The sequence below is a fragment of the Cervus elaphus genome, chromosome 19, assembly GCF_910594005.1.
Source record: "Cervus elaphus chromosome 19, mCerEla1.1, whole genome shotgun sequence".
NCBI classification, from domain to species: Eukaryota; Metazoa; Chordata; class Mammalia; order Artiodactyla; family Cervidae; genus Cervus; species Cervus elaphus.
Genome location: NC_057833.1, coordinates 5,735,350 through 5,807,438, shown reverse-complemented (window position 1 = coordinate 5,807,438; position 72,089 = coordinate 5,735,350). Strand labels below are relative to the sequence as shown.

General features: G+C 37.7%; 1 protein-coding gene and 1 pseudogene across 3 annotated transcripts in view; both read right to left on the bottom strand.

The window, feature by feature from the left end:
• Positions 1–24,024: 24,024 nt before the first annotated feature.
• Positions 24,025–51,465, bottom strand: LOC122676015 (annotated as a pseudogene).
• Positions 51,466–70,948: 19,483 nt separating this feature from the next.
• LOC122676014 (arylacetamide deacetylase-like 2) overlaps positions 70,949–72,089 on the bottom strand; it is a 14,141-nt gene continuing 13,000 nt past the window's right edge. For all 3 annotated transcript variants that reach the window (XM_043875278.1, XM_043875279.1, XM_043875280.1), the window contains one exon: positions 70,949–72,055. In XM_043875278.1, coding sequence (XP_043731213.1) covers positions 71,453–72,055 — 603 coding nt within the window. In that variant the 3' untranslated portion in view covers positions 70,949–71,452. The remainder of the gene's footprint in view (positions 72,056–72,089) is intronic.

Below are 72,089 nucleotides of genomic sequence, written 5' to 3'. Positions count from 1 at the left end.
TAAGTCATCACATTATCTTCATAAAAAGATAAATTCCAAACAGATACAAAATTAAGAACTTTTTTCTTTGCTTCATTAGAGAACTGAGATCACAAGGCAGAGAATCAGCCCCAATCTGGAGAGATAGGCAAAGACAAAGAATCACAGCCAAGGTCAGATTACCTGAAGCAGAAGACACTGAAATTAGAAATTGATAGAATGACTTCAATGATAATTTCAGTAAATGGCTGGATGCCTGATGTGGATAAGTTTGAGTCAAAATCTCTTGAGGACTCAGAGATAAGAGGTTCCCAACACTTTTTTGGGTGTTACATCCAGAAACTCCACTAGGGAGTTGTCATAGTGAACAGTGGAGAAAATTCTTTCCTGTCTTTAGTAGGGAGAGAAAAAAAAAATTTTTAAGTTGTTCCCAGTAATCTTCATAATGAAGGTTTCCTTTTCACCAAAAAAGCCTTCTCCCACCTGGAGAAAGAAAAAATAGCCAACTCCAGCCCCTTCTGATCTTCCTGTCTCATGTGAAGTACAAAGGGAGAAAGCAGAAAAGGCTAAGAAATTTCTTTAAAAGGCACAGCTCAGAGACTCAAATCCACTAAAAGAAAAACTTCAGTCTGAAGAGATAAAACAAGCATCAGAACATGATTCAGATATGATACTGATTTTGAAAATATCAATTAGGGAATTTGAAACAACCATGAGCAAGAGTAGAAGGAGATGACGGAGGATAACATGGTTGGACGGCATCACGGACTCTATGGACATGAGTTTGAGCAAGCTCCAGGAGTTGGTGATGGACGGGGAGTCCTGGCATGCTGCAGTCCAAGGGGTCGCAAAGAGACGGACATGACTGAGGGACTGAATGGAGCTGATGAGCAATATATTAGCCTCAAGTGGAAGTGTAGGCAATATGTAATAACAGATGGGTGATATAAGCAGAGAAATGGAAACACCAAGAGAGAATCCAAAGGAAATTCAAGAAATCAACAACAGTGTAAGAGAAATGAAGACTGCATGATTGACTCATTAGCAGAGTGAATGTGGCCGAGAAAAGAGTCAGTGAGTTTGGAAATACTGTGATAGAAAGTTCTCAAACTAAAATTTAAAGACAAAAATAAATAAATAAATAAATAAATTAGAATATCTAAGATTTGTGGAACAATTCCCATAGTTAGAACATATGCCTAATGGGAATACAAAAACAATAAAATAGAAAAACACCCTAAAGAAATATTTGAATACCTGATAATTTTCCAAAATTAATAGCCAAAAACACACATCCAGAAAACTCAGTGAACATTAAGCAGGAAAAAAAATTTATTTAAAAAATAAATATTGAAAGAGCTAGAGGGGAAAAGCACCTTGCTAAGGAGAAGAAAGATTAAAATTATATGCAATTTCTCTTAAGAAGTGAATTGGGAGCCAAATAGCCCAATTGCCTTTTGTTGGTGTGGACAGAGGTAAGAGGTAGCACGCTCTTGGCAGAAAGGCTGAGAGGTATGTGAAAGCTTGGATTTGGTTGCCTAATGATAGTCAGCAGCCAAAAAGAGAGAGAGATAAGCCTAGAGACAAACACAGGCTCTGTAAGCCTCATATAGGAATCTAGGTTTTACTCAGGGATATGGGGACATGCTGGAAGCTACACAGAGCAACATATGTTCCTCTTGCCTGAGGCGGTCACAGATTATTCCTCCTCTTATTCACAGTGATCCTAGTTTGTAAAGTACATTATTTGGTCATCCATCTATAAAAGTTTTTCAGGGTCACCATGTCTGACCTCTAGTTCTTAGGTTAGCAAGGAAGACGCTTGGCCTATAGTTTTCTTTTTTTTTGTGGGATCTTTGTCTTGTTTTGGTATTAAGGTGATGGTGGCCTCATAGAGTCCAGTTTTGGAGTTTATCTTCCTCTGCAATTTTCTGGAAGAGTTTGAGTAGGATAGGTGTTAGCTCTTCTCTAAATCTTTGATAGAATTCACCTCTGAAGCCATCCAGACCTGGGCTTTAGATTGTTGGATGATTTTTTATTATAGTTTCAATTTCTGTGCTTGTGATGGGCCTGTTAAGATTTTCTATTTCCTCCTGGTTCGCTTTTGGTAGGTTATACTTTTCTAATAATTTGTCCATTTCTTCCAAGTTGTCCAGTTCATTGGTATATAGTTGTTCATAGTAGTCTCATGATCTTTTGTATTTCTGTGTTGTCTCTTGTGATTTCTCCATTTTCATTTCTAATTTTATTGATTTGATTATTCTCCCTTTTTTTCTTGATGAGTCTGGCTAATGGTTTGTCTATTTTGTTTATCTTAATGAACCAGCTTTTAGTTTTGCTGATCTTTGATATAGTCTCCTTAGTTTCTTTTTTCATTTATTTCTGCTCTGATTTTTATGATTTTTTTCCTTCTACTAACTTTGGGGTTCTTCTTCTTTTTCTAGTTGCTTTGGGTGTAAAGTTAGGTTGTTTATTTGATGTTTCTCTTGTTTCTTTAGGTAGGCTTGTATTGCCATGAACCTCCCTGTTAGCACTGCTTTTACTGAATCCCATAGGTTTTGGGTTGTCATGTTTTCATTTTCATTTGTTTCTATGAATATTTTGATTTCCTTTTTGATTTCTTCCATTACCTGTTGGTTATTCAGAAGTGTGTTGCTTAGTCTCCATATGTTTGGGTTTTTTATAATTATTTTTTCCTGTAGTTGACATCTAATCTTACCACATTGTGATCAGAAAAGGTTTGAAACTATTTCAATGTTTAAAAATTTACCAAACTTATATTTGTGGCGTGGGATGTAATCTATCCTGGAGAATGTTCTGTGTGCACTTGAGAAAAAGGTGAAATCCATTGTTTTGGGGTGAAATGCCCTGTAGATATCAATTAGGTCTAACCGGTCCCATTGTATCATTTAAAGCTTGTATTTCCTTGCTATTTTTTGTTTGTTTGATCTATCCATAGGCGTGAGTAGAGTAGTAAAGTCCCCCACTATTATTGTGTTACTGTTAGTTTCCCCTTTCATACTTGCTAGTATTTGCCTTATGTATTGGACTGCTCTTATGTTGTATGCATATGTATTTATAATTTTTTTTCATTTATTTTTATTAGTTAGAGGCTAATTACTTTACAATATTGTAGTGGGTTTTGTCATACATTGACATAAATCAGCCATGGATTTACATGTATTCCCCATCTCGATCCCCCCTCCCACCTCCCTCTCTACCGGATCCCTCTGGGTCTTCCCAGTGCACCAGGCCCGAGCACTTGTCTCATGCATCCAACCTGGGCTGGTGATCTGTTTCACTCTAGATAATATACATGTTTCAATGCTGTTCTCTCGAAACATCCCACCCTCGCCTTCTCCCACAGAGTCCAAAAGACTGTTCTGTACATCTGTGTCTCTTTTTCTGTTTTGCATATAGGGTTATCATTACCATTGGTTTGACCCTTGATCATTGTGTAGTGTCCTTCTTTGTCTCTTATCACAGTCTTTATTTCAAAATCTGCTTTATCTGATATGAGTATTGCTACTCTTGTTTTCTTTTGGTCTCCATTTGCATGAAATGTCTTTTCCAGCCCCTCACTTTCAGTCTGTATGTGCCCCTAGGTTTGAGGTGGGTCACTTATAGACAGCTATATAGGGGTCTTGTTTTTGTATCCATTCAGCCACTCTTTGTCTTTTTGTTGGAGTATTTAATCCATTTACATTTAAGGTATTTATTGATAAGTATGATCCCATTACCATTTACTTTGTTGTTTTGAGTTTGTTTTTATAAACCTTTTCTGTGTTTCCTGTCTAGAGAAGATCCTTTAGCATTTGTTGAAGACTGGTTTGGTGGTGCTGAATTCTCTCAGTTTTTGCTTGTCTATAAAGCTTTTGATTTCTCCTTCATAGCTGAATGAGATCCTTGCTGGGTAGAGTAATCTTGGTTGTAGTTTCTATCTTCCATCGTTTTAAGTATGTCCTGTCATTCCCTTCTGACCTGAAAAGTTTCTATTGAAAGATCAGCTGTTATCCTTGTGGGGATCCCTTTGTGTGTTATTTGTTGCTTTTCCTTTGTTGCTTTTAATGTTTGATCTTTGTGTTTAATTTTTGTTAGTTTGATTAATATTTTTCTTGGGGTGTTTCACCTTGGGTTTATCTTGCTTGGAACTCTCTGGGTTTCTTGGACTTGGTTGGCTATTTCCTTCCCTGTTTTAGGGAAGTTTTCAACTGTATTCTCCTCAACTATTTTCTAATGCCCTTTCTTGCAGTCTTCTTCTTCTGGGGCACCTATGATATGAATTAATTTAACATTGTCCCAGAGGTCTCTGAATTTGTCCTCATTTCTTTTTATTCTTTTTTTCTTTTTTCATCTCTGCTTCATTTATTTCCATCATTCTATCTTCTACTACACTTATCCTCTCCTCTGCCTCAGTTATTCTTCTGTTGGTTCCTTCCAGAGTGTTTTTAATCTCAGTTATTGCATTGTTCATTATTGATTGACTCTTCTTTATTTCTTATAGGTCTTTGTTAAATGTTTCTAGCATTTTCTCAACCCTTGTCAAAGGTCTGTTTATCTGTTAATACATTTTATTTTCAAGATTTTGGATCATCTTTACTGTCATAGTTCTGAATTCTTTTTCTGGTGGACTCCCTATCTCCTCCTCTTTGGTTTGGTTTGGTGGGTTTTTATTATATTCCTTCACCTGCTAAATATTTCTCAGCCTTTTCATTTTTTTTTATATTGCTGTTTGGGGTACCCTTTCTGCAGGCTGGAAGGTTGTGGTTCCTCTTAATTGTGGAGTCTGCTCCCTGTGGGTGGGGTTGGAGCAGTGGCTTGTCAACGTTTCCTGGTTGGGGGAACTTATGTCTGTGTTCTGGTGGGTGGAGCTGGATCTCTTCTCTGGAGTGCAGTGAAGTGTCCAGTGGTGAATTTTGGGCTGCCTATGGGCTTGGTAAGGCTTTGGGCAGGTCGTCTTTAATGTTTAAGGTTGTGGCCCTGTTTTGCTAGAGAATTAACTTGGTGTGTCTTGCACTGGAAATTGTTGGCTCTTGGGTGGACCTTGGTTTCAGTGTAGGTAAAGAGACTTTTGGTTGGGCTCTTAATGCTCATTAATGTCTATTAATATTCCCTGGAGTCAGAATTTCTGTGATGTTCTAAAGCTCTGGAGTTGAACTTCCTGCCTCTGGGTTTATGGTCCTCCTCTTACAGTAGCCTCAAGACTTCTCCATCCATACAGCACAGAAGATAAAACCCCTTGGTTAATGGTGAAACAACTTTCCACAGCCAGGAACACCCAGAGAGATTCACAGAGTTATATAGAGAAGAGAAGTGGGAGGAAGGAGATAGAGGTGACCTGGAAGAGAAAAGAGAGAGTCAAAAGGGGAGAGCGCAATCAAGTCAGTAATCAAGCCCTAAGTGAAAATGGATACTGAAGATTAAATTCTTAAAAGTACAAAATTGATAACAAATATCAAAAGGCAAAGATTAAAAACCTAGAATAGAGGTTAGACTCTCAAAAATACAATATAAAAAAATACAAAACAAAATCAATCACAAAAATTAAAAAAATATATATGAAATTTTTTTTAAATAGGGTTTTTTTTTTAAAGGAAGGTAATAGTAAGCTATAAAAATGAAAGTTAAAGGAGTAATAAAGAATTAAATTTTTAAAAAAAATTAAAAAGTGCTAATAGTAAAAATATGTCTAGGAATTTCTCTGGAGCTGTTGTGGGCAGTGTGGGGTCAGTTCAGTGTGAGATAGTCCATTGTTCCAGCTTGTCTTGTTCTTAAGGTCTATAGTTGCCCCTCAAATTCACGGTCTCAGCATTAACTGTAGGGTTTTAATCTATTGCACCTGTCATTTCCAGGGTGGTTCCCCTTTCTTTGCTTATTTTGGCTTCCTCTGTTTGCAAGTGTCTAATTTCTGCCCCGACACAAAGGAACAACAGCCACTTATTTAGGCTCACCTTTTCAGTTGTGCTATGGGGAAAGAGGGAGGGACACTGCAAACGAAATACCACTGGCATGTGTGGGGAGAGCTCGCAGTGGGTGGACCCCCCTGGGTTTGCCACAGCCCAAGGCAACACGTGCTTCCTGGATCCACAATACTCGGGCTCCAGGTTGCTCTGCAAGGGCGCTGTTCCAAGTGGGCCCTGCATTTTGTTATTTCCCGGGTCCAAGCCTCTCAAGCAGCCGAGTGCTTGGCGAGCACAGTGTCCCAGGTGGGCCGTGCCTCTTATGCACCTGCCCGGTACTGCCGGCTTGGTTTCCCGAGCGCACCATGAGGGTAAGGTGCCAGATGTGCCGTGTGTCTCCTCTGGGGAGCTGACCTCAGGTTGTGACGCTTCTGGTGCATGTGAACCGTCCAGGACCCTAGCAAGACTGGGATAGCAACTGATTAGCAACTGGCAGCCTGCTCACAGTTTGGTGGAAGATGCAGTCTCAGGGGCTAAGATTGCAGTAGCCCCTTGCCTTCTGCCTCTGGCTGCCCCACACCCGTCTCCCTGCCTCTAGAGAGGGAGGACCCTAAACAGCAGCTGTCTTGCTCTCCTTTGGTATTTGCTAGGGCACAATCCTTTGTTCTGTGAGTGAGCCAGGGGTCACCATACAGCGTAAGGGCCTTTTACGAGAAAGATCCTTTTATTTTTGGTCTCTCTGCTGATCCCACATTTTGGGTTGCTAGTTCAGATAAACCCCCTCAGATTGGCCTCAGGGCATTCAAGCCCAGTCCTCACCCTAAGGACCGACGAAGCAGCCCACGCCTCCCTGCCCACGCCCAACACTGCTGGGAGACAGGAGTGTCTGAGCCGCTTCTCTGCACGTGTTTATTTGCTTTTTTCCCTCAGTTATGTTGGCCTCTGAGATTCCAACGCTCCCCACTGACGCGCCTGTAAGAGGGTTTCTGTTTGCATGGAAACTTCTCTTTCATGACTCCCTCCCCAGGGCGGATCTCCTTCCCTAAATCCTTTGTCTCTGCTTTTGTCTTTTATATTTTGTCCTAACTCCTTTTGAAGAGATTGGGCTTCTCTCTGGGTGCCTGGTGTCCTCAGTTAGCATTCAGAAGTTGTTTTATGGAAGTTGCTCAACATTCAAATGATTTTTGATGAATTTGTGTGGGAGAAAGTGGTCTCCCCGTCCTATTCCTTTAGCACCTTGGGACCCCTCGCCTCCTGATATTGCTTTTGCTGACTGTATGGAGCTTCTCCATCTTTGGCTGCAAAGAATATAGTGTTAGACACTCAGTCATGTCCGACTCTTTGCGATCCCATGGACTATAGCCCACCAGACTCCTCTGTCCGTGGAATTCTCCAGGCGAGAATATTGGAGTGGGTTGCCAACCCTTCTCTAAGGGATCCTCTCAAACCAGGGATTGAACCCAGGTCTCCTGCATTGCAGGCGGATTCTTCACCATCTGAGATATAATCAATCTGATTTCAGTATCGACCATGTGTAATGTCCATGTGTAGAGTCATCTCTTGTTTTGTTGCAAGAGGGTGTTTGCTATGACCAGTGAGTTCTTGGCAAAACTCTGTTAGCCTTTGCCCTGTTTCGTTTTGTACTCCAAGGCCAAATTTGCCTGTTACTCAAGGTATCTCTTGACTATCTACTTTTGCATTCCAGTCCCCTGTGAGGAAATGGACATCTTTTTTTGGTGTTAGTTTTAGGTCTTTTAGGTTTTCAGAGAACCATTCAACTTCAACTTCTACAGCATTAATGGTTGGGGCATAGACTTGGGTTACTGTGATATTGAATTGTTTACCTTGGAAACGAACAGAGATCATTCTATCATTTTTAAGATTGTGCCCAAGTACTGCATTTCAGACTGTTTTATTGACTATGAGGGCTTACTCCATTTCTTCTAAGGATTCTTGCCCACATTAGTAAAATAATGGTCATCTGAATTAAATTCATCCATTCTGGTCCATTTTAGTTCACTGATTCCTAAAATGTCTATGCTCACTCTTGCCTTCTCCTGTTTGACCACTTCCAATTTACCTTGATTCATTGACCTAACATATATACATGTGTGCTATGCTGTGCTTAGTCTCATTTGTATCCAACTCTTTGCGACCCAGTGGACAGCCTCCCACCAGGCTCCTCTGTCCATCAGATTCTCCAGGCAATAATACCCAATATTCTTGCCATGCCCTCCTCCAGGGGATCTTCCAAACCCAGTAATTGAACTGGGATCTCTTGCATTACACGCAGATTCTTTACCAGTAGCTGAGTTACCAGGGAAGTGTGTATATATACATATATATATATGTAGATGTATAGAGATATATATACACACACATGTGTAGATGTATAGATATATATATATACATACATATAAATATATATATAAATAATGCATTTATATGCAGCATTTGTAAAGCAGACTGCCACATCCAGTCCCTAAAATATACTTATCTTTGTGCCTTAGAAATCAGCTAGTTCAGAGAGATAATATAAATTTCTTGTTGTAGATACATGTTGGCTTAAAAGCTAAGAAAACCTAAATATCACTTCTTTTGAATATTCTAGTTCACTTTTGGGAACTACCATACCCTGTTCCTTGAAGTCTTTGGTGGGCAAGTTGATCTAGGGGAAAATCACTCACCTGTCAGGAGGTGAGAAAGTAACCCTAAGGTAAACTCAGTGCACTCTCCCTAGGTATTGACTAATAAACAGACAAACAGAAGGAGAAGAGTTAGCAATGACTTGTCACCACAATGGCGCTCTGCAGAGCTGTATTCCTGGATACTGACTTCTCTGGTAAGGCTTTGCGGGTAGCCCAGCAGTAAAGAATCCACCTGTCAATGCAGAAGACACAGGAGATGTGGGCTCAATCCTTGGGTCAGGAAGATCCCCTACAGTAGGAAATGGCAACCCACTCCAGTATTCTTGCCTGGAAAATTGCATGGACAGAGGAACCTAGCTGGCTAACGTCCCTGGAGTCACAGAGAGTTGGACACAGTTGAGCAACTGAGCACACACGACTTCTCTGATGCTGCTGACTTCTCTGAAACTTAGATTACAAATTTCTTTCAAGTTTATGAGGTTCCAAAATGCTATAAAATTTTCTCAATTTTGCTATACTATCACTGCCTTTGTTAGACTTTTTAAAAATTAGTCAGAGTCACATCACCTTCTTTGCTCACTTCAGTTCAGTTCAGTTCAGTCGCTCAGTCGTGTCTGACTCTTTGCGACCCCATGAATCGCAGCACGCCAGGCCTCCCTGTCCATCATCAATCCCAGAGTTTACTCAAACTCATGCCCATCGAGTCAGTGATGCCATCCAGCCATCATCCTCTGTCGTCCCCTTCTCCTCCTGCCCCCAATCCCTCCCAGCATCAGGGTCTTTTCCAGTGAGTCAACCCTTCACATGAGGTGGCCAAAGTACTGGAGCTCCAGCTTCAGCATCAGTCCTTCAAATGAACACCCAGGACTGATCTCCTTTAGGATGGACTGGTTGGATATCCTTGCAGTCCAAGGGACTCTCAAGAGTCTTCTCCAACACCACAGTTCATAAGCATCAATTCTTTGGTGCTCAGCTTTCTTCACAGTCCAACTTTCACATCCATACATGACCATTGGAAAAACCATAGCCTTGACTAGACGGACCTTTGTTAGCAAAGTAATGTCTCTGCTTTTTAATATGCTATCTAGGTTGGTCATAACTTTCCTTCCAAGGAGTAATCATCTTTTAATTTAGTGGCTGCAATCACCATCTGCAGTGATTTTGGAGCCCCAAATCAATAAATTCTGACACTGTTTCCACTGTTTCTCCATCTATTTCCCATGAAGTGATGGGACCAGATGCCATGATCTTAGTTTTCTGAATGTTGAGCTTTAAGCCAACATTTTCACTCTCCTCTTTTACTTTCATCAAGAAGCTTTTTAGTTCCTCTTCACTCACTTACTACCAAGCAAAACAAAACAAAAAATTCCATGTGTTTCAGTCAGGTCTGGGGGAGCGGCTCAGTGGTAGTCAGAGATCCTCTGTGTACATTACTGAATAATGAAAGATTCTCATTTCAGTACAAAAGTGATGTTATGTTTTATCTGAGATATTAGTGTCAAGAGGTTAAATACTATCAAAAAGAACCATCATTCAAACAAAATGCCTTACTTTATAAATACTGTAGCACTTTTCATATACTTGTTTGCCATACAGATCTTCTTGGGAAAAAACTTCTATTTAGGTCCCTTGATCATTTTAAAATTGGAAATTGGGCTCTTTGTTTTTTGGGTTTTCTTACTATCGACTTGTATGAGTTTCTTATATATTTTTGATATTAACCCCTTATCAGATAGATGCTTTGCAAATACCATTTCCCATTCTGTAGGTTGCCTTTTCATTTTCATCTTGGTGATGGTTTCCTTTACTGTGCAGTAGCTTTCTAGTCTGATATAGTCCCATATGTCTATTTTTGCTTTTGTAACCTTTTCTCTTGGTGTCATATCCAAAAAAGTTGTTGTCAGGGTCAATGTCAGAGAGCTTTTCCCTTGAGTTTTTATCTAGGAGTTTTTAGGTTTTCAGTGCTTACACTTTAATCTTTAACCTATTTTGACTTGGGTATGATACAGGAAAGGGGCACTGTTTCATTCTTTTGTATATGGATATCCAGTTCACCCAACACCATTTATTGAAGATTATCCTTTTCCCATTGTGTAATCTTGGCACCCTTGTTAAAAAATAGTATACTATATATACTGGAATTATTTCTGGATTCTGTATTCTGTTCCATTGGTCTATATGTCTGTTTTTATGCCAATATCATACTGTTTTGCTTATTGTAGCTTTTAATACAGTTCAAAATCAGGAAATGTGATTCTTTCAACTTTGTTTTCTTCAAGATTGCTTTGCTATTCAGGATCTTCTGTGGTTTCCTTTGAATTTCAGAATTATTTGTTCTATTTTAGAGAAAAAGTCCATTGAAATTTTGATAAAGTGCATTGAATCTTTGTATTGCCTTGGGTAGTATGGACATTTTAACATTATTGATTTTCACAATGCATTAGCACCAGATATCTTTTCATTTATTGTGTTCAATATCTTCCTTTAGCCTTTTATTCATGTCAGTATAAAAAATGCTAACATGTTTCACAGACAAATTTTCTTGGGAAAGCAAAAGAATATGAAAACACAAATATAAATATCCACATTTGGGGTATAAAGCTAAAGGACACCTTAGAGGGAAATTTATAAAATTAAATTACATTAGAAATTAAGAATTGTCTCAAAACAATATTCAAAACGTTCATATCAGAAAACTACAAAAGAAGAGCAAAGAAAACTCAAAGAAGCAGGACAGAAGAAATAATAAAGGCAGAATGAGAATTCAATAAAATTAGAGCAAAACAAAAATTAGAGAAAAAATGACATAAAGCTCACTTCTTTTAAAGAATAAAATGGTAAATCTATACATAGACTGACCAAGAAAAGAGAAGACTCAAATTACCCAACATGAAGTATGAAAGAAAGAAAGAAAGGATATCATTACAGAATTCATAAACATTAAAAGAATAACAAAGGAATACTAAAAAAATTTGTGTCTATAAACTCTATAGTTTAAATCTACAAATTTCTTAAATTTGTTGCAGTCTTTCATAACTTACTTAAAAAGAAATAGATAGCTTGAATTGTGCCTATATATACTTTAAAGATTTGAATTTGCAATCTAAAAACTTCAAAAAACTAAAACTTGAGGCTCAGTTTATTTATACTCCCGGAGCTTGCTCAAGCTCATGTCTATCGAGTCGGTGATGCCATCCACCCACCTCATCCTCTGTCATCCCCTTCTCTTCCTGACTTCAATCTTGCCCAGCATCAGTGTCTTTTCCCATGAATCAGTTCTTTGCATCAGGTGGCCAAAGTATTGGGAGTTTCAGCTTCAACATCAGTCCTTCCAATGAATATTCAGGACTGATTTTCTTTAAGATTGACTGCTTTTATCTCCTTGCAGTCCAAGGAACTCCCAAGAGTTTCCTCCAACACCACAGTTCAAAAGAATCAATTATTCAGCATTCAGATTTCTTTAAGGTCCAACTCTCACATCCATACATGACTACTGGAAACCATAGCTTTGACTAGACGGACCTTTGTTGGCAAAGTAATGTCTCTGCTTTTTAATATGCTGTCTAGGTTGGTCATAGCTTTTCTTCCAAGGAGCAAGCGTCTTTTAATTTCGTGGCTGCAGTCACCATTTGCAGTGATTTTGGAGCCAAAGAAAATAAAGTCTCTCACTCATTGTTTCGCCATCTATTTGCATGAAGTGATGGGGTGATCTTAGTTTCTTAATGTTGAGTTTTAAGCCAACTTTTTCATCCCCCTCTTTCACTTTCATCAAGAGTCTCTTTAGTTCTGCTTTGCTTTCTGCCCTAAGGGAGGTGCTATCTGCATATCTGAGATTATTGATATTTGATATTTTAATTATTAATTATTGATATTTCTCCCAGCAATCTTGATTCCAGCTTGTGCTTCATCCAGCCCAGCATTTCACATGATATACTCTGCACATAAGTTAAATAAGTAGGGTGACAATATACAGACTTGTCTTACTTGTTTCCCAATTTGGAACCAGTCTGTTGTTCCATGTCCAGTTCTAACTGTTCCTTCTTGACCTGCATACAGATTTCTCAAGAGGCAGGTCAGGTGGTCTGGTATTCTCATCTCTTCAAGAATTTTTCAGAGTCTGTTGCGATCCACACAGTCAAAGGCTTTGGCATAGTCAATAAAGCAGAAGTAGATGTTTTTCTGGAACTCTCTTGGTTTCTTGATGATCCAACAAATGTTGGCAATTTGATCTCTGCTTCCTCTGCCTTTTCTAAACCAGCTTGAACATCAGGAAGTTCACAGTTCATGTACTATCGAAGCCTGGCTTGGAGAATTTTGAGCATTACCTTACTAGCGTGTGAGATGAGTGCAATTGTACAGTAGTTTGAACATTCTTTGGCATTGCCTTTCTTTGGGGTTGTAATGAAAACATCTTTTCCAGTCCTGTGGCCACTGCAGAGTTTTCCAAATGTCCTGGCATATTGAGTGCAACACTTTCACAGCATCATCTTTTAGGATTTGAAATATCTCACCTGGAATTCCATCACCTCCACTAGCTTTGTTTGTAGTGATGCTTTCTAAGGCCCACTTGACTTCACATTGCAGGCTCTCTGGCACTAGGTGAGTAATCACACCATCATGATTATCTGCGTCATGAAGATCTCTTTTGTACAATTCTTCTGCATATTTTTGCCACCTGTTCTTAACATCTTCTGCTTCTGTTAGGTCCATACCATTTCTGTCCTTTATCAAACCCATCTTTGCATGAAATGTTCCCTTGATATCTCTAATTTTCTTGAAGAGATCTCTAGTCTTTCCCATTCTGCTGTTTTCCTCTATTTCTTTGCATTGATCACTGAGTAAGGCTTTCTTATCTCTGCGTGCTATTCTTTGTATATTCAAATAGGAATATCTTTCCCTTTCTCCTTTGCCTTTGGCATCTCTTCTTTTCTCAGCTATTTGTAAGGCCTCCTCGGACAATCATTTCGCCTTTTTGCATTTCTTTTCCTTGGGGATGGCCTTTATCACCACCTCCTGTACAATATCACAAACCTCCATCCATAGTTCTTCAGGCACTCTGTCTATCAGATCTAATCCCTTGAATCTATTTGCCACTTCCACTATATAATCATAATGCATTTGATTTAGGTCATACCTGAAGGGTCTAGAGATTTTCCCTACTTTCTTCAATTTCAGTTTGAATTTGTCAATAAGGAGATCATGAACTGAGCCACAGTCAACTCCTAGTCTTGTTTTTGCTGACTGTATAGAGCATCTCCAAATTTGGCTGCAAAGAATATAAACAATCTGATTTTGGTATTGACCATCTGGTGATGTCCATGTGTAGACTCTTCTCTTATGTTGTTGGAAGAGGGTGTTTGCTGTGAACAGTGCATTTTCTTTGCAAAACTCTGTTAGCCTTTGCCCTGCTTTGTTTTGTAATCCAAGGCCAGATTTGCCTGTTACTCCAGGTATCTCTTGACTACCTACTTCTGTATCCCTGTCCCGTATAATGAAAATGACATCTTTTTGGGGTGTTAGCTCTAGAAGGTCTTGTAGCCTTCAAAGAACTGTTCAATCTCAGCTTCTTCAGCATTAATGATTGGCACATCACCCTGGATTACTGTGATATTGAATGGATTGCCTTGGAAACGAACAGAGATCATTCTGTCATTTTTAAGATTGCATCCAAGTACTGTATTTCAGACTCTTTTGTTGACTATGATGACTACTCCATTTCTTCTAAGGGATTCTTGCCCACAGTAGTAGATATAATGGTCATCTGTGTTAAATTCACCCATTCTGGTCCATTTTAGTTCACTGATTCCTAAAATGTCAATGTTCACTCTTGCCATCTCCTGTTTGACCACTTCTAATTTGCCTTGACTCATGGACCTAACATTCCAGGTTCCTGTGCAATATTGTTCTTTCCAGCATCGTACTTTACTTCCCTTTGCTTCCCATTACTTCCACAACTGGCTGTTGTTTTCACTTCAGCACCATCTCTTTATTCTTTCTGGTGTTATTCCTCCACTTTTCTCCTGTAGTGTATTGGGCACCTACCAACCTGGGGAGTTCATCTTTCAGTGTCATATCTTTTTACCTTTTCATACTGTTCATTGGGTTCTCAAGGCAAGAATACTGAAATCATTTGCCAGTGCCTTCTCCAGTGGACCACGTTTTGTCAGAACTCTTCACCATGACCCATCCATCTTGGGTAGCCCTACATGACAATTTAAACATTAAAAGAATGATTAATTACAATAACCAAAGCAAACTTGATAATGAAGAACCAGGCTAGAAGACTCATAAATTTTTCTTCCAAGAGTACTGAGAAACTATTAATAGAGTCATCAATGAAGTGAAGTTGCTCAGTCGTGTCTGACTCTTTGCGACGCTTTGGACAGTAGACTGCGTGGCTCCTTTGTCCATGGAATTTTCCAGGCTAGGACACTGAAGTGGGTTTCCATTTCCTTCTCCAGGGGATCTTCCTGACCCTGGGTCTCCTGCACTGAAGGCAGACTCTTTACCCTATGAGCCACTGGGGAAGCCCAAGAGTAATCAGTACAATGTACTAATAGCACTAGTGAAAAACTGGACTCACAGATCAAGGAAAGAGAACAGTTAGTTTGGAAATAAACCAATACAAATGTGACCAATTTATTTTTGACACAGATGCAAGGCAGTTCAATGAAGAAAGGTAAGTGTTTCAACAAATGGTGCTAGAACAATTGGACATCCATATGCAAAAAGAATGTACCTTGACCAAATCGTCACACCTTACATTAACTCATATCCAATACTTAAATGTAAAATGAAAAATGACAAGCCTCTTAGAAAACATCATAGGAAAAAATCTTTGTCATCTTAGGTTAGGGGGGAAAAGTTCTTAGAGTATCAAACTAGAAAAGGAAGATTAAAATGTTTCAATAAAATGTAAAATATTTTTCTGTGTAACGTAAGACAACAAAAGAGAAGCCCCAGAGTGGGAGAAATATTTTCAAAATTAAGTTTCTGCTAGATGACTTATATCTCAATTAGGAAGAACTCTCAATAGTCGACAATAGCAAAACAAAAAAACAACTTTTTCAAATGGAGAAAAGATGAAACATATTTGTTACCACCACCAAAAAAAAAATGGTATTGCAAATAAATACTTGAAAAGATACACAATACCTTTAATCATTAAGGAAATGCAAATGTACACTACAATCAGATATTTGACACACTTATTAGAATGGTTTTTAAAGAAAAACTGAAAATACTAAGTGCTAGTAAGAACACGGAACAACTAAAACTTCCATTTATTGCTAATCTAAATACAAAATGGTGCAGGTTCTTTGGGAAGTATTTTGGTAGTTTCCTATAAAGATAAGTATATGTTTATATCATGAACTAGAAATCTAGTTCTAGTTATTTACCCAACAGAAACTAAATTTTTTTTCATACAAAAGCCTGTATATGAGTGCTTTAACAACTTTATTCATATCCACTCCAAAGTTGGACAACCCAAATATCCTTCAACTGTTTATTGAAGACAGACTATGATACGTCCGTATAATGGAATATTACACAGCTTCAGAAAGAATTTAATTTACTATACTCTCACAGCACGGATTACTCTCTAATGCATTATGCATAGTGAAATACATCAAGCTGGACTCAAAATCCAAAGGCATATGAACCCATTTCTACGAAATTATAGAAAGGGAAATGTATACAGATATACAGTGATCGGTGCTTACCAGGGGATTAGGATGGGGAAGTCTTTACTAAAAAGAACAGCACAAAGGTGATTTTGAGGGGTTATGTTTTCATGTTTTGATTATAGCTGGTGGTTACATGAATCTCTACCTATATTAAATCACATGCTGCTGCTGCTAAGTCACTTCAGTCATATCTGACTCTGTGCAACCTCATGGATGGCAGCCCACCAGACTCCTCTGTCCACAGGATTCTCTCGGCAAGAATACTGGAGTGGGTTACCATTTTCTTCTCCTATTAAACTACATAGGACTATATAATTGAAAGACTGAATTTAATTGTATGCAAAGTTAAATCAGGATGGGGAATACGTGTAAATCCATGGTGGATTCATGTCAATGTATGACAAAACCCACTGCAATGTTGTGAAGTAATTAGCCTCCAACTAATAAAAATAAATGAAAAACAATAAATAAATTAAAAAAAATTTTTTTAATAAAATAAAATAGTTGAGGATTAGAACCAAATGGGTGGAAGAGGATAAGATCGCTGCATATAAGCTAAACATGAACAATCCAACATGTGGATAGACATAATGGAAAACAACATTTTGAAATATCAGTCTAATTTTGCATACTCATCCTTCTCCATCTTCTCTGGAACGTCACTGGCCCTGCCTTTCTTCCCGTGGCTAGCTCTTTTTCTCTTAATTTCTAAATAATGGAATATGCAGTCAGAAAATAGAAAAAATTACAAATTATTCCTACCTTCTGTATTATGAAATCTAAGATCTTATGTTTAAAAAAGATTCTTGAAAAAAAATTAATTTATATGCTCAATTGAGATATGGTAGAGCTTCAAATGCAGAAATAGTTTTCTTTGGTTGATGCTTTTTTTCCCTCAGGGGTGTGGTGATGAGGGAGGCTTGTAAGCAGGTTGAAAGCAGAGAAATATTTCCCAATCCTTCTAGTGGTTATATGCCACAAATTTCTGCTAGAAGGAGATGTCTGCTGAGCACATGGGACAGAGTTTAGTCTCAAAACTGTAGAAATCAGATGTGAATCAAAACTAATTAATGATGCTACATAACCACAATTCAAATTAATTCCTATTTGATTTGAGCTAATCAGTCCTCATACTTGTTGCAAAATATAGGTAAGGATGTGCCCTTTGTAAAAAATAAAAAAACTACTTCATTCAAAGATTGTTTTAAACACAATTGTAGTACATACACACACACACACACACACACACACACACACACACACACAATGCAGTAAAGCAGACCCACATACAACTCTGGTGTTGGAATTAATAATGAGAGCAAAAAGATGTTAAAATAAATATTGTAAATATATTCAAGAAATAAGATAAAATGGAGAAATGTATAAAAGTGTTGAACTCATCATATGTAAATCCAAAGATTATAAAGTTATTCCAGAATTTAGAAATACACTGTCTGCAATAAAGGATTAGATGAGTGAATTAAGAAAATACTAACTTGAAGATATGCCAACATAAACTAGTCATGTGTACAACATCAAATGGTCTAGTATACGTTTGATAAGATTTCCAAGAGGACAGGAAATGAAAATAGGGAAGAAGCGCACTGGAATAGATGTTGGATGAAAATTTTCTAAAATTCATAAAAGACGTGATCTCACAAAATAAACAGCTCAGTGAACAGATGACAGTAGACATACAGACTGAATCACATATATTAGGCACGTCATAACTGTAACTGCTGAAAGCCAAAGATGAAGACAAAGTTCTTATAATTAGAATCCTAAGATGGCTACACAAGGTTCTTGGTTACTTGTGGACAAACACCTTATCCTAATTACTCAGTTCAACACCAATGTAAGAATTGCTATGAAGGAATTTTGCAGATGTAATTAAAGCTCCAAATCAGTTGACCACAAAATTTCAATTACTGACAGGAATATGTAAGGGTCCAAATGTCAAGAAAGTGGATAGACTCTAAAGGTTGAGTGGCTCCCAGTCAACACCCTGCCGGAAAATGGGTGTCTAAGTTCCACAACCATAAACATCTAAACTCTGATAACATCCTAAAAGAGCTTGGAAGAAGACTCCAAGCTCAGAAAAGTTTATAGCTCTCACCAAGTCCTTGATTTAAGCAATAAAAACCCTGCGGGCTGAACCATCCATACCGTTCAAGACACAAAATTTTGAAATGTTTTCATGTCATAACCCATTAAGTTAAAGTTGTGCTAACTTGTCAACAAAACATGATACACCCGAGAAAATATATACCCTTAGAGGGAGTAAAATAAAGACAAAACTAACACTCTGCCACCAATAGATTCACAAGAAATATTAAGAAAACTTATTCAGAAAAACCAAAAATACTGTAAAATTAAAAGTTCCCAAAATAAAATTCAAAGAAAAAAAATAAATTTTAAAATGAGATAGAAGGTCTAGCACATGTGGAATAATTCCAAAAGTTAGAACACATGTCTAACAGGAATACAAAGAGCAAAAAAAAAATGCAAAAGAAATATTTGAATGTCTGAGAATTTTCCAAAATGAACAGACACAAAAACACATCCAGGAACCTCAGTGAACACCAAGCAGGAAATATACCAAGAAATCTATTTAAAAAATAAATACTGAAAGAAGCCAAAGGGTAACACATCTTCCAAAGGGGAAGAAGGATTAGAATTAAATCAGACTTTTCTTCAGAAGTGAACTGAAGAGATGAATAGTTATTCCACATTATATGTATGCAGAGAGGTAAAAGGTAGCACCTTCTTGGCAGAAAAACCAAAAGGTATGTGAAAAATTGGATTTGGTTGCCTAATGCTTGAGAGCAGAAAAGAACACTGGAAGATAAGCCTGGAGACAAAGACGGGCTCCAGAAACCTCATTTAGGAATCCAGGCTTTACTCTGAGGGATGTGGGGACATGCTACACGCTACATAGGGTGACCATACGTTCCTCTTGCCTGAGGCAGTCACAGATTATTCCCCTCTTTATTTAAAATGATCTTGGTTTGTACAGTAAATTATTAGATCATCCACCTATGAAAGTTTTTCGAGGTAACCACGTCTGCCCTCTAGTCATTAATCTGACAGGGAAGAGGTATTGGAAGACACCCAAACACTCAGAAGATCTGATGATCCTGAGTTGTGTGTAAGGGGAACTCTGGCAGAGAATACAATATGAGGCGGCTTCCTTTTCCTTCATAAACTTAAAACCAGAAGGTAGAAATTCACAAACTAAGCTCCCTGATCCATTCACCTTGACCTTTAACTTGAACTGTAGACTCACACTCTAATATTTCAGCAAGAAGGAAAAACAATAAAAATTAAAGCCCAACACAAAGCAAAGTGGCCAACAGCCCTTACCCTGAGTAAAAAATCTATTTGGTCTACTACCGACTCTGGAAAGAGGAGGGGTCAGCTCCGTCTTTCTCTGAATTAGCATAGGCTGCCTAAGGGACCGGGATAGCACCTGGGGCCTAGTCAGGGAGACCTAAAAGTGGTTCAGATTCTTCAGGTGCCCTCCATCCCGTTTTCTGCACCTCCTCTTTCACTCACCTTCAAAGATCTGGATTCCCGCAGGGACCACCCCTTTCAGAGCCTCCCTTTCCCACAGTGTTGTTGCCTAAATCACCTCTCTTAACCAAAACCTCCTTTCTTTTAGAATAGCTGATTTGATCTGTTATGACATTAATAACAGTAACTAAAAGTTAAAATTGACTGAACACATACATGTGTCAGGAAAGTTGTTATACTCTTATTAAATAATCATAATCATCACTTAACACATCTCATATCCTTTGCAGATGATTAAGCCTCAAATGATATCTCCCTTGGTGGCTAGGTGGTAAAGAATCTGCCTGCCAGTGCAGGGTACGCAGGTTCAAGCACTGGATTGGAAATATCCCCTGGAGAATAAAGTGGAAAACCCTTCCAGTATTCTTGCTGGGAAATCCCACATACAGAAGAGCCTGGTGGGCTAAAGTCCATGGGGTCTTAAAGAGTTAGACACAACTTGGCCACTAAACAACAACAAACCTCAAAACTCTGATATCTTATTTTTAATGCAGTTCCACCTCTAACTGCTAATTTTTACTATTGTTGCTTTAACCATATCCTCTAAGTTCTTTAACTGGCTCATCCATCCATCCCTATGTACCTACAGCCATAATTCACCTGGCGAATTGTTTGTGGTTTGAAGAGGAGAAAATTTTATTTTCACTTTTTCCTTCTTTCTGCTACAGAAAAAAAATGTACTTTAATTAAAAAACAGTAAGTTGCTTAGGAGATCTTTCTAAGTAATCTGTATATCTCTCAAGTTTATTTGGGTCTAGGCTTTTATGGTCTTTGAAATGTTTTTCAACTGCACATTGCCTGCATTAACTGTTCATCGTCTTGAGCGCTTATTTTTGTAACTTTTTTAAAAACTGCAGTATAATTGCTTCACAATGCTATGTTAATTTCTGCTATACAATGAAGTGAATCAACTATATGTCTATGTCTATCTCACCCATCTTGAGTCTCCCTCCGAACACCCCATCCCACCCCTCTATATCATCACAGAGCACCAAGCTGAGCTCCCAACACTATAGAGCAGTTGCCCACTAGCTGTCTATTTTACACATGGCCCTGGATATTTTTTCATTATATTGGTCCTTTGGATTCTCTCTGTGTTTTTTTGTTTGTTTTGTTTTGTTTGCTTAAAGAATCTATTTTAAAACTAGATTTAAAATCTATTAATAGATTAAATCTATTTAAAAATATATATATATATATATTCATTTTATTTCAAGGAATGTTTACTTAAACTAATTTTTAAATTAGTATAGTTGATTTATTGGAGTATAGTTCATTTACAGTGTTGTGTTTGCACTGAGCAGCAAACTGATTCAGTTATATGTATATGTACATCCTCTCTTTTTTAGATTCTTTTCCCATATAGGTCATTACAGACTATTTAGTACCATTCCCTGTACTTTACAGCACATTCTTATCCGTTCACTATTCTATATGTAACAGTGTGTATAAGTCAAGCCCAATCTCCCAATTTATCCTTCTCCCCTTTTTCTCTCTCAGCGACCTTAAGTTTGTTTGTAACATCTGTGAGCCTACTTCTATTTTGTAAATCAGTTCATTGTACTATTTTTTTAGATTCTAATATAAGAGATATCACATAATATTTGCCTTTCTCTATTTTACTTCATTCACTCAGTATGACAATACCTAGGTCCACCCTGTCACTCCAAAATGACATTATTTTGTTTTTTTCAATGGCTGAGTAGTATTCCACTATATACAGGCAGCATATCATCTTTATCATTTCTCTCCCCATGGATATTTAGGTTGCTTCCATGGCCTGGCTATTTAAATAGTGCCTCAATGAATATTGGGGTGCATGCACTCTTTCAAAATGCAGCTTTCTTCAGAAATATGCCTAGGAGTAAGATTACTGGTAGCCCTATTTTTAGGTCTTCAAGGAACCTCCATAATGTTCTCCATCATGACTGCACCAATTTACAGTCCCACCAACAGAGTAAGACTGTCCTCTTTTCTCCACACTGTCTCCAGCATTTATTGTTTGAAGAAATTTAATGATGATTAAATCCTGAAAGATGATGCTGTGGAAGTACTGCACTCAATATGCCAGCAAATTTGGAAAGCTCAGCAGTGGCCACAGGACTGGAAAAGGTCAGTTTTGATTCCAATCCCAAAGAAAGGCAATGCCAAAAAATGCTCAAACTACTGCACAATTGCACTCATCTCACACGCTAGTAAAGTAATGCTCAATATTCTCCAAGAGAGGCTTCAGTAATACATGAACCAAGAACTTCCAGATGTTCAAGCTGGTTTTAGAAAAGGCAGAGGAACCAGAGATCAAATTGCCAATATCTGCTGGATCATCGAAAAAGCAAGAGAGTTCCAGAAAAACATCTATTTCTGCTTTATTGACTATGCCAAAGCCTTCGGCTGTGTGGATCACAATAAACTGTGGAAAATTCTGAAAGAGATGGGAATACCACACCTGATCTACCTCTTGAGAAACCTGTATGCAGGTCAAGAAGCAACAGTTAGAACTGGACATGGAACAACAGACCAGTTCTAAATAGGAAAAGGAGTATGTCAAGGCTGTATATTGTCACCCTGCTTATTTAACTTCTATGCAGAGTGCATCATGAGACATGCTGGGCTGGAAGATGCACAAACTGGAATCAAGATTGCTGGAAGAAATATCAATAACCTCAGATATGCAGATGACACCACCCTTATGGCAGAAAGTGAAGAGGAACTAAAAAGCCTTTGACTGTGTGGACCACAACAAACTGGAAAATTCTGAAAGAGATGGTAATACCAGACCACCTGACCTGCCTCTTGAGAAACCTATATGCAGGTCAGGAAGCAACAGTTAGGATTGGACATGGAACAACAGACCAGTTCTAAATAGGAAAAGGAGTATGTCAAGGCTGTATATTGTCACCCTGCTTATTTAACTTCTATGCAGAGTGCATCATGAGACATGCTGGGCTGGAAGATGCACAAACTGGAATCAAGATTGCTGGAAGAAATATCAATAACCTCAGATATGCAGATGACACCACCCTTATGGCAGAAAGTGAAGAGGAACTAAAAAGCCTTTGACTGTGTGGACCACAACAAACTGGAAAATTCTGAAAGAGATGGTAATACCAGACCACCTGACCTGCCTCTTGAGAAACCTATATGCAGGTCAGGAAGCAACAGTTAGGATTGGACATGGAACAACAGACTGGTTCTAAATAGGAAAAGGAGTATATCAAGGCTGTATATTGTCACCCTGCTTATTTAACTTATATGCAGAAAACAACATGAGAAACGCTGGGCTGGAAGAAGCACGAGCTGGAATCAAGATTGCTGGGAGAAATATCAATAACCTCAGATATGCAGATGACACCACCCTTATGGCAGAAAGTGAAGAGGAACTAAAAAGCCTCTTGATGAAAGTGAAAGAGGAGAGTGAAAAAGTTGACTTAAAGCTCAACATTCAGAAAACTAAGATCATGGCATCCGGTCCCATCACCTCATGGGAAATAGATGGGGAAACAGTGGAAACAGTGTCAGACTTTATTTTAGGGGGCTCCAAAAAATCACTGCAGGTGGTGATTGCAGCTATGAAATTAAAAGATGCTTATTCCTTGGAAGGAAAGTTATGACCAACCTAGATAGCATATTAAAAAGCAGAGACATTACTTTGCCAACAAATGTCCATCTAGTCAAGGCTATGGTTTTTCCAATGGTCATGTATGGATGTGAAAGTTGGACTGTGAAGAAAGCTGAGCACCGAAAAATTGATGCTTTTGAACTGTGGTGTTGGAGAAGACTCTTGAGAGTCCCTTGGACTGCAAGGATATCCAACCAGTCCATCCTAAAGGAAATCAGTCCTGAATATTCATTGGAAGGACTGATGCTAAAGCTGAAACTCCAATACTTTGACCACCTGATTGGAAGACTTGACTCATTGGAAAAGACCCTGATGCTGGGAAAGATTGAAGGTGGGAGGAGAAGGAGACGACAGAGGATGACATGGCTGGATGATGGACAGGGAGGCCTGGCATGATGCAATTCATGGGGTCGCAAAGAGTAGGACATGACTGAGCGACTGAACTGAACTGAACTGAAGATTAGGGAAATTACTTTTTTCCAAGATGCACAGTAATTTTGCTTTGATTTAAACCTTGGTTGGTCAAAGCTAAAATCATATTGTCACTTAAATTCACATATCTCAAAATATAGCCCTTTGACTATAATGGTGATTAGCTAGTTAGTTATATGTACTATTTATAGATTTTCCTCTAGCCAATTAATATACTTATCTTTTATTCTAATGCCTAACTGTAAGTAAATTGGTGAAGCCATGAATGATAAAGTTCCATGGATTCCATCCTCCATATGGTCATGAGAAACTTTACCTCCAACATTTTGAAGTTGTGAGACATATATAAATCCATCATCTCTTAGAACATCATGTTGACAGTTGAGGAAGTAGTTAAGGGCAAATTTTGCAGCTGGGAATCATTGACTGCCAACGGTGATAACCTACTATCCAAAAGTGTTGAATATGGAGAATTATGTCTCCCAAGATGTGGTTCAGTATATACATAGTTCTTCTTGTATTCCTCAGGAAGGAAGGTTCTCCAGTTAACCAGCTTGAGCAGATGCCTTGACCTATGAGGCATGTGTTGATTTTTTTATTATTGCCTGGGGGAGTGCTTTATCCTGGGTCAAATATAGGCATGCAAGTTTGATTACCAGTTTCTTTGACAGAAATAGACCATGTTCACTTCCTTAGTAAGATGGCATAGAGGTATCAATAACCTGTAAGCTAGGGTAAATTACAGCTTGTGTTTTCAGTTTATTTTTGAATTCTGGATCATTCTGTATCTGAAAAAAACATATAATAAAATGTGAATCTGTTAAAGGCTTCAAAACTATAGGAGTGGCAGCTTTTATTCCAATCAAATCAGCTGTTATGATGTAAATAATTATGAAAATGGTATAATTTCTAATTATTATTTTCATTATATTTGAATTTTAAGGGCATTAAAATGGTCATCCCAGTTTCATCAGTAATGATTCACACATACATACATACATTTATTCACATATAACCACCAAATAAAAATAATTACATGATTCCTAGAAAAGATGAAATACTATCTTCATTGAAAAATCATTTTTGACCTACCATGACCTAAGTGAGAAGGAAGAATGAATAGAGTAATAGGATGTCAATCTCCAAACTCACATATTATCTAAAATGAAAAGGAATTTGACCAAATTAAAGGAAATATATCTAATGTACATCTCATTTTCATGGAGCACGTATTTAGAGCTTCCCTTTCTTATAGAGATAAGTGGTGTCCTAAGATCTCAGCTGTGGAGTGAGAAGGGCCAGCGTACATTTCCCTTTCCCTTTGTTTTACTCGTACACTCTACAGGAGAAAACCTACAACTAACCTCCAAGGAGCAATTACCTAGCCACAGACCGACGTCCTTAACAATGACGTCTATAGAAATGAATATACCAGCTGCCACTGCACATGAAAATCTCAGTACCTAAAGGATATTTCTTAACGTTAACCCCTCAGTGAAGTAGCTGACAGGCTAAGAGAAGTTGAAAGTGTTAGTCGGCCAGTCATGTCTGCCTCTTTGAGACCCCATGGATGGTAGCCCTCCAGGCTCCTCTATCCATGGAATTCTAAAGAGAGAATTAACTGAAGCCCCAGTGGAACCTCACAAGAGACACGTTAGCCAGCCAACTGCAAACTGCACAATCAATGTGTAGTGGGTGCCTCAATCCACAAATATGAGGAAAGACAGATTTCTCTAATATAATCTCTCTAATGCCCATGATCCCACCAAGTGCCTTCAGACAGGTACTTATAAACCAGTGGATCATCTCAAAAAGAGTGTAAGAAACAACATCACACACATAAATAAAAATGAGACAGAGAGACTCAGCTAATACCTTCTCAGGCTAGTAGCAAAAGCGGTCCTACAAAAGGAGTTAGCAAATCCTGCTGGCTTTAAATTCCTCTGCTTATTGTTTTGTTCCCAAAAGAGTTGGTTTTGGGGGTAAGAATTATGTATTGTACTAAATTTGTTTTTCAAGTTTATTAGTTATTGTGGACAGCTATTATTAAGGGCACACAGCAAGTGTTTTAACAATGGCCATTGTCCTTTTTTTTTTTTTTTTAAACAGCAACAATTCTTCCATGCAAGCATGCTATATGGCTCAAATGTTATCTGCTAACATTCCACTGAAATACATGAACTACAGTAATCCCAAGTGCTTGGTAGACTTTACAATTTACCTAATGAGAACACTAAATCTCTTGTCATATTAAATAGTGGTTCCTAGACATTGTTCTATTTCCCTCAAAATTGGTGACTAATTAAGAACCTTCTTTACAATTATATTTTAATTCCCTCAATGCTCTAAAGCCACTTTGTCTTAAGGTAAAATTATGTAAAAGGACAGTAAGGTTTTTTGTTTTTTTTCCATTTAACAGCTTAAATATAAGACCAATAAAAATATCCTAACAAAGAAAATGATACTTTTGTGTTAGAGTTACAGCACGTGTGCATGTGTTATAAATGTGTATACTATACAACACATAAAACATACCATTTGAGTCGTTCTTGCTGCAATTAAACCCCCAGAACCATCACCTGAAATACAGACTCTAGTGGGATCAACTCCATATTTTGCAAGAATTTAATCTTGTAGAAAGAATTTGACCACAGAAATGACATCTTCATGGGCAACAGGAAACTGATATTGAGGAGCTAATCTATAGCTTCAGACAGAAAAAAAAAAAAAAGAGAGAGAGAGAGAAAGAAACAAAAGCATATATGATTAAACTTCAGTTGTATATATCCAGGTATCTCTCAATTTAACCAGTAGGTCCAAAGAACAAAATAAGTCATACTTTGAATCTTTAGTTTCACCAATCATACCTTCACTTACTACTAACTTTTTTTTTTTTAAGTAGATTCTGGTATAACATTTTTAAAATGTTGGGTTCCATGAGATGAGAGAGTTAAAATTTATATGTTTATGCTCATAAAATTGTATGTAAACTTTTTAGCAAAAGTGCAATCAAGGGGAGATGCTCTACAGCATTTATCAGATTCTCTATGGAGTTGGTGACACATATTTTTACAATCATTGTTAGGCATGCACACTTGATTTTAAAAGCAGCAAATCTGAGACCAATTGATTTGTAGGTGTCTTATATTAGAAATTTATATAGGTAAAAATTCTACAAAATAGACTTAATTGATAGAAAATATAAAGGAAAAAATTCATTGGAAAAGAAGTACAGAGAAGCTTTGAGTAGAACATAAAGTACTGGACATTTCCAAGTCTTTTTATATCATTGGGAATTTGGGGAAAAATCATTAGTACTTCAGTTCTCTTATGTTGAGAACAACTAACAATTCTCAGATGGTCACAATATTTGCACCTGATATTCCAACAATTAAGAATATCTATATAGTCGATATCTTCTAATAACCTATAATGGAAAATAAACTGAAAATATGTGTATATATACATGTACATGTGTAACTGAGTCACTCTGCTCAAAACTAACACAGCTAAACTATACTTGAAACTAACACAATACTGTAAATCAATAGTTCAATTTAAAGAAAGAATATCTATAAAATTGATCTTTTATCACCAGTTCAAGCAAATACAGCATCCCAATTGTATAATGCATAATTAAGCTCCTAGACATTTCTAGAAGTACCACAGCCAATGTTGTCAGAGATGTTCAGCCTGTGTTGCCTCTCAAAGGTCTCTCCAATGACAGAGGTTAAAGAGAAACTAGGCCCCTTTGAGGAAGAGTGGATAACGTAATGATAATAAAATAACATAAATCAAAACTTCCTAGGATCTCGGTCCTTTTGAAGTCATAGATGTCTTCTTTGGAAATCAAAATTGTTTATCACAAGGGCAAGAATCAATATTAAAAAAAAAAACAACCCACAAATATAATGCTCTTACTCCACTCCTACATCCACAGCAACAAGTTTGTTTGCCATCCATCCATTCAGAAGATCCACCGATGTATACTCTGTATACACAAAAAAAATTTATGTGGAAGTCTATTCTGTAAAGAGGAGCAGTGGAAGACTACCTACATGGGTGAAATGTGATAGAAATATGATTAATTGGTTAATCCCTACATTATCACTTTTCCTGTTTCCGTATGGAGTGATTCAAAGACTTTAGGTTTGACAGTTGCCAATAAATGGGGAAGGTCACTGCAGCAAAAAAAAAAAAAAAAAAAATGCATTAAGAAAAAAGAGTCATGACAATACATAAAAGGCTCAGGGAATTAACTGTTAAGCACAACTGAAAAAAAGCGTTGAAAGAGAAGTAGGGGTATAAAGTGAAACCACGTAGGAAAAGAGGGATACAGATGTCAGTACTTGGATGCTACACTAAGGACTTCTTTGTCCGTAGGTGGTAGATATCACCAAGGAATTTAATTATAAATCATATGACCAGAAAAAGGTATTTCGGAAGAAAGGCGGACAGAATTGGTTATTAAATGTAGATGCTAAGAAACAATAAGAAATTGGCTGTAGTTGCCCCTTATTAACAGAATGCAGCTGAGGAGCATGTCTATGTTCTCTCCTTGCTGAAGTTGAAGTTTTTCTCTCAACTTATTGAAGTTAATGTCACTGTCTCTCAACTTGTTGAAGTTGCTGTTTACTTGGGTTTCTTTCTTTCTGAGAATATTGGGAGATACACAGGATATGTTCTATTTGGTAATCTTCAGTTTGGATTACTGTGATTCTTCCAGATATACTGGCAAGCTCTGCAGTTGTATATATTGATCTTTAGGACTATGGTTATAGCTCGAAATAGAGCTTTGGAAATCAGCAGCGTGGGTGTGGGAGATAGAGCTGAAAGTGTAAAGAATGTGAAGAGTCAAAAACTAAAGAAAGGAATACTGAGGAACACAAACACTTATAAAATATAAAGAGAGGTCTATATTTGTTTATTTGTTTATATTTGTTTTATTTTAAAGAAGGAGAAGCACCTGAAAATTAAACGGGAGAGGCAAAAGGAAGTTAAAAGAAACATGTTTCATAGAAATCAAGGAACAGTAGTTTCAGTGAAGGGGGAGTGGTCATTGTCAGTTTACACAGCTTAGAGTATTCTTCAAAGGGGGAAAATGGATCCCACAGTGTATAAAAATGAGCCTGAGAAGGGTGACAGGTGACTACCTAGACAGAGATATTCAGAAACAAGGAAGATCAAGACAGAAGAGGCTGCAACATTTAGGAGTCAATAAAATGGACCCATTTATAGACAGAAGAGGAATACTGATTAAAATCCAAATAATATGAGGGAATATGACCCCAGGCAAAGAAGAGATTATACTTTGCCAAAAGATAAAAAAGCACACTTCTAGGATATAAGTAGAAGGAAATAAAATTAATATAGTGCTAATAATTTTTAAAGACATATGACATACTCAAGGGGTAGGGGTGCTGAATTTGCACAGACATCCCTGATAGATGAGGGAGGATGAACTGAAAGACTTAAAAGAGCACTGAGGATTTGACAGTGACATTGACAAGAAGGATAGGAATTAAATACACACAAGAGACATCTTTAAGAGACAATCTTGAGGGTTGGTAGGGTGAGGCTGCTCCCTAGTGGTGAGAGGCTTAAGCCTGTGAATCCTAATGTGAGGCCTAGATTTGGCTACTGGTTCCACCACTTGCTAATAGCAGGGGAGCCTTTCTGTAGCTATTACCTGTAAATTTTGACAGAGATACCCATCCTAAGATGTGATTGCCAATCAATTAAAAGTGGACCATGCACCCAACTAATGTAGCATTTGTGGTTATTTTGAAATGTTCAGTTCAGTTCAGTCACTCAGTTGTGTTTGATCTTTGTGACCCCATAGACTGCAGCACGCCAGGCCTCTCTGTTTATCACCAACTCCCAGAGTATACTCAAACTCATGTCCATTGAGACAGTGACGCCATCCAACCATCTCAGCCCCTGTCATCCCCTTCTCCGACTTTCAATCCTTCCCAGCATCAGGGTCTTCTCAAATGAGTCATTTCTTCTAATGAGGTAGACAAAGTATTGGAGTTTCAGCTTTAGTATCAGTCCTTCCAATGAATATTCAGGACTGATTTCCTTTAGGATGGACTGGTTGTATCTCCTTGCAGTCCAAGGGACTCTCAAGAGTCTTCTCCAACACCACAGTTCAAAAGCATCAATTCTTCAGCACTCAGCTTTCTTTATAGTCCAACTCTCATATCCATACAAGACTACTGGAAAAAATATAGCTTTGACTAGACGGACATTTGTTGGCAAAGCAATGTCTCTGCTTTTCAGTATGCTGTCTAGGTTGGTCATAACTTTTCTTCCAAGGAGCAGGCATATTTTAATTTGATGGCTGCAGTCAATATCTGCAGTGATTTTGGACCTCCCTCCCCCCCCAAATAAAACCTGTCACTGTTTCCACTCTTTCCTCATCTATTTGCCACGAAGTGATGGGACCGGATGCCATGATCTTAGTTTTCTGAATGTTGAGCTTTAACTAACTGTTTCACTTTCCTCTTCCACTTTCATCAAGAGGCTGTTTAGGTCTTCACTTTCTGCCATAAGTGTGGTGTCATCTGCATATCTGAGGTTACTGATATTTCCCCCAACAATCTTGATTCCAGCTTGTGCTTCATCTAGCGCAGGGTTTCTCATGATGTACTCTGCATAGAAGTTAAATAACCACGGTGACAATATACAGCCTTAACGTACTCCTTTCCCTATTTGGAACCAGTCTGTTTACCATGTCCAGTTCTAACTGTTGCTTCTTGACCTGCATACAGATTTCACAAGAGGCAGGTCAGGTGGTCTGGTATTCCCATCTCTTTTAGAATTTTCCACAGTTTGTTGTGATCCACACAGTCAAAGGCTTTGGCATAGTCAATAAAGCAAAAATAGATGTTTTTCTGGAACTCTCTTGCTTTTCCAATGATCCAATGGATGTTGGCAATTTGATCTCTGTTTCCTCTGCCTTTTCTAAAACCAGCTTGGACATCTGGAAGTTCACAGTCCATGTATCATTGAAGCCTGGCTTGGAGAATTTTGAGCATTACTTTGCTAGTGTGTGAGATGAGTGCAACTGTGCGATAGTTTGAGCGTTTTTTGGCATTGCCTTTCTTAGGGATTGGAATGAAAACTAACCTTTTCTTGTGGCTACTGCAGAGTCTGCCAAATTTTCTGGCATATTGGATGCAACACTTTCATAGCATTATCTTTTAAGATTTGAAATAGCTCAACTGGAATTCCATCACCTCCACTAGCTTTGTTTGTAGTGATGCTTCCTAAGGCCCACTTGACTTCACATTCCAGGATGTCTGGCTCTAGGTGAGTGATCACACCACTGTGGTTATCTGGGTCGTGAAGATCTTTTTTGTACAGTTCTTCTGTGTATTCTTGCCACCTCTTCTTAATATCTTCTGCTTCTGTTAGGTACATACCATTTCTGTCCTTTTTTGAGCCCATCTTTGCATGAAATGTTCCCTTGGCATCTCTAATTTTCTTGAAGAGATCTCTAGTCTTTCCATTCTATTGTTTTCCTCTGTTTCTTTGCACTGATCACTGAGGAAGGCTTTCTTATCCTTCCTTGCTATTCTTTGGAACTCTGCATTCAAATGGGTATGTCTTTCCTTTTCTCCTTTCCCTTTCACTTCTCTTCTTTTCATAGCTGTTTGTAAGGCATTCCTAGACAACCATTTTGCCTTTTTGCTTTTCTTTTTCTTGGGGATGGTCTTGATCCCTGCCTTCTGTACAATGTCATGACCTCCATCCATAGATCTTGAGGTACTCTTATCAGATCTAATCCCTTGAATCTGTTTGTCACTTCTACTGTATAGTTGTAAGGAATTTGATTTAGGTCATACCTGAATGGTCTAGTGGTTTTCCCTACTTTCTTCAATCTAAGTCTGAATTTGGCAATAAGGAATTCATGGTCTGAGCCACAGTCTGCTCCTGGTCTTCTTTTTGCTGACTGTATAGAGCTTCTCCATCTTTGGCTGCAAAGAATATAATCAATCTGATTTAGGTATTGACCATCTGGTGATGCCCATGTGTAGAGTCTTCTCTTGTGTTATTGAAAGAGGGTGTTTGCTGTGACCAGTGCATTCTCTTGGCAAAACTCTATTAGCCTTTGCCCTGCTTCATTCTGTACTCCAAGACCAAATTTTCCTGTTACTCCAGGTGTTTCTTAACTTCCTACTTTTGCATTCCAGTCACCAATAATGAAAGGACATCTTTTTGGGGGGTGTTAGTTCTAGAAGGCCTTGTAGATCTTCATAGAACCCCTTCGACTTCAGCTTCTTCAGCATTACTGGTCAGAGCATCGCCTTGGATTACAGTGATGTTGAATGGTTTGCCTTGGAAACAACAGAGATCACTCTGTCGTTTTTGAGATTGCATCCAAGCACTGCATTTCAGACTCTTTTGTTGACTATGATGGCTACGCCATATCTTCTAAGGGATTCTGGCACACAGTAGTAGATATAATGGTCATCTGAGTTAAATTCACCCATTCTGGTCCATTTTAGTTCACTGATTCCTAAAATGTCGATGTTCAGTCTTGCCATCTCTGTTTGACCACTTCCAATTTGCCATGATTCATGCACATAACATTCCAGGTTCCTATGCAATATTGCTCTTTACAGCATCGGACTTTACTTCCATCACCAGTCACATCCACAACTGGGTGTTGTTTTTGCTTTGGCTCCGTCTCTTCACTCTTTCTGTAGTTATTTCTCCACTGATCTCCAGTAGCATATTGGGTACCTAGTAACCTAGGAAGTTCATCTTTCAATGTCCTATCTTTTTGCCTTTTCATACTGTTCATGGGGTTCTCAAGGCAAGAATACTGAAGTGGATTGCCATTCCCTTCTCCAGTGGACCATGTTTTGTGAGTACTCTCCATCATGACCGGTCCATCTTGGGTGGCCCTACACAGCATGGCTCATAGTTTCATTGAGTTAGACAAGGCTGTAGTCCATGTAATCAGATTGGTTAGTTTTCTGTGATTGTGGTTTTCAGTCTGTCTGCCCTCTGATGGAGAAAGATAAGAGGCTTATGGAAGCTTCCTGATGGGAGAGACTGACTAAGGGGGAAACTGGGTCTTGTCCTGATGGGCAGGGCCATTCTCTGTAAACCTTTAATCCAATTTCTGTTGATGAATGGGGCTGTGTTCACTCCCTGTTATTTACCTGGGGCCAAACTATGGTGGAAGTGATGAAGATAATGGCGATGTGCTTCAGAAGGTCCCAGGCACACACTGCTACACTCAGCGTCCCCAACCCTGCAGTAGACCACCACCGACCCACGCCTCCCATGGAGACTCCTGGACACGCACAGGCAAGTCTGGGTCAGTCTCTTGTGGGCTCACTGCTCCTTTCTCCTGGGTCCTGGTGCACAAGGTTCTGTTTGTGCCGCCAAGAGTGTTTCCCAGTCCTGTGTAAGTTCTGGCAGCTCTATGGTAGGTTAATGGTGACCTCCTCCAAGAGGGCTTATGCCATACCCAAGTCTGCATCCAGAGCCCCTGCCCCTGCGGCAGTCCACTGCTGACCCGTACCTCCACAGGAGACACACAAACACAGTCTGTCTCAGTCTCTGTGGGGTTTCTGGGTCCTGGTACACACAAGTTTTGTTTGAGCCCTCTGAGCATTTCTAAACACAACTTTCACTTTCAATTTTTGGGGCTTCCTTTGTGGCTCAGCTGGTAAAGAATCTGCCTGCAATATGGGAGATTTATGTTCAATCGCTGAGTTGGGAAGATCCCCTGGAGAAGGGAAACGCTACCCACTCCAGTATTTTGACCTGGAGAATTCCACGGGCTGTACAGTCCATGGGGTTGCAAAAACTCAGAAAGGACCGAGCAACTTTCACTTTGAAACATTAACACATCACAGAGTCAAAATTCTGGATATAATGACTCAGGCTGTAGGCTCTTTGAGAAAAAAAGTCTTCTCATTTGCTTTTTACATTTTGGAGTGCCTTTAAAACAATATCCTTTGTGTTCTGTGCTGTATGGTAAGTCAATAATATCAACAGTCTAAAAGCAACTGTGTGTGTATCTCTGTGTGTGAGTTTGAATATATTTAAGCATGTTTGAGTTTGTATCTATGGGAATGTGTTTGAGTGTGTGTCTTAGCTATTCCATTTCACCTCTTGGAATCATCTCCAAACAAATGGAATAGACTTTAAGGAGAAGCTGATTACTCAGTTCTATTTTATTTTTTCTATTGAAGTTCAAAATTATGCCTTAGATGCCTAACCTCAACATGAAAAGTATTGATGCATCACTGCCTATGATAAGAACATGTATCTGCTACCTGGAAGCTGCAAATAATATCAATTGTGATCCAACATTTAAAACATCTTATTCACTTCTATTTTTCTGAATCTAACATCAGGTCGCATGGTAATTTCAAACTTAAGTTTAAATATCTGAATTATCCATTTTTCATTCTCAGTGTAACTTTATTTGCTAGTAACTTTTTTGAAAGCCAACATCTCACCTGATAATTTTATGATTTTTTTGCCAAGAAGTATATGAAGACATGTATATGAATCATGAATGACAGAGTCTATCTCTCTGCTAAGATACATATACATGTTTATAAACATAAACATTATACCAACAAAAGTTCTTCCAATTATGTATATACAGCACTATATTTTAATATAAATACATATAATGTGTAACACACATACTTATACATATTTACTTATATAAAAAGCAGTTACAGTAACTTCCCAAAAGAAAGGCACCACCAGGAAAAAAAATTACACTTGGTCTCTGGCTTTCTGACTTCCTCTTTGGCAAGTACAAACAGACTGGAATATCACTAAAGGTTGTATCCATCACCACAACATTTTCATCTGAAATTGGTTGCATGTAGTCCAATTTCAGTATTATGGGAAACAATTCATCAAATCTTTTAAGACCTAATTTTTCCAATAAAGTAGCCTGTCAAAACAAAGCAAATACATTAAAACATGAAACATTTTGATTTTTAATATCATCAAGTGCTTATAAGTATGCAATCAAAGATGAAGAATTAAAATGTAATAATATTTTAGAGGTTTTATTGTACATACTAACACATATAAGATAGTGCTTCTAAATAAATATCAAATATGCAGTGTTTTTACTATAAGAGTATTTTCACTTAACTGTCACCAGTTTACTTGCAGCTTATTTTATATTGGTCTAGTTATTTCTCAAGTGAAAGTTGTAAACTTTTATTTGAGAAATAAGATTTTATAGTTTCTTGTATGCACATTTTAAATATTTTTATTTTATTTCTTTGGTCATTCAGTTTAAAATTTCAGAAAGTATGTAACTGTAAGTTTACTTATAAAACTATTCCCATTTTTTGAACTACAACTACATTCCTTCTTTAAGAGAAGACTTGGAGGAAAATAAGCTCTACTTTTAAATTGTGTACCATTGGAATAATGCTCACTTTACCATTTTTGGTAAGATCTATAATACTTTTGTAATATCTTCCAATGAATAGTTCACAAAAAAGGAATTCTGAAATACTGTCGGGGAACAGAACATTGATGGTGTTTTTCTGTCGCTAAGTCATGTCTGACTCTGCAGCCCTATGGACTGCAGCACACAAAACTCCACTGGCTCCGGAGTTTGCTCAGGTTCATATTTATTAATGGATTTGGTGATGCTACTTAATCATCTCATCCTGTGCAAACAATACATTTTACCCTCTCCTTTTGCCTTCAATCTTTCCCAATATCAGGATCTTTTCCAATGATGTGACTCTTCCACAACAGGTGGCCAAAGTATTGGCCCTTCACCATCAGTCCTTTTAATAAATATTCAGGGTTGATTTCCTTTAAGGTTGACTGGTTTGATCTCCTTGCAGTCCAAAGGACTCTTAAGTCTTCTGCAGCACCACAATTCGAAAGCATCAATTCTTCAATGTTCAGCTTTCTTTATGGTCAAACTCTCACACCCATACATGACTACTAGAGAAACCATAGCTTTGACTATATGAACCATTGTCCTCAAAGTAATGTCTCTGCTTTTTAATACACTGTCTAGGTTTGCCATAGCTTTCCTTCCAAGGAGCAAGTGTCTTTTAATTTTATGGCTGCAGTCATCATTCGCAGTGATTTTGGAGTCTAAGAAAAGAAAATCTGTCAGTCCTTCTACTTTTTCCCCTTCAATTTGCCACGAAGTGATGGGACCGGATGCTGTGATCTTAGTTTTTTGAATGTTGAGTTTCAAGCCAACTTTTTCACTCTCCTGTTTTCACCCTCATCAAGAGTCTCTTAGCTCCTCTTCACTTTCTGCCATTAGAATGGTATTATCTGCATATCTGAGGTTTTGATATTTCTCTTGGCAATCTTGATTACAGTTTGCAATTCATCCAGCCCTGCATCTCACATGATGTACTCTGCATAGAAGTTAGATAAGCAGGGCGATAACATACTGCCTTGTTACACTCCTTTCCCAATTTTGACTCAGTCCATTGTTCCTTCCCAATTTTGACTCAGTCCATTGTTCCTTGTCTGGTTCTAACTATTGCTTCTTGACCCACATACAGGTTTCTCAGGAGATAGGTAAGGAGGTCTGGTATTCCCATCTCTTTAAGAATTTTCCACAGTTTGTTGTGGTGAACATAGTCAAAGGCTTTCGTGTAGTCAATGAAGTAGAAATAGATGTTTTCCTGGAATTCCTGCTTTCTCCATGACCCAACAAATGTTGGCAATTTGATCTCTGGTTCCTCTGCCTCTTTAAAACCCATCTTGCACACCTGGAAGTTCTTGATTCATATATTGTGAGGCCTATATAGAAGGATTTTGAGCATAACCTTGCTAGCATGTGAAATGAGCACAGTTGTATGGTAACTTGAACATTATAAATAGAGCATTACATAGCATTTATTATTATAGCTATATGAGGTGACTAAAATTTTACAAGGACTTTAAAAATCATATAACCCATCTGCTTTAACAATGAGAATACTGAGAACAAGAAAGTTCCTGTTTTTGACACAAGTTAATTGGCTAGTAATTGACAAGATGTAAACCCAGTTTTCTAAGCCAGTATTTACAGAAACTATTTGTACTCCTGTACATATTACTAATTGCTAAGTTATGTTTTTTAAAAGAGCGTATGAAAATGGAAACAAAGTAAGTGTATTAAATGCTAGGACAATTAAAAATGATGCTCTGATAGAAATAATGTAAATTTGAACTTAAAAAAGATCATTACATAAGGAATAATGAATGAGAAGTGGCATGCTGGTCAACAGGGTACAGTCTTGAAGCAGTCGTTTTGACCATTAACACTTTTAAGTAACTCTAAAGTATGATTAAGATTTCAACTAAAAACACATATACACACATATATTGGAATGATATAGAAATATAAACTTAAAACACATACACCCATATATACATTGCATTTGTACACAGCATTTGTAAAACAACCACACCCAGTCTCTAAAATATACTTACCTTTTGGCCTTAGAAAGAAGCTAGATCAGAGAAAGGATATAATTTTTTTTGTTGTGGATAGCTCCTGCATTTAAAAGCTAAGCAGACCTAAATATTCCTTCTTTTGGTAACAATGTCCTGGTTCACTTTAGGGAACTACCATATCCTGTTAGTTGAAATCTTTGATGAGGAAATTGATCAAAGGAACAATCACTCACCAGTTAAGAGGTAAGAAAATAAATTTAAGGTAGATTTAGTGCACTATCCTTGGATATTGATTCTTAAACAGAGACCCTAAGAATGAGAACACTCAGTGATAACTTATCACCACAATGGAATCCTGAAGAGGTTTGTTCCTGGATACTGACATCTCTGGTGCTGCTGACTTTTCTGAAGACTAGAATTTCAACTTCAAATTCTGTGAGCTTCCAAAATCTTATAAAACTTTCTCACTTGGTTATTGGTTGTTTTTATTATTACTATAGTCATTGTTAGCATTTTCTAGAATTAGCCATGGACACATCACTTTCTTTTGCTTACTTACTAGCAAAACAAAACACATGAAGAAACAAATGAAAAAACAACTCCATGTTTCTCGGTCAGGTCTGGGGAAAGGCTGAGACCTGGAGAAGGGCTCAGTGGTAAACAGAGGAGGTCCTCTGTTCATGTTTCTGAGTAATGAAAGATTCTCATTTCTATACAAAAGTGATGCTGTGTTTTATCTGGGATATTAGTGTCAAAAGGGAGAAGCAAGTGGCAACCCACTCCAGTACTCTTGCCTGGACAATCCCGTGGACCGAGGAGCCTGGTAGGCTACAGTCCATGGAGTCTCGCAGAGTCGGACACGACTGATCGACTTAGCAGCAGCGGCAGCAATGCCAAAAGAGGTTAAGTATTATCAAAGTGAACTGTCATTCAAAATGCCTTACTTTATAAATAATGTAGCACCTCTTCATATTCTTGTTAACCCTTTATAGATCTTTGGAGAGACATCTGTTTAGGTCCCTTGCACATTAAAAAAAAAAAAACAAAAAAAAAAAAACTTTTTTTTTTAACTATAAGCTTGTATGAGTTTCTTATGTTTATTGGATATTAACCCCTTATCAAACAGATAGTTTGCAAATATTGTTTTCTGTACTGTAGGTTGCCTTTTCATTTTCATTTTGGTGATGATTTGATTTGTTGTGCAGAAGTTTGTTTGTTTTTTTTTTTTTTCATTAAATATAGCCTCATTCCTCTCTTTTTACTTTTGTTACTTGTGCTATTGGTGTCATAGCCAAAAAAAAAAAAAAAAATCATTGCCAAGGGCAACGCAAAGGAATGTTTCCATCATGGTTTTTAATAGGAGTTTTTAGGGTTTCAGGGCTTACCTTAAAACCTTTAATCTACCCTGAGTTGACTTTTGTGTATGGTGCAAGATAGGGGTATAATTTATTTCATTTGTATATGCATTTCCAGGTTCTCCAATACCATTTATTGAAAACCATCCTTTTCCCATTGTGTATTCTTGATACCTTGTAAAATTAGTATACTGTATATACTTGAGATTATTTGGGGGCTCTCTAATCTGTTCCTTTTCCATATATGTCTGTTTTTATGCCAATACTGTACTGCTTTGCTTATTATAACTAAAATATATTCACAAAATATAAACCTAAAAAATATTCACAACCTAGTGGAGAGTTATGTCTTATTCGGTGGAAATTTTTAGGACTTTAGCCCAGGAGGCAGCATCTCAAATAACCTAAAAGAACCACTCTGAAGAGGTGAGGGGAGGAGTCAGGTTATATAGAAATTTTGCAACAAAGGACAGGTAGTCTGAACACCAAATGATTTTTGTTAATTCAAGAAAACCAGATATTCCAGTCAGAGAATTTAGTGCTTTTCTTTGTATGGAAAGATGCATGAGTCTGGACTCATTGAAATCATTCCTTTCATATGCATCTCATCTATCTGGGGCCAGTATTCTGTTTTCATGGAGACAGGGAGGAAGACCATTCCCAAAAAAAGAAATGCAAAAAAGCACAATGGCTGTCTGAGGAGGTCTTACAAATAACTGTGAAAAGAAGGGAAGTGAAAAGCAAAGGAGAAAAGGAAAGACATACCCACTTAAATGCAGAGTTCCAAAGAATAGCAAGGAGAGATTAAGAAAGCCTTCCTCAGTGATCAGTGCAAAGACATAGAGGAAAACAATAGAATGGGAAAGACTACAGATCTCTTCAAGAAAATTAGAGATACCAATGGAATATTTCATGCAAAGACAGGCTCTATAAAGGACAGAAATGGTATGGACCTAACAGAAGCAGAAGATATTAAGAAGAGGTGGCAGGAAAACACAGAAGAATTGTACAAAAAATATCTTCAAGAGCCAGATGATCATGATGGTGTGATCACTCACCTAGAGCCAGACATCCTAGAATGTGAAGTCAAGTGGGCCTTAGGAAGCATCACTACAAACAAAGCTAGTGAAGGTGACAGAATTCCAGTTGAGCTATTTCAAATCCTAAAAGATGATGCTGTGATAGTGTTGTACTCAATAAGCCAGCAAATTTGGAAAACTCAGCAGTGGCCACAGGACTGGAAAAGGTCAGTTTTCATTCCAATCCCTAAGAAAGGCAATGCCAAAGAATACTCAAACTACCACACAATTGCACTCATCTCACACGCTAGGAAAGTAATGCTCAAAATTCTCCAAGCCAGGCTTCAATGATACATGAACTGTGAACTTCCAGATGTTCAAGCTGGTTTTAGAAAAGGCAGAGGAACCAGAGATCAAATTGCCAACATCCACTGGATAATTGAAAAAGCAAGAACATTCAATAAAATCATCTATTTCTGCTTTATTTACTATGCCAAAACCTTTGACTGTGCAGATCACAATAAACTGTGGAAAATTCTGAAAGAGATGTGAATACCAGACCACCTAACCTGCCTCTTGAGAAAGCTGTATGCAGGCCAGGAAGCAACAGTTAGAACTGGACATGTAACAACAGACTGGTTCCAAACAGAAAAGGAGTATGTCAAGGCTGTATATTGTCACCCTGCTTATTTAACTTACATGCAGAGTACATCATGCAGAATGCTGGGCTGGATGAAGCACAAACTGGAATCAAGATTGCCAGGAGAAATATCAATAACCTCAGATATGCAGATGACACCACACTTATGGCAGAAAGCGAAGAAGACCTAAAGAGTCTCTTGATGAAAGTGAAAGAGGAGAGTGAAAAAGTTGGCTTAAAGCTCAACATTCAGAAAGCAAAGATCATGGCATCTGGTCCCATCACTTCATGGCAAATAGATGAAGAAACAGTTGAAACAGTGACTGACTTTATTTTGGGGGGCTCCAAAATCACTGTAGATGGTGAGTGCAACCATGAAATTAAAAAGACGCTTACTCCTTGGAAGGAAAGTTATGACCAACCTAGACAGCATATTAAAAAGCAGACACATTACTTTACCAACAAAGGTCTGTCTAGTCAAGGCTATGGTTTTTCCAGTGGTCATGTATGGATGTGAGAGTTGGACTGTAAAAAAAGCTCAGCGCAGAAGAATTGATGCTTTTGAACTGTGGTGTTGGAGAAGACTCTTGAGAGTCCCTTGGACTGCAAGGAGATCCAACCAGTCCATCCTAAAGGAGATCAGTCCTGGGTGTTCATTGGAAGGACTGATGTTGAAGCTGAAACTCCAATACTTTGGCCACCTGATGCAAAGAGCTGACTCGTTTGAAAAGACCCTGATGCTGGGAGGGATTGGGGGCAGGAGGAGAAGGGAAGGACAGAGGATGAGATGGTTGGATGGCATTACTGTCCCAATGGACATGAGTTTGGGTAAACCTCGGGAATTGGTGATAGACAGGGAGGCCTGGCGTGCCCCAGTCCATGGGGTCGCAAAGAGTCAGACACGACTGAGCGACTGAAGTGAACTGAACTGACCCGTTTTCATGCCCTGAGCTTCCTTTTCCCGGAGCTCACTGCAGGAAGTGGCTGTAGTCTGATGGTTGGTAGATGGTAGATATTCTTCTCGTGCTCCCTTAGGGCTCAGTAACTCATGTTGGAGGGCTGCAATCACTCATATCTGTAACATCTTTGTTTATTGATATGGCAGGAAATATTCCATTTCTCATAACTTTTAAGATAATTACAAATCAGGACGTGTAATTTCTTCAGGTTTGGTTTTTTTTTTTCAAGATTGCCTTTGCTATCTAGGATCTATTGTTTCCTTTGAGTTTCAGAATTATTTGTTCTCTTTCTGAAAAAAATTTCACTGGAATTTTGATAGGGACTGCCTTGAATCTGTATATTGCTTTGTGTAGTTTGGACTTTTTCACATTATTGATTTTTCCAATCTGTAACACAGGATATCTTTCCATTTATTGTGCTCTATTTCTTTCATCAGTATTTTATGAATTTCAGTATAAATATTGCTAGCTTATGTGTCACAGGGATTCCCTGATAGCTCAGTTGGTAAAGAATCCACCTGCAATGCAGGAGACCCCAGTTTGATCCCTGGGTTGGGAAGATCCACTGGAGAAGGGAAAGGCTACCCACTCCAGTATTCTGGCCTGGAGAATGCCATGGACTGTATAGTCCATGGGGTCACAAAGAGTCAGACACAACTGAGTGACTTTCACTTTATGTGTCACAGACAAATCCTCTGGGGAAATTAGAGTATGAAAATACAAACACAAATATCCAAATTTGTGGTATGTAGCTAAAGAGCTGTGAGGTAAATTTATAAAATTAAATTATCATATTAGAAATTAAGAAAGGTCTCAAAATGATATTCAAAGCTTTCATATTAAAAAACTAGAAAGAAGAGCAAAGAAAATTCAAAGAATGCAAAGCAGAAGAAATAATAAAGATAGGATCATAATTCAATAAAATGAAAAGAAAACAAAAATAAAGAAAAATGACACAGAATCAGTTCTTTTCAAAGAATAAAACTGACAAATCTGTACAAAGAGTAACCAAGAAGAAGACCCAAATTACCAATACAAAGGATGAAAGAAAGGATATCAGTACTGATTTCATAAACATTAAGATAACAAAAAAGAAATACCAAAAAAAAAAGTCTATAACTCTATAATTTAGTTTAAATCTACAAAGTAAATTAAATCACAATTTAGTTAAAAAGAAAGATAATGTGAATTGTCTATATATCCTTTAAAGATTGAATCTGCAATTTGAAAACTTCAGAAAACTTGATGCTCTGTTTGTTTTACTAACAAATTATTCTAAACATCAAGGAAAAAACTATGCTAATTTTACAAAAGTGAAAATAAAACACAAGAGAATATTTCCTATTTCATTTTGCATTTCCTGCATTTCATTTAACATTTCCTGTTAGGAAAATGAGAAAGACATTAGAAGGAAAGAAAATCATAGGTCAGTATTGAAGCAAAAACCCTTAATGAAATATTAAGTCACATTCACTGATATTTAAAAGATGATAATTCATTCTCATCAATTTATTTTTATCCCAGAAATGTAAGATCAGTACTGTCGACTTAAAAAAAGGACAGAACATAGAGCTATGAATTAAGTTTTATTTGGGGCAAATATGAAGACTGCAGCCAGAGAGACAGCATCTCACATAGCTCTGAGAGGCTGCTCCGAAGAGGAAGAAGGGAAAGGAGAGTATATATGTGATTATATTTATAAAGGGGAGTTCATGCAAGCAAGCATATATTTTTTTGTAGAAAGATTCAGCTGGTCTCCTGAAGCTTCTTCTGGTCACAAGAAACAATTTTCACCATGAAAGATTTTAATGCTTCTCTAGATGTGAGGAGACACAAGATGTGGGCTCATACAATCAGCTCCTGTATATATCTATCTAAAGACCTGTCCTGCCAGTTTCCTGGAGCACAGAGTGCCTCATTTCTGCTTTCCATCATGAACTCCTCCATGGGGTGTTGGAAGTCAGCAGCTGCACATGATTTAATCCTTGTAGGGGTAGATGGCAAGAACCCACAGCAAGTGCCAGTTTGTGGATGACACTACACTATTTGAATATCAGTATAATTCAGGATACTAACAGAGATGGAAAATTATATGTTCACCCTAACAGATGCAGAAAAACAATTTGACTTAACTCATCACCTTTTCACGATAAAATTTCTCCGCAAACTTAGAATAGAAACTTCCTTAATCTGATAAAGGGCTCTGATAAAGGGCATGTACCAAAAAAAAAAAAAAAAAATCATTCAATGGTGAAAGACTGAATGCTTTCTCCTAAGAGCCAGAAATGGCAAGAATGTCTGCCCTCTATTCAACATAATTCTGGAAGTCCCAGTCAGGGCATTCAGGCATGGGAAGAAAAAGCAACACAGACTGAAAAGAAAGGAGTAACAGTCTCTTTCTCTGTTTCCAGCCACCATGCCATCTAAGAAGCAAATATTATGAGATCTAAAAAAATTTCCATAAAACAAATAAGCATATTTGGTCAGATCAAAGTATACAAAGTCAATTATGTAAAAAAAAATTATTTCAAATTTAGCCGTGAATAAATGGAAATCAAAATTTTAAGAGTATCAATTACAACACACTAAAATTGAAGTTCTTAGTTATAAATATAAGAAAATATATTCAGTATTCATCTGCTGAATACTATAAAACATTGAAGAAAGAATTCGAAGATCTAATTAAACTGAGAATTATATATAAACAGGTGAGAAGACAATATTGTTAAAATGTCAGTTCTTTCTAAATTGGTTCACAGAATTAACCTAATCTCAGGCAAAATCTCATTAGAATATTTAGTCATCTATAAGCTAAACTTAAACTTGTACATGGAAAAAATGATTAATTATAATAGTCAAAGCAAACCTGATAAGGAAGAACAAGGTTGATAGATTCATAAAACCTTGTTCCAAGACTACTGAGAAGCTAGAGTAATAAATAGAGGGTAGTATTGGTGAAAGGCTGGACTCACAGATCAAGGGAAGAGAAAGGAGTCAGTTCAGAAATAAACCAATACAAATATGTCCAATTTACTTTTGACACAGATACAAGGCAATGCAATGGAGAAAGGTAAGTGTTTCAACAATAGTGTTGAAGCAATTGGACATGAATATGCAAAAAACATGTCCCTGGACTCATTCCTCACACCTTATATAAAAATTGGGCTTCCCTGGTTCAGTTCAGTTCAGTCGCTCAGTCGTTTACGACTCTTTGCGACCCCATGAATCGCAGCACGCCAGGCCTCCCTGTCCATCACCAACTCCCGGAGTTTACACAAACCCATGTCCATTGAGTCGGTGATGGCATCCAGCCATCTCATCCTTTGCTGTCCCCTTCTCCTCCTGCCCCCAATCCCTCCCAGCATCAGGGTCTTTTCCAATGAGTCAACTCTTTGCATGAGGTGGCCAAAGTATTGGAGTTTCAGCTTCAGCATCAGTCCTCCCAATGAACACCCAGGACTGATCTCCTTTAGGATGGACTGGTTGGATCTCCTTGCAGTCCAAGGGACTCTCAAGAGTCTTCTCCAACACCACAGTTCAAAAGCATCATTTCTTCTGTGCTCAGCTTTCTTCACAGTCCAACTCTCACATCCATACATGACCACTGGAAAAACCATAGCCTTGACCAGACGGACCCTTGTTGGCAAAGCAATGTGTCTGCTTTTTAATATGCTGTCTAGATTGGTCATAACTTTCCTTCCAAGGAGTAAGCGTCTTTTAATTTCATGGCTGCAGTCACCATCTGCAGTGATTTTGGAGCCCCAAAAAATAAAGTCTGACACTGTTTCCACTGTCTCCCCATCTATTTGCCATGAAGTGATGGGACTGGATGCCATGATCTTAGTTTTCTGAATGTTAAGCTTTAAGCCTAGCTCAGCTGGTAAAGAATATGCCTGCAATGCAGGACACCTCAGTTTAATTCCAGGGTTGGGAAGATCCCCTGGAAAAGGGATAGGCTACCCATTCCCCTATCTTGGGCTTTCCTGGTGACTCAGCTGGTAAAGAATCCACTTGCAATATGGAAAACCTAGGTTCAATCCCTGGGTTGGAAAGATTCCCTGGAGAAGGGTACAGCTACCCACTCCAGTATTCTGGCATGGAGAATTCTATGGACTGTATAGTCAATGGGTTTGCAAGGAGTCAGATACCTTATATAGAAATTAACTCAATAATGGATCCAATACCTAAGTGGAAAATGTAAAACTACAAACCCCTTAGATTAGAAGACATCATAGGAAAAAATCTTGTGTTAGATTAAAAGTTCCTAGATATTATATCAAAAAAGAAAAACTTTTATTTTTTAAAGGATAAACTGGACTTCAACAAAATATAAGAGTTTTTGTTCTGTAACTTAAGAAAACAAAAAGAGAAGTCCAGACTGGGAGAAAATATTTTCAAATTAAGTATCTGTTAAATGATTGGCATCTCAGGTAGGAAGAACTTAGAATAATCAACAAGCAAAACAAACAAACAACAACAACAAAAAACAATATTTTCAAGTTGTTGCAGTGAAAAGGGGAAAAAAAAAATGAAGAAATAAGTTTTTCTTTGCTTTCCAGAGAACAAAGAAGATGGAAAGAACAGTGAGCAGAACTGATCACTCCTGGTTTTTACTTTAACTGTTTCTAATCTGCAGTCTGTGACTAAGTTTGCTTTTCTGCCCTCAACTCTGAATGCTTTTTCAGGGGTTAACAGACTGGTTCCAAATCAGGAAAGGAGTACGTCATGGCTGTATATTGTCACCCTGCTTATTTAACTTCTATGCAGAGTACATCATGAGAAATGCCAGGCTGGATGAAGAATAAGCTGGAATCAAGATTGCTGGGAGAAATATCAAAAACCTCAGATATGCAGATGACACCACACTTATGGCAGAAAGCGAAGAGCTAAAGAATCTCATGGCTGATTCATGTCAATGTATGACAAAAACCACTACAATATTGTAAAGTAATTAGCCTCCAACTAATAAAAATAAATGGAAAAAGAAAAAGAAAGTGAAAGAGGAGAGCGAAAAAGTTGGTTTAAAACTCAACATTCAGAAAACTAAGATTATGGCATCCGGCCCCATCGCTTCATGCAAATAGATGGGGAAACAGTGGAAACAGTGACAGACTTTACTGTTTTGGGTTCCAAAATCACTGCAGATGGTGACTTCAGCCATAAAATTAAAAGATGCTTGCTGAGTTTAAAAGTAGAAAACCTGAAAGAATTTGACCATTTCTTTTTGAAACTGAAAAGAAAGACTCAACATTCAGAAAACGAAGATCATGGCATCTGGTCCCATCAGTCCAGTTCAGGTCAGTCTCTCAGTCATGTCTGACTCTTTGTGACCCATCACTTCATGGCAAAGGGAGGGGGCGGGGAGTAGAAGCAGTGACAATTTTTTTTTTTTTCCTTTGGCTCTTAAATCACTGTGGATGGTGACTGCAGCTTTGCCAACAAAGGTTTGTACAGTCAAAACTATGGTTTTTCCAGTAGCCCTGTATGGATGTGAGAGTTGGACCATAAAAAAGTCTGAGCACCGAAGAACTGATGCTTTCAAATTGTGGTGCTGAAGAAGACTCTTGAGCCTCCCTTGGACAGCAAGGAGATCACACTTGTCTATCCTAAAGGAACTCGACCTTGAATGTTCATTGGAAGAACTGATGCTGAAGCTGAAACTCCAATACTTTGGCCACCTGATGCGAAGAGCTGATTCACTGGTAGAGACCTTCATGCTGGGGAAGATTGAGGGCAGGAAGAAAAGGGGACAACAGAGGATGAGATGGTTGGATGGTATCACTGACTCAATGGGACATGAGTTAGAGCAAGCTCCAGGAGATAGTGAAAGACAGGAAAGCCTGGCGTGCTGCAATCCATGGGGTCACAAAGAGTTGGACATGGCCTAGTGACTGAAGGACAGCAACAGGGGTAGCGGACTGCTAGACCCAATTACCTGACTACCTGACGTCAGCCTATGACTGTTTTTGAAAAGATGCAAGAGGAAGAATATAAAATTCTTATACCTTTGTTCCTCATCACCTACCCCGGACTGTAAGCCCTCATCTTATATAGACCCCTAGGACTTCCCTGGTAGCTCAGCTGGTAAAGAATTTGCCTGCAAAGCAAGAGACCCTGGTTCAATTCCTGAGTTGAGACGATCCCCTGGAAAGGGGATAGACTACCCACTCCAGTATTCATGGGCTTCTCTGGTGGCTCAGACGGTAAAGAATCTGGCTGCAATGGAGGAGACCTGTGTTCGATTCCTAGGTTGTGAAGATCCCCAGGAGAAGGGCATGGCCACCTACTACAGTATTCTTGCCTGGAGAATCCCATGGACAGAGGAGCCAGGCGGGCTACCGTCCATGGGCTCGCAAAGAGTTGGACACGACTGAGCGACTAAGTGCAGCACAGCATAGACTTTTTATTCACGGAAGAGGGGGCACAGTTCTTGAGGCGTGAGCCTACAGTGTTCTCCCCTCATCCCATTGAAGATTCAAGCCAACTGTCAATTTCCTTCAAACTCTGTCTCCGTACTTTTCATTCAGCTTCAGTGGGCAGAGACGGACAAGATTTTGGCTGCAACAAAATAGAGAAAAGATTAAACATACCTTTCACCTCACCTCACACACACAAAAACATGTAATAGCAAATAAATACATGCAAAGATAACACAATACCCGTAATCATTAAGGAAATTCAAATGAATACCTCAGTCAGATGTTTCTACAAATTTATTTAAATGTTTTTAAAGAAAAACTGAAAATATTAAATGTTAGTAAGGGCACAGTACAGTTAAAACTTTCCTGTACTTCTGGACTGAATGCAAAATGGTACAGCCTATTTGGAAAACAATTTGACAGTTTCCTATACATTTAAAGTATATAAAGTATACATTTATAATAACCCCATGTATCTAGTTTTAGGTACTCAACAGAAATTAAAATTTTGTCTATGAAAAAAGCCTCTATATGAGTGCTTTAGCAGCTTTATCCATATTCACGCTAAAGTGGGAAGAATCCAAATATTTTTCAACTGTTTATTGTGGGCAAACTGTGACACATACATGTAACTGAATACTACACAGCTTTGGAAGGGATTTAACTTGAGATACAGCATGGTTTATTCTCAAATGCAGTATGCTTAGTGAAATGCATTAAGCTGGACTCAAAATCCAAATGCAGTATGAACCAGTCATACGATATTATGAAAAGGGAAAACTATGCAGACATTACAGTGATCCGTTATTACCAGGAATTTAGGGTGGGGAAGTGTTTACCATAATAAACAGGGCAGCAAAAGTGAGTTTGAGGGGTAATATTTTCAGATCTTGATTATGGTGGTAGTTTCACGAACCTCTACCCATATTAAACTACATAACACTATATAACCAAAAGAATGAATTTAACTGTATGCAAAGTTAAATATAAAATTTGGCAAAATGATAAAAAAAAAATTAAAGTCTGAACATAGGCTGGGTTTAACTCCCACTTCTAAAATTTATTAACTGTCTGCCTTTGGTTAGTTTATCCCTTGTGCCTTATTTTCCTCATGTATAAAATAAGGGTAACAAAAGTGACTTTTTCAAAGCACAGTTGTAAGTATTAAGTGATACATTTAAGGAAATTAAAGTAGGGAGAGCACATCATAAGAACTCAATAAATTTTAGCTTTTCTCATCAAAAATATATACAGAAAATATTCTTAAATATTTTCTTAGCTGAGTGAAAAAAATCATATTGTAAGTAATTTCAATTCAGCAGCTATATCACTTTAAAATCAATGTTTTTTAGACTTTTGGCCACGCATCTCTCATAACTTCTATCATGGAGTGGACACTGATTAGATCACTATTGAACAAACACCAGCTACCATTCCAGACATCACGACATCCTTTCTACTATCCTCAGAGTAATGCTGCGATGTGCTTATAGACTTCTCATTTTGCAGTTTAAGAAACTGAGCCAGAAAAGGATGAAGTAGACTCCTTTAAGATCTAATTGGACTTTAAGTTCATGCTCTTTCTTCAACCTTATGCTGCCAATAATTTGAATGTGTAACTCTATAGTCTTAAATTTTTCCACATGATTTCATGAAAACCTGTGATGTTTGCTTTCTTGGCATATGTTTTAAAATTCACTGATAACAGTAACAAAATGATGTGCATAATTATGTCTGACTCTTTGCAACCCCATGGACTGTAGCCCACCAGGCTCCCCTGTCCATGGACTTTTCCAGGTGAGAATACTGGAGCAGGTTGCCATTTCCTACTCCAGGGAATTTTCCCAACCCAGGGATTGAACCCATGTTTCTTGAGTCTCCTGCATTGGTAGGCAGATGCTCTACCAGTGTGCCACCTGGGAAGCCCATAATAAAGTGATTTTCACCCAAATAAGCAGAAACTGATCAATTACTAGTGCAATTCACACACAAATATATAATGCATATATAAGCAAATATGTAAAGTCGGTTTTATTTTACGTGTGCAAAACCTTAATTACGTTTTGCATTTGACAAACAAAAGTTGAATTCTACAGCTGCACGCTTTAAGAATGTGTTAATTTTGATGAGGCACATTAGTAAATGTGCATAAGTGAGAGGATATATGAGCTGTTGATAAGATAACACGGCAGTTTCTCTGTAGGGCTTGCACGTGCTCATTTTTCTCTAAAATCCACTGAATGAAAAGGTGAAGAATTCACCATAAAAGGGAACACTGAGGGCAACAGGTAATTCAGCCTACTTTGGACTTTGGGAAGGGGGTATTATACACCTTAGGTATACAGATATATTAGATACCTTGGGTATCTAGTTCGACAGAGTTGTCATCTCTTCTGTCATCTCAACTGTCTAGCACACTAGACAGCTGCTTCCCAGATACTGTGCACTGCTCTCTGTTCTTTGATCACTTATTGTCCGTTGATGCATTCTCCCGCAAACTTTCTATGACCTATGTCATCCAGAAGGCCTCCAGGTAGCAACATGTTTTGACAGGAGAGCATGATGTTTTCAGTGAGGTAGATCTTAGTGCAAATTCTGGCATTGTCACAAAAAATCTAAAATCCAATAATTTAGGATTGAAGGTAGACAAAAGCAGTGATTTTCAAAGTACGGTCTTGGAATTCTTGTGGCTCTCTGAGAGGTATTCAGGGAATGTGCATAATACTGTGACAATTCCTATGTTTTTTTAAAGTTGAATTTCCTTGTGAGTATTCAGTGGAGTTTTCTAGAAGCTACGTGACACCTGATATTGCAATAGATTAAATGCAAAAGCAGATAAAGAATCAGTATCTTCCATAGTCTAAGACATTAACAAGATTTCCAAAAATAGAATATAAATCACTTATTTATTTTAATTTCTAATAGATTTATTATTATCATCATCAATATCAAGTACATTGGTTTCTAATGAAGTCAGTTCTTAATGCAGAAAATATTAATAAACATAACCCTTATGGAAAAACTCTTTGAGTCTCAATAACTTAAGTTCAAAAACAATAACTTATAGAGTTCCTAAGACCAAAAACTTTGAAAACCACTAAGAAAGAGACAGACAGTAAAACAGCACAAGTACTAAATATACATCAAAATATAAAAACATAATCAATGTACATGTGTAAGTTTTAAGAAATTGTGTAAGACTAGGTTTTCAGAGATTCATATATAAGTAGCTTTAAAATCCCCCCAATTTCCACTTAAACAATAACATTTCTTTCTTGTTCCCATTTATTTGGTATTTATCTTATCAACGGAATTTTATCTCCCCATGCTTTATACAGATTCAAATAGGTTTGATGCTGATTTATTAAAGTAAACAGATTAATGATATTTGGCTGATTTATCCTAAAAGAAAAGTGAAGTCTCCTTCTAAATGCTAACTGAAAGAAAGTTTACATGTCTTGTAACAGGCATTCCAATTTCCTGGAAAAAGACTTACCCTTAGTGAAGTCATTTTTATAGCAGTATCCACTATCCTTACCTTCCATGGTTCTTCAATGTTTTCTGGTATTGGTGTATAAATATAATAAATAAAGAGGATACAAGTCAGTCCAAAGCACAGAGTTTTGTAACCCATGATATTCTTTTCACAACCTCTGTGTAGTGATGATATAATGTCATCCTACATATACTAAAATCCTCAGTAGTGGGACAAAGGTAGATAACAGAATCTTTCAAGTATTATGACCATGTTAGCATTATTGATCTAATATTCAGTTTTAAAATTAATAGTTCCTGTTGTAACTCATTCAAGAGTTAAACATTCTATTTGAAAGACAGATCACAATATCTCATCAAATATGCAGACAGAATAGAAAATAATTTTAAATGGTGACAAAAACTCTTTTACCTAGTGACACCATCACCAACTCAGCACAGATCTGATTATGCGTCTAAGCAGAGCACAAGATAAATCATGATCTCTGTTTCTCCTACCAATATTTTGCAAAGAGTACTGTAAAGAGCTGTTACAAAAGCCTGTCAAGTATTATTAAGTCACCCTCAAGGCTAAGGGTGAATCTTTCATCAGAGGCTTTCATCATAGGCTGAATGCTTTCACCATAGGCTATTACAAAATTAAATCCACCTTGGTCAACTCTCCTTTAAACCAGAAGATTAAAACCTGGTATTTCTAAACAAGTTCCAGAATTTATTCATTCAGTCCAGAAATATTTCTGAAGTATTCATTTACATTAATAGTGCAGATTTTCAATCTATATAGTTGGATGATCATGCAAAAAGTAAGTATTCATTAACAAATGTTTATCCTGTGTCTTATATGTGATAAACTCAATATTGGGTGAAATGGTAAGAAATTTGAGAAAAACCCAGAACTTTCATTTCTTTGTGGAGCTCTTACAAATTATCTTTCTGATTTCCATTTTTCTTAAGACTGTTTTTTGGGGAGTTTTTTCATAGGATAATTTATCTGGTGTCTCTCCTGTTTCTCCATTTATTTTGCAACAGAAGTTATTACTCTTACTGTAATTGCTATACTAACTCCATACCATAATTTCTTACTAGAAGCCTGCTTTATTTTCTATCTAAGCACCAGACTGAAAGGAATTGAGATCATTATTTTAAAACAACTGAGGAATAAGAACCACACAGATGGAAGGGGCTAAGAAGGCTGTAAATAAGTTAAATATGAACAATCCAACATCTGGAAAAGCATAATGAAAAAGTCAACATTTTGAAATATCAGTCTAATTTTGTACACTCTTTCTTCCCCATCTTCTCTACTTTACATGGAACCTTATTGGCCTTGCCTGTCTCCCCATGACTAGCTCTTTTTCTACTAATGTCTAAATGTTGTAATATGCTATCAGGAAATTGAAAAAAAAATCAATTTCTTACTACTGTCTGTATTTCAAAACCTAAGCTCTTTTGCTAATAAAAGAGACTCAATAAAGATATGAATTTATACACTTGTCTGAGATATGAAAGAGCTTCAGTGCAAAAAGCTTACCTTGGTTGATGAGTTTTCTCTTATGGGTGTCATGGTAAGGGAGACTAGTAAGCAGGTTAAAAACAGAAATATTTCCCAATGTTTCTGGTGGTTATATGCCACATTTCTGTTGAGAAGAAGGTGTCCTCCAAGCACATGGGACAAAGCTTAATCTCAAAATTGTGAAAATCAGATGTTAATTGAAACTAATTAATGATGCTACATTCTCAACTCAGATCAATTCTTGATTGGTTTGAAGTAATTAGTCCTCATACTTGCTACAAAGTATAGGTAAGGGTATGACTTTTCTTAGTAAGAAATAAAAATTATTTTATTTTCCAAGATTCCTTTGTCTAGTACAGAATGTCTAGTACACACACATGCACACCCACACCCACAAAATGCAATAAAGCAAACCCACACACAACTCTGATCTTGAAATTAACAACAGCAGCAAAAAGATGCTAAAATAACTATTTGAAATATGTTAAAGAATTAGATAAAGAATTAGATAAAATGGAGAAATGTGTAAAACATTGACTATTCAAGCTAAATGCAAATAATATAAATAATCATTCTAGTATTACTAGACAAAATGTCTGAAATTAAGGATTAGTTGAAAGGACTAAGAAAAACAGATAAACTTGAAGATATGCTAGAATAAATTAGGCATGTGTACAACTTCACATTGTCTAATATATGTTTGATAATATTCCCAAGTGAATGGGGGATCAAAATAGGGAAGAAGCATGCTGGAGGAGTTATTAGAGTGTTAGAGGAGAAATTTCTAAAATTCATAAAACACACGAGTTCACAATTCAAACAGCTCAGTGAGTTGAAAATAGTATAAATACAAAGAAAATCAGATATAGTACATCATAGTTATAACTCCTGCAAATCAAAGATGAAGACAAAAATTTTGTAATTAGAATTCTAATTACAACCCAAAGTTTTTGGTTACTAGTGGACGAACACCTTATCCTAGTTATTCAAACACCAATTCAAATATTACTTTATTACTTGGAAGGAATTATACAGATGTAATAAGGCTCCAAATCATTTGACATCAAGCTTTCAATTGCTGACATGAATATGCAGAAGTCTAAATGTCAAGGATTGTGGTCAGACTCAAGTTGAGTGATTCCCTGTCTGTAAGAAACTGGGCACCTAAGCCCTACACACATAATGAACTAAATTCTGGCAACAACCTAAGAGGCTGGAGTAAGACTTCAAGCTCAGAAAAGCTTATAGTTCTTACCAAGGCCTTGATTTAAACGCTAAAAATCCTGAGGGCTGAACCATCCATACACTACAAGACTCACAAAATTCTGAAATATTTGCATTGTCTTAACCCGTTAAATTGTGGTAACTTGGGCTCCCCCAGTGGCTCAGACAGTTAAGAATCTACCTGCAATGCAGGAGACCCAGGTTCAATCCCTGGGTCAGAAAAATTCCCCTGGAGAAGGGAATGGCCACCCACTCAAGTATTCTGGCCTGGAGGATTCCATGGACAGTGGAGCCTGGTGGGCTATAGTCCATGGGGTCTCAAAGAGTTGGACCTGACTGAGCGACTAACATGTTTACACAGCAGTAGAAACTAACACTAATATTAAAGAAAATCAATTGGGGTTGAGGGGGTGGGGAACACGTCATATCACTGAAGGAAACGACAGAAGTATGGGTGATATAAATACCAAGCAACAGACACCAGAAGACAATAAAACAAAACCTTAAAAGTACAGAAGATAAAAAAGGAGCTGCCAATATAAAATTCTACACACACACACACACACACACACACACACACACACACAAACTTATCCTTAAAGGGGATAAAATAAAGACAGAGCTAAGGCACTAAGACACTTTATCACCAATGAGAAAACAGAAAGAGAAATTAAGGAAACAATTCCATTCACCATTGCAATGAAAAGAATAAGATACGTAGGAATAAATCTACTGAAAGAAACAAAAGACCTATATATAGAAAACTATAAAACACTGATGAAAGACATCAAAGATCATACAAAGAGATGGAGAAATATACCATATTCATAGATTGGAAGAATCAATATAGCAAAAATGAGTATACTACCCAAAGCAATTTATAGATTCAATGCACTCCCTATCAAGCTACCAATGGTATTTTACACAAAACTAGGATAAGTAATTTCACAATGTGTATGGAAATACAAAAAACCTCGAATAGCCAAAGCAATCTTGAGAAAGAAGAAAGGAACTGGAGGAATCAACCTGCCTGACTTCAGACTATACTACAGAGCTACAGACATCAAGACAGTATGGTACTGGCACAAAGACAGAAATATAGATTAATGGAACAAAACAGAAAACTCAGAGATAAACCCACGCACCTATGGACACCTTATCTTTGACAAAGGAGGCAAGAATATACAATGGAGAAAAGACAATCTCTTTAACAAGTGGTGCAGGCAAAATTGGTCAACCACTTGTAAAAGAATGAAAATAGAACACTTTTTAACACCATACACAAAAATAAATTCAAAATGAATTAAAGATCTAAATGTAAGACCAGAAACTATAAAAATCCTAGAGGAAAACATAGGCAAAACACTCTCTGACATAAATCACAGCAGGGTCCTCTATGACCCACCTCCCAGAGTAATGGAAATAAAAGCAAAAATAAACAAATGGGACCTAATTAAACTTAAAAGCTTTTGCATAACAAAAGAAGCTATAAGCAAAGTGAAAAGACAGCCTTCATAATGGGAAAAAATAATAGCAAATGAAGCAACTGACAAAGAATCTCAAAAATATGCAAGCAGCTCATACAGCTCAATACCAGAAAAATTAATGACCCAATCAAAAAATGGGCCAAAGAACTAAACAGACATTTCTCCAAATAAGACATACAGATGGCTAACAAACACATGAAAAGATGCTCAACATCACTCATTATCAGAGAAATGCAAATCAAAACCACAGTGAGGTATCATCTCATACCAGTCAGAAAGGCTGCTATCCAAAAGTCTACAAACAATAAGTGCTGGAGAGGGTGTGGAGAAAAGAGAACTCTCTTACACTGTTGGTGGGAATGCAAACTAGTACAGCCGCTATGGAGAACAGTGTAGAGATTCCTTAAAAAACTAGAAATAGAACTGCCATATGACCCAGCAACCCCACTTCTGGGCATACACACTGAGGAAACCAGATCTGAAAGAGACACGTGCACCCCAATGTTCATCACAGCACTGTTTATAATAGCCAGGCCATGGAAGCAACCTAGATGCCCATCAGCAGACAAATGGATAAGAAAGCTGTGGTACATATACACAATCTAATACTACTCAGCCATTTAAAAAGAATACATTTGAATCAGTTCTATTGAGGTGAATGAAACTGGAGCCCATTATACAGAGTGAAGTAAGCCAGAAAGTAAAACACCTATGCAGTATACTAATGCATATATATGGAATTTAGAAAGATGGTAATGATGACCCTATATGCAAGACAGAAAAGGAGACTCGGATGTATAGAACAGTCTTTTGGACTCTGTGGGAGAAGACGAGGGTGGGATGATTTGAGAGAATAGCATTGAAACATGTATATTATCATATGTAAAACAAATCGCCAGTCCAGGTTTGATGCATGAGACAGGGTGCTCATGGCTGGTGCACTGGGATGACCCTGAGGGATGGGATGGGGAGGGAGGTGGCAGGGGGATTCAGGATGGGGAACACATGTAAATCCATGGCTGATTCATGTCAATGTATGGCAAAAGCCACTACAATATTGTAATTAGCCTCCAATTAAAATAAATAAATTAATTTTTTTAAAAAAAAATACTAATAAAACTTCTTCAGAGAAAAAGCAAAACAAAACAAAGTAATCCCAGAGAGAAAAGTCAGCAGACAAGAAGAAACCAGAAAGGATTTGAAACAAGATTTGTATTGGCCAAAAACTTTGTTCCAGTTTTTCGGTATTCATTCCCACCACTTCTTTTACTAAAGAACTTACCAAGTGTAAAAGTCAAGAATATGCAGCATGATTAAATAAAGTTTGCATTTTAAGGCAAAACAAAAAATTAAACAAAATACTCTCTGGGTGTCCATCTGGGCCTCTTCCTTCCCACGTTTGTGTGCAGCGCAGTGTGCAAACAGTAACCAAACCTCCTCAAAGATGGGAGTACCTGCTGACTATAAAGATCAGGAGTTGTTTTGTTTTGTTTTGCTTTCTTTTCTTTTCCTTTCTTTCTTTTGACACTAGCAATGTAATTGCTTAAAAGAATAACTTTCTTTCCCAACTCTCAGAGGGGGTCATAGGGACTTGCTGCTCCCTTTGTACCTGCTTACAAGCACTATGTATCCTCAATGAACTTTATGTTAAATACCAGTATGTCATTTGATGCATGATGCTTTTTTTCAAAAATGTGTATGACAGTGCCTTCGACTTCTAACAGACAGAACAGTTCTTGGAGGTTTCTGAGAGTCTGTCTCTTAGCATATAATCCTGAGCTTGGCCTGAATAAAATTTTCTCTTTTCTTCTTTGACTGTTCACTGAATTTCTGTTGACAGGCACAAAGATGGAAACAAGGAAGAATATCTGTGTGTGTGTGTGTGTGTGTGTGTGTTTTTTCAGGAGATGCATTAGTACCCACAGAAAATTTAGAATAGTATTCTGGAAATAACTCCTCTCACACACTAGCGAAGTAATCCTCAAAATTCTCCAAGTCAGGCTTCAATAGTACGTGAATCATGAACTTCCAGATGTTCAAGCTGGATTTAGAAAAGGCAGAGGAACCAGAGATCAATTTGTCAACATCCGTTGGATCATAGAAAAAGCAAGAGTTCCAGAAAAACATCTACTTCTGCTTTATAGACTATGCCAAAGCCTTTGAGTGTGTGGATCACAACAAACTGTGGAAAATTCTTCTAGAGATGGGAATACCAGACCACCTAACCTGCCTCTTGAGAAATCTGTATACAGGCCAAGAAGCAACAGTTAGAACTGGACATGTAACAATGGACTAGTTCCAAATAGGGAAGGGAGTACGTCAAGGCTGTATATTGTCACCCTGCTTATTTAACTTATATGCAGAGTACATCATGAGAAATGCTGGGCTGGATGAAGCACAAGCTGGAATCAAGATTGCCAGGAGAAATATCAATAACTTTAGATACCCAGATGACACCACACTTATGGCAGAAAGTGAAGAAGAACTAAAGAGTCTCTTGATGAAAGTGAAAGAGGAGAGTGGAAAAGTTGGCTTAAAACTCAACATTATGAAAACTAAGATTATGTTATCCGGTCCCATCACTTCAATGCAAATAGATGGGGAAACAATGGAAACAGTGACAGACTTTATTTTGGGGGACTTCAAAATCACTGCAGATGGTGACTGCAGCTATGAAATTAAAAGGCGCTTACTCCTTGGAAGAGAAGTTATGACCAACCTAGACAGCATATTAAAAAGTAGACACATTACTTTGCCAACAAATGTCCATCTAGTCAAAGCTATGGTTTTTTCAGTAGTCATGTATGGATGTGAGAGATGGACTACAAAGAAAGCTGAGTGCCAAAGAATTGATGCTTTTGAACTGTGGTGTTGGAGAAGACTCTTGAGTGTCCCTTGGATTGCAGGGAGATCAAACCAGTCCATCCTAAAGGAAATCAGTTCTGAATATTCATTGGAAGGACTGATGCTGAAGCTGAAACTCCAATACTCTGGCTACCTGATGCAAAGAAGTGACTCATTTGAAAAGACCCTGATGCTGGAAAAGATTGAAAGCGGGTGGAGGAAGGGATGACAGGGGATGAGATGGTTGGATGGCATTACCGACTCAATGGACTTGAGTTTGGGTAAGCTGCAGGAGTTGGTGATGGACAGGGAAGCCTTGCCTGCCACAGTCCATGGGGTTGCAAAGAGTCGGACACAACTGAGAGACTGAACTGAACTGAATTCATTTTGGAAATGTAAATTTACCAAGATTGTTGAATAAAATATATATACTATGTGTATTACAAATCAAATACATGTTCCTAAAAAATTACAATATAAATTTTTAAAACATTTAAAATTCTATTGTTTTCTGACCAAAACAGATTAGTAGGACAGATCTACTATCCCCCCAACCCACTGTCTCCAGATTTGAAAATACATGAAGCAATAGTTTACAAGGCACTGAAAATCAGGAAAAGGAAACTAATTCCTAAATGATGAGAAATATGATTGCCTCTGCTTTGGGAGGTTTTTCTGTGGCATGGAGAAGGGAAACCAGCAGAAACCTGGTGATTTCTTAAGATGACACAGAGGGAGGGGTCCTTAAACACAAAGATGCCTTGAGTTCACAGGAGGAAAAAACCATAGCTGAGAGCACTGCACAGAAAAAGAACCTCAGACATCTGCAGTAGGGCTTCCTTGAATACCAGCTGGCATTAGCACATGGAGATCATACTTAGGGCAGAGGGAAAAGCCACCAGAAACAATTAGAGTCATGAGTGACCAGTGCTCACAGAAGGTCAAGGATCACAATCTGTTCTAAGAGCCATACTGAAAAATTTCAAGATTCACGGGCCATTAGGTAAGAGGATTGGGGAATAATTAGTCCTAGACTAAACACTTCTCTGGTTCTGTCTAACAAATCTTAAAAACAAAATCTGAAAGAATCAGACTGTTTAAAACAAAAATATTCAGAATACAGAAAGGTAAGATTTACAATTTTTTGCCATCAAAAAAATATAACCCAGCACGGGCTTCCCAGGCGGATCAGTGGTAAACAACCTGCTTGCCAATACAGGAGATGCAGAAGACGGGTTCAACCCATGGGGCTGGGAAGATCTCCTGGAGGAAGAAATGGCAACCCACTCCAATACTGTTACCCAAAAAATCACATGGACAGAGGAGCCTGGTGGCTACAGTTCATAGGGTTGCAGAGAGTTGGACATAACTGAACAACCAAGCAAGCATGATGTAAATATGTAGGAAGGAAACTCCACCATGAATGAATAAATCAATTATACACAACTGAAAAGCCTAGCACAAATATGAAAATTAGCAGAAAAAGACATTAAAAGATACCAAAATGTTCTATAGGTTATACAGAAACATAAAGATATAAACTTAAGTCATAGTACTGTGGTCATCTTTTTTTTTTTTTTTTTTTGGTAAGAAATATTTTTATGACTGAGCAAACCTCTAAAAATTCATTTTTACAAACAGAGGAAACTGAGGTTCCTGGGATGGGGGCTTCAGGCTCCCAGGCTGCACTCTGGAAGAGGCATAGGTTTCTCATGTATAAAATCAGTTCTCCATCTAGGTCCTATGGCCGAGAGGCACCACTCATCCCCAAAGAGGAAATTCATTCAATCATGACCCATTTTTCTTGGTTCCAATGCAAGAGCTAATCGAGAACCACATCTTCATAGACTTTCACAGCAACCTGGAAGATACACTCAAAAACTTTATCAATTTATCAAGATGGAATGTTAACAAAAATCTTTTAAAGCAAGCTCCAACATGCAAAGAGCTGGTAAAATTCAAAACAATTACAAAGGCAATAAGTTTTTTTCTTTATTCCATCAAACAGCTGAGATCACAGGGTAAAGAAATTCCCCATATCTGGAGAGACAGGCAAATATGAAGAATCACAGCCAAGAACAGATTACCTGAAGCAGAAGTTACTGAAACTAGGAACTGATAGAAAGATTTCAATGATAATTTCAGGAAATGGCTGGATGCCCAGTTTTGATAAGTTTGAGTGTTACAGTCTCCTGGGGACCCAGAGATAAAAGTTTCCCAACATTTCTTTTATATCCAGGAATTCTACCAGGAGGTGTCATAAGAACAGTGGAGAAAATTTCTTCCTGTCTTGAGAAGCGAGAGAAAAAATGAAAACATTTTTAAATGTTCCCAAATGATTCTTCATAACATCAGCTTCCTTTTCATTGAAAAAACCTTCTCTCACCTGGGGAAAGAGCAATTAAACAACTCTAGTCCCCTTTGATCTTCCTGTCTCATGTGACGTGCAAAGGGAAAAAGAAGAAAGGCTAAGGATTGTCTTAAAATAAATGGTCACAGCCCAGAGAGTCAAAGTCACTATAAGGAAAACCACAGTCTGAAGAGACCAAACAAGCATCATAATCTGATTGAGATATGATACCAATTTTGGAAATATCAGTTAGAGAATTTGAAACAACTATGAGAAACATATTAGACTTTAACAGAAGAGCAGACAATATGCAAGTAAGGTGGGTGATATAAGCAGAGAAATGGAAACACCAAGAGAGAATCCAAAAGAAATTCAAGAAATCAACAACACCATAAGAGAAATAAAGATGGCATTGATTGCCACATTAGCAGAGTAAGCATGGCCAAGGAAAGAATCAGTGAGTTCAAAAATACTGTGACAGTTTTCAAACAAAAATTAAAGACAAAAAAAAAATTTTTTTTAAGAAATAGAATAAGACTTGTTGAAATACTCCAGAAGTTAGAACATACGCCTAATGAAAAAACAAAGAGAAGAGAAAAAAGCAAAAGAAATATTTGAATGCCTTAGAATTTTCCAAAATTAACAGTGCACACAAAAACACACATCAAGAAAGCTCAGTGAACATCAAACAGGAAAAAAGAAATTTATTTAATAAATATTGAAAGACCTAGAGGGGGGAAAGCACCTTGCTAAGGGGAACAAGGATTAAAATTACATTCAATTTCTCTTAAGAAGTGAATTGAGAGCTGAATAGCCCAACTATGTGTTGTCTGTGTGGACAGAGGTAAGAGGTAGCACACTTTTGGTAGAAAGGCTGAGAGGTATGTGAAATTTTGGGTTTGGTCACCTAATGATAGAAAACATCCAAAAACACAGAAAGATAAGCCTGGAGACAAACACAGGCTCTATAAGCCACACGTAGAAATCTGGGCTTTACCCTGGGGGATGTGGGGATATGCTGCATGCTACACATGGTGACCATATGTTCCTCTTGCCTGAGGCAGTCACAGGTTATTCCTTCTTATTCACAATGATCTTGGCTTGTACAGTACATTATTTGGTAATCCATCTATAAATGTTTTTCAGGGTAACCATGTCTGACCTCTAGTGCTTAGGTTAACAAGGAAAATGCTTTTGGAAAGACACCCAAATGCCCACCAAAGAGCTTGTGACCCTGAGTTGTGTGTGAGGGGAAACACTGGCCGTGAATGCAATACAAAGTGCCTTCCTGATGCTTCATCAGTGTAAAACCAGAAGGTAGAAATTCACAAACGAAGCTCTCATTAACCTTCAACTTTTACTTGAACTGTAGACTCACGTCCTAATATTTCAGCAAGAAAGAGAAACAATAAAAGCTGAAGTCCAGCACAAAGCAAAGTGGCCAAGAGCCTTTGCTCTTAAGAAAAATGCTCACATCTACTGAGTCTGGAAGGAGGAGGGCTCAGCTCTGTCTTTCTCTAAAATTAGCATAGCCTGCATAAGGGACCAGGATATCACATAAGGCTTAGTCAGGGAGAGCTAAAAATGGGTCAGATTCTTCAGGTGCAATCCCTTTTTCTGCATCTTCTCTTTCACTCACCCTCAAAGATCTGAATTCCCCCAGGGACCGCCCCTTTCAGATCTTCCCTTTCCCACAGTGCCCTTACCTAAATCACCTCTATTAATCAAAACTTCCTTTCTTTTAGGATAATATTAATAATAACAGTAACTAAAAAAAAATTACCTGAACACATATGTGTGTCATGTAAATTTGTATGTTCTGGTTAAAATAATCATAATCAGCACTTCACACATCTCATATCATTTAAAATAACAGATGATTAAGCTTCAAAATCCTGATATCTTATTTTTAATGTACTCATTTCTGATTATAATTCTTGTTATTTTTGCTTTAACCATATCTTCTAATGTTCTTTAATTGGCGCATCCATCCATCTCTATATTCCTACAGATATGTCACCCAGCAAATTGTTCTTGTGATTAGAAGAGTAGACAAGTTTATCTTCACCTTGTCTTTCCTGTCACTATAGAAAAAAAAAAAAAAGTGTAATTTTAAAACATGTATGCTGCCTAGAAGATCTCTCTAGGTCATCTGTGTAATTCTCTAGGTTACTTGTATCTAGACTTTAATGGTCTTTAAAATATTTCACAACTATTATTGCCTACATTAAGCACACCCCATACTGTTCATTGTCTTTGAGCTCTTATTATTATATTGGTCCTTTGGGCTTCCTCTCTTTCTCATTTTTTCCCTTAAGCCATCCATTCACTTATATATTTATTCACATTTGTTTCAAGAAATGTTTACTTATAACTAATTTTTAATTAATTTTTATTGTAGTATAGTTGATTTACAGTGTTGTGTTTTAGGTGTACAGCAAAGTGAATCAATTATATATATAATATAAGCACTTTTTTTTCAAATTCCTATCCAATATATGTCACTGAAGAGCTCCCTGTGCTACACAGAAAGTTCCTATTAGTTAAATGTTTTTTATATATAGTATATATATGTCAAGCCCAATCTTCCAATTTATCCTTCTCCCTTCTTTCCCCTTTGGTAACCATAAATTTTTTTCCTACTTGTATGGCTCTATTACTCTTTTGTAAATGTAGGTTCATTTGTAATATTTTTTAGATTCCACATATAAGCTATATCATATGATATTTGGTTTTCACTTTCTGACTTACTTCACTCAGTATGACAATCTCTAGATCCACCCGTGTCACTGCAAATGACATTGTTTCGTTCCTTTTTATGGCTGAGCAGTATTTCATTGTTTATATATATATACCACATCAGCTTTATGAATTCCTCTGCTGATGGACATTTAGGTTGCTTCCACATCCTGACTGTGGTAAATACTGCTGCTGTGAACATTGGAGTGCATATATTTTTTAAAATTATTGTTTTATTTGGATATATGCCCAGGAGTAAAATTGCTAGATCATACAGTAACTCCATTTTTAGTTTTTAAAAGAATCTCCATACAGTTCTCCATCATGGCTGCACCAAGTTACATTTCTACCAACAGTGTAGGAGGGTCCCCATTTCTCCACATCCTGCTCAGCATTTATTGCTAGTAGATTTTTTTTTTTTTAATTATGGCTATTCTGACTGCTCTGAAGTGATATCTCATTATAGTTTTGACTTGCATTTCTCCAATAATTAATGGTGTTGAACATCTTTTCGTGTGCTTTTTGGCCATCTGTATCTCTTCTTTGGAGAAGTTTCTATTTAGGTCTCATGCCTATTTTTTGATTGGGCTTTGTGTTTTTTTGATATTGAGTTGCATGAGCTATTGTATATTATAGAGATTAATCCCTTGTCAGCTGCTTCATTTGCAAATATATTCTCCCATTCTAAGGGTTGTCTTTTTGTATGTTTATGGTTTCCTTGGAGAAGGAAATGGCAACCCCCTCCAGTATTCTTGCCTGGCAAATCCCATGGACAGAGGAGTCTGGTGGACTACAGTCCACAGGGTTGCAAAGAGTCAGACACGACTGAGTGACTTCACTTCACTCACACTTTGTGGTGTAAAAGCTTTGAAGTTTAATTAGATCTCCTTTATTTATTTTTGTTTTATTTTCTTTTTTCCCCAATTATTTTTATTAGTTGGAGGCTAATTACTTTATAATATTGTAGTGGGTTTTGCCATACATTGACATGAATCAGCCATGGATTTACATGTGTTCCCCATCCCGATCCCCCCTCCCAGCTCCCTCCCCATTCCATCCCTCTGGGTCTTCCCAGTGCACCAGCCCTGAGCACCTGTCTCATGCATCCAACCTGAACTGGCGATCTGTTTCACACTTGATAATATACATGTTTCAATGCTATTCTCTCAGATCATCCCATCCTTGCCTTCTCCCATAGAGTCCAAAAGTCTATTCCATACATCTGTGTCTCTTTTTCTGTCTTGCATACAGGGTTATCATTACCATCTTTCTAAATTCCATATATATGCGTTAGTATACTGTATTGGTGTTCTTCTTTCTGGCTTACTTCACTCTGTATAATGGGCTCCAGTTTCATCCACCTCATTAGAATTTATTCAAATGAGTTCTTTTTAATGGCTGAGTAATATTCCATTGTGTATATGTATCACAGCTTCCTTATCCATTCATCTGCTGATGGGCATCTAGGTTGCTTCCATGTCCTGGCTATTATAAACAGTGCTGCGATGAACATTGGGGTGCATGTGTCTCTCTCAGATCTGGTTTCCTCGGTGTGTATGCCCAGGAGTGGGATTGCTGGGTCATATGGCAACTCTACTTCCAGTTTTATTTTTGTTTTTTATTTTCATCATTCTAGGAGGTGGATCAAAAAAAATCTTGCTGAGAAACTATTGTATAGCGTATGGAACTCTGCTCATTGTTATGCGGCAGCCGGGATGGCAGGAGGGTTTGTGGGACAATGGATACATGTGTACGTATGGCTGAGTTCCTTTGCCGTTCACCTGAAACTATCACAACATGGTTATCGGCTATACCCCAGTACAACATAAAAAGTTTAAAAAAATACAACATAAAAGAAATCTTGCCACAATGTATGCCAAAGAGTGTTATGCCTATATTTTCCCCTAAGACTTCTATAGCATCTGGCCTTGAATTTAGGTCTTTAATCCATTGTGAGTTTATCTTTATGTGTGGTGTGAGGCAGTGTTCTAATTTTATACTTGGACATGAAGCTATCTAGTTTTCCCAGCACCATTTATTGAAGAGGAAATCTTTACTTCACTGTATATTCTTGCCTCTTTTTTCATATCTGGGGTAACCATATGTGCATAGGTTCATCTCTGGACTTTCAATCCAGTTCCATTGATCTACTTTCTATTTTTGTTCGAGTACCATACTGTTTGGATGACTGCAGCTTTGTAGCATTGTCTGAAATCAGGGAGCCTGATTTCTCCAGCTTCATTTTTCTTTCTCAAGGTTGATTTCACTATTCAGAGTCTTTTGTGTTCCCATAACAATTGTAAAATATTTTGTTCTAATACTATGAAAAATGCCATTGCTAATTTGATAGGGATTGCATTGACTCTGTAGATTACTTTGCATATAGCACAGTCATTTTGACAATATTAATTCTTCTTATCCAAGAACATGATCTATCTCTCAATCTGTTTGTGTCACTTCAGGTTCTATTTTGAAGAAGTTTTAACAGCAACCTGTTTTCCTCACTGAATGAATTAAAATATAGTGTTTAACATATATTCATTTTTATACCTGCTTGTGAGTCATAATTTTTTGATAGCCTGATAAGTATCCTCAATAGCACACACCTTTCCTCAATAATCACTTTCCAATTACTATAGCATTAATTTTTACACATCAACTTGCTATTTTGTAATATTAATAGCTATAGTGCTTTATATTAAGTTTTGTAATTAATAAAATTAATGATTACAAAACAAGCACAAACTGCCTACTCACATGATTCTAATGATTATTGATTGATTCAGGCAAACAAATTTTTGTCAAGTCTGGTTTATGATGATACTTTTGAACAATGTCTCTCTCTTTTTATAAAAGACACAAACATGATTATTGAATAGGATGTTATCTCAAACATACAAGACAAGTAATACCAAAGAAAACATATTAATTATCACTTTGGGAACCTGATGTAATAATTCAATGTTTGGATTTCAGAGAAGATCCTAATTTGGTGGGTTGTGCTGAAAGATGAGAAAACAGATTATGTGTTGAGATGACCAAAAGGCAAACAGTAAAGCTGTAGACTCCAGCAATGTGTTTAGGGATTAGATTATCAATCAAATGAATGAAACACAATTACACTTACCCAGCACCAAATTTACTCACTTTCCAAAACTGACACAGAACAGAGAAAACAACATGCAAAGAACAGCATCACAAGGATCTCAGAATATTAGACACTACTTAAGATGTCCCCCCCCCCTTTTTTTTTGCATGAAATGTTCCCTTGGTATCTCTAATTTTCTTGAAGAAATCTCTAGTCTTTCCCATTCTGTTGTTTTCCTCTATTTCTTTGCATTGATCGCTGAGGAAGGCTTTCTTATCTCTCCTGGCTATTCTTTGGAACTCTGCATTCAAATGGGAATATCCTTCCTTTTCTCCTTTGCTTTTCGTTTCTCTTCTTTTCACAGCTATTTGTAAGGCCTCCTCAGACAACCATTTTGCCTTTTTGCATTTCTTTTCCATGGGGATGGTCTTGATCCCTGTCTCCTGTACAATGTCACGAACCTCCGTCCATAGTTCATCAGGCTCTCTGTCTATCAGATCTAGCCTCTTAAATTTATTTCTCACTTCCACTGTATATTCATAAGGGATTTGATTTAGGCATTTCATGCAAAAATGGGCTCAATAAAGGACAGAAATGGTATGGACCTAACAGAAGCAGAAGATATTAAGAAGAGGTGGCAAGAATACACAGAAGAACTGTACAAAAAAAAGATCTTCATGACCCAGACAATCATAATGGTGTGATCACTCACCTACAGCCAGACATCCTGGAATGTGAAGTCAAGTGGGCCTTAGAAAGCATCACTATGAACAAAGCTAGTGGAGGTGATGGAATTCCAGTTGAGCCATTTCAAATCCTGAAAGATGATGCTGTGAAAGTGCTGCACTCAATATGTCAGCAAATTTGGAAAACTCAGCAGTGGCCACAGGACTGGAAAAGGGCAGTTTTCATTCCAATCTCTAAGAAAGGCAATCCCAAAGAATGCTCAAACTATTGCACAATTGCACTCATCTCACACGCTAGTAAAGTAATGCTCAAAATTCTCCAAGACAGGCTTCAGCAATACATGAACCGAGAACTTCCAGATGTTCAAGTTGGTTTTAGAAAAGGCAGAGGAACCAGAGATCAAATTGCCAACATCCACTGGATCATCGAAAAAGCAAGAGAGTTCCATAAAAACACCTATTTCTGCTTTATTGACTATGCCAAAGCCTTTGACTGTGTGGATCACAATAACTGTGGAAAATTATGAAAGAGATGGGAATACCAGACCACCTGACCTGCCTCTTGAGAAACCTGTATGCAGATCAAGGAGCAACAGTTAGAACTGAACATGGAACAACAGACTGGTTCCAAATAGGAAAAGGAGTATGTCAAGGCTGTATATTGTCACCCTGCTTATTTAACTTATATGCAGAGTACATCATGAGAAACGCTGGACTGGAAGAAGCACGAGATGGAATCAAGATTGCCAGGAGAAATATCAATAACCTCAGATATGCAGATGACACCACCCTTATGGCAGAAAGCGAAGAAGAACTAAGGAGCCTCTTGATGAAAGTGAAAGAGGAGAGTGAAAAAGTTGGCTTAAAGCTTAACATTCAGAAAACTAAGATTATGGCATCTGGTCCCATCACTTCATGGCAAATAGATGGGGGAACAGTGGAAACAGTGCCAGACTTTATTTTGGGGGGCTCCAAAATCACTGCAGATGGTGATTGCAGCCATGAAATTAAAAGACGCTTACTCCTTGGAAGGAAATTTATGACCAACCTAGACAGCATATTGAAAAGCAGAGACATTACTTTGCCAACAAAGGTCTGTCTAGTCAAGGCTGTGGTTTTTTCAGTGGTCGTGTATGGATTTGAGAGTTGGACTGTGAAGAAAGCTGAGTGCCGAAGAATTGATGCTTTTGAACCATGGTGTTGGAGAATACTCTTGAGAGTCCCTTAGACTGCAAGGAGATCCAACCAGTCCATCCTAAAGGAGATCAGTCCTGGGTGTTCATTGGAAGGACTGATGCTGAAGCTGAAAGTCCAATACTTTGGCCACCTCATGCGAAGAGTTGACTAATTGGAAAAACCCTGATGCTGGGAGGGATTGGGGGCAGGAGGAGAAGGGCCGACAGAGGATGAGATGGCTGGATGGCATCACTGACTCAATGGACATGAGTTTGAGTAAACTCCAGGAGTTGGTGATGGACAGGGAGACCTGACGTGCTGTGATTCATGGAGTTGCAAGGAGTCGGACACAACTGAGCGACTGAACTGAACTGACTGAAGTAAGAATTAAATATTTAACTTTAGATGCAGATGTTGGCCTTTTATATAGCAATATGCCTGAAAGCCCCTTTCTTGGATCACAGCCTTGTCATGGCAAAGGGTCTTGCATAACTCACTGACACTATGAGCCATGCCATGCAGGACCATCCAAAATAGATGAGTCATAAAGGAGAGTTCTGACAAAATGTGGTCCCCTGGAGGAGGGAATGGCAAGCAACTCCTGTATTCTTGCTCTGAGAACCCCATGAACAGCATAAAAAGGAGAAAAGGTATGACACCAGAATTTGACCCACCCCACCCCACCAAGGTCAGAGGGTATCCAATGTGCCACTGGGGAAGAGTGGAGGGCAATTACTAATAGCTACTGAAAGGAAGAAGCAGTTGGGCAAAAGCAGAAATGACAGGCAGTTGTGGACGTGTCTCATAATAAAAGTGAAACCCAATGCTGTAAGAAACAATATTATATAGGAACTTGGATTGTCAGGCCCACGAATCATGGTAAGTTGAACGTGGTCAAGCAGGAGATGGCAAGAATGAACATCAACATCTTAGGAATCAGTGAACTAAAATGGACAGGTATGGGAAAATTTAATTCAGAACATCATTATATCTACTTTTGTGTGCAAGAATCCCATAGAAGAAATGGAGTAGCCTTCATAGTCAACAAGAGCCCAAAATGCAGTACTTGGGTGCAGTCTCTAAAATGACAGAATGATCTGTTAGTTTCCAAGACAAACTATTCAGCATCACAGTAATCCAAGTCTATACCCAGTCACTGATGCCAAAGAAGATGAAGTTGAATGGCTCTATGAAGACCTAAAAGACCTTCTAGAACTAATACCAAAAAAAGATGTCCTTTTCTTCATGGGGATTTGGGATGTAAAAGTAGGAAGTCAAGAGATACCTGGAGTAACAGGCAAGTTTGGCCTTGGAGTACAAAATGAAGTAGGGCAAAGGCTAACAGAGTTTTCTCAAGAGAAAACACTAGTCATAGCAAACACCCTTTTCCAGTAACAAAAGATAACTCTACACATAGACATCCCAAATAGTCAATACTGAAGTCAGATTGATCATAATTTTTACAGCAGAAAATGGACAAGCTCTTTACAGTCAGTAAAAACAAGCCCTAGAGCTGATTGTGGCTCAGATCATCAGTTCCTTATTGCAAAATTCAGGCTTAAATTGAAGAAAGTAGGGATCATATGAAAAGCAAGGGAATTTCAGAAAACATCTACTTCTATTTCATTGACTATGCCAAAGCCTTTGACTGTGTGGCTCACGAAAAAACTGGAAAATTCTTGAAGAGATGGGAATATCAGACCTCTTTACCTGTCTCCTAAGAAAATCCGTATGCAGGTCAAGAAGCAAGAATTAGAACGTTACATGGAACAACTAGCTGATTCAAATTGGGAAAGGAGTATGACAAGGCTGTATTGCTTATTAAACTTATATGCAGTGTACATTATTCAAAATGTCAAGCTGGGTGAATCAGAAGCTGGAATCTAGATTGCTGGGAGAAATATCAACAACTTTGGATATATAGATGATACCACTTGAATGGCAGAAAGTGAAAAGGAAAAAAAGAGCTTCTTGATGAAGATGAAAGAGGAGAGTGAAAAAGTTGGCTTAAAATGCAACATTCAAAAAACTAAAATCAAGGCACCTGGTCCCATTACTTCATGGCAAATAAAAGGGGGGGAAAGTAGAGGCAGTGACAAATTTCTTTTCTTGGGCTCCAAAATCACTGCAGATGGTAACTGCAGCCATGAAATTAGAAGATGCTTGCTCCTCAGGAGGAAAGTTATGACCAACCTAGACAGTGTATTAAAAAGATATCCTTTGCCAACAAAGGTTCATATAATCAAAGCTATGGCTTTTCCAGTAGTGATGTACAAATGTGAGAGTTGGACCACAAAGAAGGCTGAGTGCTGAAGAGTTATGCTTTCAAACTGTGATGCTGGAGAAGACTCTTGGGAGTCCCTTGGACTGCAAGGAGGTCAAACCAGACAAAACAAAAGGAAATCCATCCTGAATGTTCATTGAAAGGACTGATTAACTGAAGCTGAAACTCCAATACTTTGGCCACCTGATGTGATGAGCTGACTTATAGGAAATGTCCCAGATGCTGGAAAAGATTGAAGGCAGAAAGAGAAGGCGGGAGAGGATAAGTAGGTTAGATAACATCACCAACTCAATGGACATGAATTTGCGTAAACTGTGGGCGATTGTGAAGGGCAGGGAAACCTGGCGTGCCGCAGTGCATGGGATGGCAAAAAGCGGGCATGAGTTAGCACCTGAACAACAATCACATGCCTGGGAGCAGACTTGTGTATTAAATGAATGAAAGAAAACTAACAGTCTACAGAGTGCACGAAATCAATGTATGAATGATTAACTGACAAAATGACTTGAAGATAGCAACCCTATCTAAAGAAAACTGCCTAAAGAAAACTGCAAGTTTTTGTTTTTCTTAAAACTTATCCTCACTTACCACTATCATTCCTGTCACTGTCTTGAAACTATTGTGTATATTTTGCCTATAATCATACTTTGTTTTTATACTTTACTATGATTGGTGAATATTTGCCATGTGTCAGGGAGAATAAATGATATATATTAGGATAAATATAGTAGAAGTCTTCACTGTAGCAGGGTTTAAGATTAGGTAAACTAATTTTTTCCAAGATACATAGTTATTTTGCTTTGATTTAAACCTAAATTTATCCAAAGCTAAAATCATGATGTTGTCCCTTAAACTCACAAATCTCAAAATATATCCTTTATACTATAACTGATTAGTGAGCTATATGTATTATTTATAGATTTTCTTCTAGCCAATTAATATACTTATCTTTTATTCTAATGCCTAGCTGTAAATTAATTGGTGAAGCCATGAATGATAAAGCTCCATGGATTCCATCCTCCATATGGTCATGAGAAACTTTAACTCCAACATTTTGAAGTCGTGAGACATACATAAGTCCATCATCTCTTATAAGATCATATTGACAGGTGAGGATGTAAGTTAAGGGCAAATTTTGCAACTGGGAATCATTGACTGCCAAGGGTGATAACCTACTATCCAAAAGTGCTGAATACGAAGGATTAAGTCTTCCAAGAATTGGTTCTGCATATACATGGTTCTTCTTATACTTCTCAGGAAGGAAGATACTCCAGTCAACCAACTTGAACAGATGCCTTGAACCATGAGGCATGTGTTGATTTTTCATCATTGCCTGGGGGAGTGCTTTATCCTGAGTCAAATACAGGCATGCAAGTTCTATTCCCAGTTTCTTTGACAGAATTAGACCATGTTCATTTTCTCTTTGAGAAGGAATGGCGATATCAATGACCTGTAAGCTGGGGTAAATTAAAGCTTGTGCTTTCAGCTTATTTTTGAATTCTGGATCATTCTGTATCTGAAAAATATATATAATAAAATGTGAATGAATC